The 72089-nt window shown below is 43.1% G+C and overlaps 2 protein-coding genes across 5 annotated transcripts; both read left to right on the top strand.

The window, feature by feature from the left end:
* Window positions 1-7794: 7794 nt before the first annotated feature.
* On the top strand, window positions 7795-22655 carry LOC140536466 (keratin, type I cytoskeletal 18). Its single transcript, XM_072658297.1, has 9 exons — window positions 7795-7842; window positions 10868-11262; window positions 11646-11728; window positions 13117-13273; window positions 15555-15719; window positions 16177-16302; window positions 19656-19873; window positions 20592-20620; window positions 22119-22655. Exons 2-9 carry the CDS (start codon window positions 10873-10875, stop codon window positions 22232-22234), a joined length of 1284 nt encoding a protein of 427 aa, XP_072514398.1. The 5' UTR covers window positions 7795-7842; window positions 10868-10872; the 3' UTR covers window positions 22235-22655.
* Window positions 22656-36405: 13750 nt separating this feature from the next.
* On the top strand, window positions 36406-70049 carry rc3h2 (ring finger and CCCH-type domains 2). 4 transcript variants are annotated; one of them, XM_072658320.1, is made up of 19 exons: window positions 36406-36719; window positions 47057-47360; window positions 49258-49375; window positions 50968-51201; window positions 51714-51889; window positions 53509-53709; window positions 54684-54816; window positions 55954-56072; window positions 56801-56913; window positions 57628-57900; window positions 59223-59419; window positions 59767-60155; window positions 61126-61257; window positions 61688-61822; window positions 62857-63070; window positions 63233-63314; window positions 64390-64567; window positions 65091-65221; window positions 65758-70049. In XM_072658320.1, the coding sequence occupies exons 2-19, from the start codon at window positions 47130-47132 to the stop codon at window positions 65876-65878; spliced, it is 3177 nt and encodes a 1058-aa protein (XP_072514421.1). In that variant the 5' UTR covers window positions 36406-36719; window positions 47057-47129; the 3' UTR covers window positions 65879-70049. The 4 variants fall into 4 exon arrangements, with proteins under 4 accessions (XP_072514421.1, XP_072514419.1, XP_072514423.1 ...); XM_072658318.1 differs by having other exon boundaries at window positions 61685-61822; XM_072658322.1 differs by having other exon boundaries at window positions 36408-36719; window positions 61685-61822; window positions 64390-64543.
* Window positions 70050-72089: the final 2040 nt, after the last annotated feature.

Genomic DNA, 72089 nt, shown 5'->3' with positions numbered 1-72089 from the left:
ACACAGAGGCTCGCATCCTCACACATGTCTAATGTCTCTGCTGCTTCAGTGATTACTCCAGCCAGCACTGTTTTAGCTTCTTTTCTGAGGTCTCTGAGGTTTCTGAGTCACAGACTACACAATCAGAGGCATTTCTGCGGGTCCAGAAGTGCAGAATTCTGTATAAAAGACTTCTGTGTAAGCGTCGGCACTCTCATTGAAAGAGCGTGGGTTTAATTCACGCTCATGCCACAGCCCTGCATAGCTGGGAACCTAAGACAGCGTAACAGGTCTCATGCCTCTTTCAAGTGGTCTCGGTTTTATCGGACAAATGAGTTTCCCACCAGGAGGCACTAACAAAAACACCCTCTGAATCACAAGCTGGAGTCGGACACATTGACATTTCTGATGCAGCCCTTAACACTTCGAGGCTCACCACACACTGAGGTGTATTATTCAGTAACTACAGGGACTTCTGTACACACTGGCGGGGCTATTCTTTGGTAATAGAAGTTGTGGTCTGTAGGATTTTTAAGGGGTTAATCTGTGTTAATATATGAAATTAATTAAAAAAAAAGTCTGCATGTTTTTTTCACTTCCCACACAAACCACATGAACATGACCCAGTTATGTGAACGAGTTTCACCTTGGAGAAACTCAACACCCAACATGCACTCAAATGCACCACCTATCTCCCCTATTGCCCAGGATGATGCTAACCAAAATGAACATCTAACCAAAAATGGGTGACATAAAGAGACATTTCAGAAGTATCATCACTGTCAAGCCAAAACTACATATCTCATGATAAATGGGCCAATAGAAATGCTCCAAAATGACCTGGAGTACAATCATTTCCCACTGACTTTCACTGACAGTTCGTAACGTTTTATAAAGGGTTATAAAGTAAAGGAGCCGATTTTTATCTTTAAGTGGATTTGGAGGCGTGAGGGTGTCGGTTTAGGCCTAGTAGAGCATCACAAGGATTTTGGAGCTGCTATTTTAGGCTACAAATGCAGCGTAATGCTGTTTAAAGTGAGGGAATGGAAGCTCTGACAAGTCTCGAAAGCACCACCTCTCTCCCCTATGAATGATCTCCGTGGTCAGGCGTGTTCAGCTGTCCAGTGATGTTGCGTTAGCAGCTTTACTGAACCCCCTTTAAAAAGCCTATGGCCTGCAGGCGGCCCGAAAGTTATGAAAGTTATAACAAACCATTGCCAAAGAATAGCGCCACCAGTTTTTCCACAATCTACAGAAGTCCATGTAGTTACTGAGTAATACACCCTCACTGTGTAAGGGGGTTAAGCTTGAGAAAAAAAAATGCCCTACCCCCCAAACCCTCCCCCTGCAAAAAATAACGTTACTTCTAAATTTGGTACCAGTTTACAAGCAGCTTACTCATGATTTAAGATGTGTTTCTAAATAATTAGGTAATAAACGCCTTGAAAAACATTAGTAAGCAGTTATAATACATAAAAAAGGGCCTATAAAAAATAGTGTGCCTGCATTCATTCATCCACACTGACCTCTTTTCCAATGTGGGGCCAATTGGATTGCTAAGGCCGCACCACACCGTTCTGCACTGGCACAGACCCGTTAGACCGGTTATGGTTTCCTTTTCCATCTGCTGTGTTGCCAAATCAGTACCAGGAAGTGCACAGCGCCTGCACCACAGCTACAAGCCTGATGTAGCTGTTTAACGCCAGCTATCTTACTGAAGCCGCAATTCATCTGTTAGCATGGTGTAATCTGTGAGCATGAACCACACTCGTCTCAAACCACGCCCAGGAGGCCAGTTTATAGATGTTGTGCTAATGCTGAAATCCACTTAAATAAGTCTGTTTAAATCTGACTCAATGAGATATGACGCAAGTGTGTACCGACTTCGGCATGCAGTTAGCACTACGCTATAGCTGGATAGGATAGCTATAGCTGTGGTCCGGGCATAAAAGAGGATATACAGTCACAAAATCATGATCATAGTCCAGCACAGATGTTTAATCACACATCAGCTTTTATTAGTGACTTTTTCATTTTATTACCCCATCCGTACGTACCCCTACCCCGACACTAATGGCGGCCCAACTAGAGGGTGGACCAACACACGCCCCCTCATGCAACATCACCAAGCAACCAACGCACCTGAAGGGATGTTGGTGGGCACCAGCCCGCGGACGCCAGTGATGGCCAGCACCGCAGCATAGCTATGCTGGGAGAGAGTGCCATCTACCCACCCTGGAGAGAGCAAGGCCAATTGTGCTCTCTCTGGGCCTCGCCTGCCGATGGCTGGCAGCTTGACCGGGATTCGAACCAGCAACCCTCTAATCATAGTGACAGCACCTTAAGACATCAACGTTTAATACAAGCAGTTTGCGTTATGCTAATGCAGCAGTAGCGATGTTGGGTGAGCCCGGTAGCCAGGCCATACTATAGCCAGGCTGTGCTAATAGTACAGTAGCGAAGTAGTAGTGTTGTAGTGTAGCCCAATAGCCGCGCCATTCTAACACCGTGGTAGCATTGTTGGACAAGCCCTGTAGTCAGCGATGTTGGACAAGGCCCGAAGTTGACTTATATAAAGACCCAGGACCCACATATAGAGCCAATCAGCTAATCCCTGCATCATTAAGCCCTCCCACTAAACGGTTCTGTGGCCTGGGGTATCTAACCATGCTGGGCTGAGCCTGGTTTGTAAGCTCAGAGCCCTCTGTGCTCAGAATAGAGGCTACTGTTATGGCTGGTTCCTGAGCTTACTGTAGGTTCCTCATCAGTATTGTTCACCTTCACATTTCCAGCATTGTTGATGTTAATGTTTTAATATTTAATAAATATTACTGTTTTATACTTTATAACAAGGCCCTTTACAGTGTTTATGAGTGTTAATGGCTACATTAAGTCTGAATAATAAATGCAATAAGTGTTATTAATATTGGTTAATAATACAAAGTTAATAATAATAATAAGTTAATAAGTACTAACCTATTAAGCAATATCAGCTGAAGCTGAGAGATTTAACACTGACTGAGAAGAAGAGAAGACAAAGGAAGTAAAGGAAGGAGCAGCATCTGAGCTTTTACAGTATAAATGCATGTGGGCCCATTATTTGGCAAGAGACAGATCTCTGCTGGCCTTTGTGCTAAATTTGTGCTAAAACTGCTTATTAGTGATTTGTAAGATGTGAATAACCCTAGTAAAACCAATAGTAAGCAAATGTTCAACTATTCATAATCCTTAAAGTGGCACCATGTTCATTATTCACGTATTATCAGTATGTGCGGTTTTATGGGTCGGATATGTAAACTGGCGTGTGAATAAAATCCTCCCGTCACACAGTTATGTGCTGTTATGTGCTGCTTACATGTAAATATCACTGACTGAATGAACCCCTGCCCTCCTAGCTGGGCTTGCTGTTGGTGGTGGTGTGGTCAGACGCTCTGCACTCGTCGGTGTGGGGTATCAGCCTGATGCATGGCCTTTTCATGGCAGTGTGAAATGTGTGTGGAAAACGTGATGCAAACAGAACAAGCCTGCACTAAAAAGAGCAGACAGAAGAGGTTTTTGTATAGATGTCATAACATCTCATATGTAATATGTATATCAGCGCTGTCCGAAAAACATCTCCAAAATGGAGACTTTGCAGGAGAAGGCTTTGCCTAATGGTCTTAACTTTGAATGGAAGTCAGTGTAAAATAAACATTTATTCCAAATCATTTAGAGCATTTCTATTGGTTCGTTTATCCAGAATTATTGACAGCAGCTACAGGGTTGAGACCATGCAGAAAACTATAAACAGACAAAAATGGAGATACATGGTTGTCATTGAACAGCAGCGATATTCAGTAGAGGAAAGTCTTACACACAGAAGCAAATAGTGTGTATATATATATATATATATATATATATATATATATATATATATATATATATATATATATATATATATAATTAAAATATCTACATACACAAACTGGACCCTCACTCACTACAATACACAACCATGGCTCGCGGAAAACACACTACGGACAATAACGAAAATATTTCTTTTTAACTCACACATACACTCACATACAGATAAATATGTACATATGTATACATATATATATATATATACACACACACAGACACGCACTATTTCATCTGTGTATATATATTTGTATTTTTATTTTTTTTGCTTATATTTCTATATTTCTATACTTTCATATTTTTATATTTTATTTTTTAACTTAAATGTAACTTATTCTATTTTTATTTTTTTATTTTATTTTTCTTTTGCACTTTTGCACTTTACTTCATTAAGTTAAGGTTTAGTTAAGTTTAAATGTAGATCTTTATTGTATAGCTTTGATGTGGGCAGACTGACATAAAAGCATTTCACTGCAAGTTATACTGTGTATGACTATGTATGTGACAAATAAAATTTGATTTGATTTGATTTGATTTGATTTGATAGTGTATGTGTATATATATATACATAAAGTGCATAGTATATATATATATATATATATATATATATATATATAGTGTAATCTACCCTCTGAGCTTTACAGTAGCGACATCACTAAGTTACATCGCTAAATAAAAGCTTTATATATATATATATATATATATATATATATATATATATATACCCACATATATAGATATATATGAACACACACATACATAAATTATATATTTGTGTGTATATATATATATATATATATATATATATATATATATAAACCCCAGTAACCCAAAAAGAGATGCTTTTCCCCTGATGCACTGATCCACACACGCATGCACACCCTGATGCACACACACAGTAGGACATAAGGTAGATGTGAGGCTTCCTATACACCCTACGCAGCAGGCTCAGTGGAGTGTGGAGGTAATTAGCCTGAACCATAACCCAGTCTGGCACCAGCACACACACACACACACACACACACAGGGAACAGGGGTTTTGTGCACTGCATACACTCCATTCTTCTGTAGAAACTTTAACTCAAACAGCCACGGCCTGTTTTCACATGACCCCTCGCTCTCTGGACTGCGCAAGGGTCAGATTGTATCACTCTGCAAGTCCTGCCTGCACTCTGAACACTCTGCACAGCAAATGCACTGCGTTTGATATACGAGTGCATAGACATGCTGTGTCTCAGTGTCTGGTAACTAAAAAAGCACTGTTGTTTATAGCTGCAGTATCAGAAACTATACAGCTTCTTTAATTATATAGTAATTTGCAAATGCATGGTCACATACTACATACGGGAGTGATGGAATAATGGAAATACTGCATAGAGATGCACATTATAGTAGGTTTAGAACTGCTGACTGTAGCGGCATGGTCTATGACCTGATGCTTCAGTGTAAAATTATCCTATATGTTAAAAAATGTGCATTTAAAGTGTAAAATTTACTTGAACTGAAATAAAAAAAAAATCATATTTGCATAAATATTGTCATTTATCAGCTAATTAATTTGGTTGGATGTTGTTTTTTTAATAAAACAATTAATTTAAATGAGTTTCAAAGGAGTTTAACGTGAAAATCTCCTGGTCTTTGAAGTCCATACTTTAAAGGCCTAAATGAGAAGAAATAAAGTTCAAAGAAAGTGCAAGTTCTTTCAAGTTTTAATAATAATTAAGCTCGCTAACAATGTACAGTCATCTTTAACCCATGATTGTAGCTAATCTCCCATCACTCAACCTGATCAATTACTGCATCTAAACGTGGTGACTGGTGACTTCGCAGAGTAATTCTCATGCTGTAAATCCGTAAAACCACAGTCTATCCGTAAATGTGGGTGAAGTATATCACGTAATGTCTCTGTCACCCCATGCCCACGTCTTCTTCCCATCCTGAGAATCTGCTTGTGGAATAATGAGCTGAAATACTGGGACTGGAGAAGACTGGAGAACTGTAGAAGATGAGGGACGTGCTCCAAACTCGTGTTTCAGCTCCTCGTGTTTGTCCACAGCTCTTGTTATTCAGGCTAATCAAGCTGGCTATTACTGGGTCGTCCACTTCCCCTTTGTCCACGCTGGTTCAGCACTGCTGAATATTTAATCGCTGGAGTTTCAGAGTCTCAGTTTACCATCCGCTCTGAGAGAAGAATGACTCCAGTATGAGAAGATCAGAGAGAGAGAGAGAGAGACAGAGAGAGAGAACTAGAAAGAGAGAGAAGAGTGAGACAGAAAAAAGAGCGATATATGAAAGATGTGTGAAAGAGAGAGAATGAGAGAAACAAAAGGAAAGAAAGAGAGAGAGAATGAGCGAGATATGGACTGAGAGTGCGACAGAATGGGAGAGAGAATGAGATAAGAGAGGATAAAGAGAGTGAGATAGAGAGAATAGAGAGAGTGAGATAGAGAGGATAGAGAAAGTGAGATAGAGAGAATCGAGAGAATAGAGAGAGTGTGATAGAGAGGATAGAGAGAGTGAGATAGAGAGGATAGAGAGAGTGAGATAGAGAGGATAGAGAAAGTGAGATAGAGAGGATAGAGAGAGTGAGATAGAGAGAATAGAGAGAGTGAGATAAAGAGAATAGAGAGAGTGAGATAAAGAGAATAGAGAGAGTGAGATAGAGAGAATAGAGAGAGTGTGATAAAAAGAGACAGAAGGAGAGAGTGAAGGAGGGAGAGAAGGAGATAGAGACCGAGAGAATGAGAGAGGAAAAGAGAAAGTGAGAAAGAAGAAGAGAGAGAGAGAGACAGAAAGAGAGAGAATGAGATAGAGAGAGAGGAGAGAGAGAGAGGCAGAAAGAGATATTGTGACAGTATAAGAGAGAGGGGAAAAAAGAGAGAGAATGAGAGAGAAAGTGAGGTAGAAAGAGAGAGGAGAGAGAGACAGAAAGAGAGAGAGAATAAGAGAGAATGAGAGAGCAGGATAGAAAAGAGAGTGAGAGAGAGATATATAGTGAGATATAAGGGGAGAGAGAATGAGAGTGATAGAGTGCAATAGAAGGAGAGAGATAGAAGGACAGAGAGAGATATAGAGTATGGCAGAAGGAGAGAGAGATAGCGTGAGATAAAAGGAGAGAGAGATAAAAGAAGAGAGAGAAAGTGAGATAGAAGGAGAGAGAAAAAATAAACAAAGAAACAAAAGGAGAGAGAGATATAGAGTATGGCAGAAGGAGAGAGAGATAGCGTGAGATAGAAGGTGAGAGAGATAAAAGAAGAGAAATAGAGTAAGATAGAAGGAGAGAAAGAGATAGAGTGAGATGTAAGGAGAGAGAGACAGAGTGATATAGAAGGAAAGAGAGAGATATAGCGTGAGATAGAAGGAGAGAAAGAGATAGAGTGAGATAGAAGGAGAGAGAGAGATAGAGTGAGATAGAAGGAGAGAGAGAGATAGAAGGAGAGAGAGACATAGAGTGAGATAGAAGAAGAAGAGAGAGATAGTGTGAGATAGAATGAGAAAGAGAGAGTGAGATAGAAGGAGAGATAAAGTGAGATAGCAGGAAAGAGAGAGAGAGAGTGAGATAGAAGAAGAAGAGAGAGATAGTGTGAGATAGAATGAGAGATAAAGTGAGATAGCAGGAAAGAGAGAGAGAGAGAGAAAGAGAGAGAGAGAGAGAGAGAGAGAGAGAGAGAGAGAGAGAAGGAGAGAGAAAAAAATAAACAAAGAAACAAACATGGAAAGAAATAAAGATGAGATAAAAACAAAGACACAAAGAAAAAAGCAAAGAAATATAGGGTGACAGTGAGCCGAGTGAGTGAGCGAGCGGGCGAGAGAGTGATATTGCGCTCCTCCCTCAGGTATCCAGGTACTCCCGCCCTCCTCCTCTCCTGCTGAGTATATAAAGGTGTGTTTGGCTCTCCAGCAGGGCGCTGTTCTCTCCTCCTTTCACTCCTCCACTCATCCTTCCATCGGCACGCACTACAGGTAAGAGCTCAGCACATTACAGCACACTGGAACACAGTAACCGTGGCTCTCAGTGAATCTGACTGCTACAGTGTCTGACTCATGAGTTCATGGTTTCTTCAGGGAGCTTAAACCCCTCAGAAAGGACACAGTGGACACATAATAGTCCACTCACGTTAATTTACTGTGAAGTGAGGCAACTTTGAAGTCAGCAGGATTTCTCCAGTGGTCTTCAGTCGTTAAGCTAATTGTGTTTTCTTGTCTGATGTAACTCTAACTGGTTCTAACGACAAGAACAGCTTTGTTTCCCTGACAACTAATCCGTTGCGTTAGCGGAGGGTGACTGAGCTGATTGTTTGATATGCCAACATGAACAATACCTGCTGTCTCCTTCAGCACCACACACTTATCTCTCTAATGAACCTTCTCTCTGAAGACAAACGCCTCCCTGTGACTCTACCACTTCCATGAGCACTTTCACAGCTTTTGACTTTATGCTATACGATATGGACAAAAGTATTGGGACACCTGCCCATTCAATGTTCCTTCTAAAATCAAGGGTATTAAAAAGAGTTGATCCTGCTTTTGTTGGAGCACTGTTTCCACTGTCCAGAGAAGAAGGCTTTCTTCTATTATTGGAGAAGCATTGCTCTCCCTTAGTGAGATGAGGATGTTGGCGCATCCCCAACTCTCCAAATCATCCCATCCAAAAGTCTTAGATGGGGCACCAACCATCATTCCAGAAAACACAGTTCCACTGCTCCACAGCTAAATGCTCATGTTGGCCTATAAGCTCATCTGCTCCAGAGAGTCCTATTCTATTGGCAGTACTTCTCAACAGGGACTAGACAAGCTGTGTGTGTGTGTGTGTGTGTGTGCATTTGCACAGCTGTGTCAGCAATGTGCACCTTAAAGAAGCTAACTGCATTTATTAGAAGGGGTGTCCACAAACATTTGGACATGCTGTGTATCTTTCATGAAAAGCATGGAAAGAAGGAAACTCAACACGTTTTTGCGAAAGCTGATCTGAGACCAGTTTTATGGTTTCATAGATGGAGGAACTGCATTAGGAGCTGAATCAGTGTTAGCTTCTAGCTAGAGCGCTAAAACAACCCCACCAGGCAGATGGATGGTGGTTTCCAGTATGGCAGAAGATGGATGGGTCAGGGAGGTGTGAAATGACTGGTGCATTCATCTTTCTTAAGCAGGACACAGTCCAGAGTTTGCTGGCAGACAGTAACTAAAGGGAGAGCTGGGAACAGAGTCCGAATACAGCTCAGGAGTGGGGTCTACCATGGGCTTTTAACGTAGTTAAAGAATGGGCCTTATTCACCAACCGTTTTTATGAAGAAAATTCCTTCTGAAACCCACTTACGCTGACATTGAACAACTTGTGGTTTAAAATCATGTCTTTAATCTTAGGACCTTTTAAGAACTGATTTACGAAATGCTTAGGAAGCAGCCTGATCTAGTGTAAAATGTCCACGGTTACGTTCAGAGGAAATGTGACCTCTAGCGGTGAAGAAAAGACTACAGGCGACTCTTCTTAGATAATCTGAGAGTCGTCTCACAACTCGTCAAATCCAGCTTCACTGTAACCAACAAAAAACTCAATTTATTTTCCATACGCTCCAAAAAGTTCATAGACAGCATTAACTTTGCTCAACAGTGCCACCAGTGGACAGGTGAAAAAACGTCCAAACAGGTCGTATGTTTGAACTGAAGAAAGCTATATGAACGTTTCCATGTAAGATCATGTTTTTCTGACAGTAATTGGAATAAATATTACATGATTTCCCCAGAAGATCATTTTTGTACCTTAATAAAATAAAATTTTACCTAAAAGTAACATCGTGAAGTGTGTGTCAGTTTCCTATATGGTGAATAGAATCTGATTGAAGCTGCAGTTTTGGTCGTCCACCTAAACACATTAGTAGAAGTCAGTTTTGAATCTCAAATAACTCTCTCTTGTCTTCATCCTGTCTTTATCCATTTATCAAACACATTATTATTCCATATGGCCTTACAAATAAGTGAGAAACAAAGGGTCTTTTATGGTGGATTCCATAGAAGATCCACTTTTGCTTGCATTTTTTTTTTCAAACTTTGTAGTTTAACCCCTTAACACTGCAAGGCTTATTACACACTAAGATATGTATTAACAAAGTTACTACAGGGGCTTCAGTGCAAACTGGTGGGGCTATTCTTTGGTAATAGAAGTTTATAATAACGCGTTTGGACTAGAATGAATACTGGTAGCAATGACTAGCACTGTCAATTCATAAGAAGGGGCCAATAGACTACATTACTGTGAGAAATGCAGTGACCAGCGATTTGTATAATTCACATAGTACAGATATTTCTGTTTGTATATAGGAAGGTTCATCTTGGAAACTGAAAGTTGAACCATATTCAAGTTCAAAAGTAACATGATCAGCAAGTTAGTGTTAGATTATTACAATTTTCCCATTACTTTTCAATTATGAAGCATGAAAAACGTCGCTATCAGTGCAAGGCCTTCAGTTAAGCTCATAAACATCAACATTATGTCAAAAAACCCACATTTCTGCTTGTCTCGTTTTGAGATTTCCAAGAGTATGTTAACATTAAGCTAATGTTGGTTCACATGAACATTTTTTGGCCTATGGAGATAGACATAGACATAGACATTTGAAGCCTGCAATGGACATTAACATACACTCACTAATGACTTCATTAAGAACACTACACTAATACTGGGTAGGGCCAGTTTCAATTCTTCATTAAAACCATCCTTTGAGATTGAGGTTTTGTTGAACTCAGATCCCAAAGAACACTGAACTCATAGCTGTATTCATGAAACCAGTCTTTGTGAGATGGTGCCTCATCATGCTAGAAGTATACCAGAAGCTGTTAAAGATGGGCCAACTCTGGTCATGAAGGGATGCACATGGTCAGCAATAATAATTTTTTCCAGACTGATGGTTGTTGATGAAGTTTTTATCAATGGGAGAACTTTTTGTCTTCCTAATATAATCTATTGTCTCCTATATTTCCACGACCACAGGCATCATGACCTCCAGCATGTCTGTACGGAGTTTCTCCATTGGCCGGCAGCCCTCCTTCTCCAACCTCTCTCTGAGGGACAGTGGACGTGGTCGAGCCAAAGCTGCCGTCTCATTCGCTGCAGCCAAGCCCCTCTCTCGCTCCGTCTCCATGAGCATGACCGACCTGAATGGCCTGGGCAACGTGTCACTCAACGGCCTGGGTAACAGCACCAATGAGAAAGAAGCCATGCAGAGCCTCAACAACCGCTTGGCCAACTACCTGGAGAAAGTGCGCTCACTTGAGAAGTCCAACGCTGACCTGGAGCTCCGCATCAAACAGCTGATGCTGGAGAGGGTCCCCAAAGGTCATGACATTGATGCCATGCTAGCGCAGGCCCACGCTCTGGAGCAGGAGGTACTGATGAAGCAGGCCTGTGCTCAGGTCCATTTCTAGTTCAATAGGTTTAGCATAATGTCATGCAAGTAGAGACTACAACCTTGGTATAGACACCAACAACCTGGTATTGGTATTAATGTCCTGTTTAGACAGTATAATCAAGCTCCATTAAACTACTGCATGCACATGGACTGCATGGACTCCCAAAGTAATCTGCCCATGTCTTTGTTGGACAAGCCTCAGTGCACTATTAATAATTATCCACTACTCAAGACTGTGCGGTTATTCTGTAACATACAAAGAATGTGAGGGCTCGTTAGATTAGAGGTGGTGCTTACAGCTAAGGTTGCAAAGTAATTTGTGTGCAATAATAATCCATTTTGTTTCCTGATGCCATCCAGGTCAGGAAGAAGACGCTGGAGAATGCTCGCATCATGCTGGAGATCGATAATGCCAAGTTGGCTGCAGATGACTTCAGAATCAAGTGAGTCTGTGGACGTCTCCCTGGGCATGGCAAACTAACCCAGTGTTCTCCAAAACAGGCCTACTAAGACTTCCCTTAAAGGATTCCTTTAAAGCATCTAAGCATATGATGAGGATGATTCTTAAATGGTTGAACGATGCTCCTAACACTACAAGGCCTTGTAGAAACCAGGTCGTTGGCAGTTGCCTTTATCTTTTTTTGCTTATCCAAAAAGGTAACAAGTCAAATAATTGGTGTAAGAACATTCTAGAGCCTTCTAGGTTCCCAACCATGGTCCTAAAACACCCCCTGGCCTGCACATTTTACTGGTTTCCTGCTCTAAACCATTACCTTCAACTCAGGAAGGGACGGCTAATTAGCTGAGAGCTGGATCAGGTGTGCCTGGAGCACTAAAACCTCTAGGTCCTCCAGGAACAGGAACAGGGGTGTTATTAGACCCCATTTTATGGGCACATACCCCATTAAAATATTGCTGCGACTCACTAATAGCACAGCAGTAAAAAGTACATTTCAGTATAAAATAAAATACAATATTATATATTTATAATAATTATTATTACTAACATTATTAACATATATCTAGTAATAATATTGTGCAAGCAGAGTATCAGCTGTGCCTCTCTAAATTCTATGTCCCCCAATACAACTTAGTAGTTTAGAAACACCCCTGATAGGAAGCACTAGAGCCATATGATGAACATGATAGAAGAACATTATAGAAGAACGTGAAATTGATCCAGTTTCAGAGCAGTGTGAATGCAGTGGGAAACACTGTAGGAATGTATTATGCACATGGTGGTGGGAGGCAACATTGAGGTCTCTTAACACTCATATATGAGTCTGGCCCACCAACCCAACATTGCCATTTGTTCGGTGTTGGTGTTTGCTGAGGCCTTTTGTTGTTCTAGGCTTAAGCATGGAGATCTGCTCCAGAAAATCTCCTTAGATCAGTCTGGCATAGTAGCTTACTTTAGTCCCCACTGATCTACTACACCTGATCCAGGTCTTCCAGGACCAGCTGATCACCAGATTCAAGAACATAAAGCCTACCAGAGTTTACAAAGCCAGCATTGTCCACATGCATGATTCAGAGTTTCTAGACTGGGCTCCCTCATTAATACTGTTCTTGAAGGTTCTTCCCCGTCCACATTGGTTATTCTGAACCAATATAATTGGCAACATATTGGAGAATGGTGTCCATGTTCTTTAGATTTGGCTTGAACATGAACCTTCTAGGCAGGTATATCTTTTGGGACAGGGTTTAATGTAGCCATACTATGCTCCTCAGATCATGTGCTGTAGATCGAGTTAAAGACAATTCCAGTAAGAATGTGTGTGTGTGTGTGTGTGTGTGTGTGTGTGTGTGTGTGTGTGTGTGTGTGTTTTAGATGGGAAACAGAAAGCGCTATGTGTCAGTCAGTGGAGAGGGACTGTGTGGCTCTGAAAAAGGCCAAGACAGACCATGACCAGATCATCGCCACACTGCGTGGAGACCTGGACAGCCTGAAGGAGGAGCTCTACTTCCTCAAGAAGAACCATGAGGAGGTGGGACGCATTGCCCACTGACTGGCATGACATATGTAGGCCTACATCTGCATAAACCCATCAGCCATAACAGTCAATGGTAATATGGAGTCCACAAGATCTCTGAAGGTGCCCTGTAGTATTTGGACACCTTCAGATAGTCGGATTCTGACCACAGGACCACTGTTGGCTCTACAGTTGGTTGGTGGTCTATTCAGAACCTTCCAGTTAAGGTTTATTAAATCCTGCAATGCTGTACCTGTACCTGCACTACATATGCTAACTGGTATCCCTGCTCTGTTTACTCACCACCACCCTAGTTATATCTGGTCAGTGGGTGTCCTATAGTGGTCATTTTTCAATTAGTGATGGTATTGAGACTGGCTGACAAATATACATAACTTTAAGGTGCACCTATATAACAGTAGTGCCAGTCATATTGGTCTCTGAATGTAGTCGCAAGCTAGGTGTACTCACTGAACTGCTAATCCAGGGTATATTTGCCTCAGTTAAAAGACTGTTAATAATGATCTGAACTTTGCAACCACCTCGTAGATAAGATCATTGGTAAGTTGGCAGCCAGGGCGCTGTATGGGGGTGAAAAGTTAGGACGATTCTAAGGGCGATTCTGTGACTGACAAGGGGAACTGTTAGTTGAGTTCCCTGGCAGTGTCCCTGCCTTAACAATTAGTCACATTAGCATTTCTTTAAAGAAATGACTGGATTGAATGAGCTGTTTCTTTGGCAAGTTTTAGACCCTCGAGTTAGGGGCTGGTCAGTAACGTGCCTGAACAATCTCTAAAAATGGCCGCCTTTGTCTGTGATGGACAGGAACCTTGTAATCCAATCCTTGTAGTTCTTTGTTGTCAGTAACTTAAGATGCAGCTCTGTCCTCCCTCTACCCCTGAAGCAGCCTCTTCCAGGTTAAACTGAACTTTTGTTATTTCACAAACCATCAGGCTTGATGTGAAATGGTGCATTTCAGAGAAATTCACAGACTCGCATTTCTTTACAGTGGGGGTGAATGGAAGCAGGGGTCACAATGTCTATGCAAACGCAAATATAGCCATTTAATGTACTATACGTGAGCACCAGTGAACCTACATATGGCTCATTTTCTTCTGCCTTACAAACCTCTCCATGGTGTACATGGTGTGCCATGAGAAAACCATCCCTAAAAGTGTCTCAGGCATTAATATAGGCCTATGTTTTTCGGTAAATGGGCATTAATGTCTTTAGGTATCTGGTTTCTTTCCCCACCACTGTGAACAATTGTGACTCTTTAAATTTCTCCAGACCCTTAAAGGATGCATACATTAGCAAGAATATACTGGACTCTTAGGTTAAATGCAGAGACAATGCGAGTTCCATGCGAGTCCTGTGCGTGAGCATATTCCCATGCAGTTGCTAGAGACAACAGTTGGTAATGCAAGACATCCATCAAATATTTAGAGTGGAAGTAAATAATGAAGGGACTTCCATCCACCCTAAACCTCTGTGTGGTATCAGGTTGTTGCCATTGGCCCGTGTATACCCACATACGCATGTGAAGACCACACCCTGCTGAGCAAACACAAGAATTACACAAGCTTAAGCATATTCAAATACTGAAGGATGAAGGAAACACGCAAAGCATAAGCCAACCTAATGCTCACCATGTTTTTAATGATATTCTTTTATATAATATATGATATACACTTCAATTTTAATCTCTATAGCAGGGGGGAGGGGGGGGGGGGCTCGAATATGTCTCTTACAGGTCCACATACCAAATGTCCACTAGGTTGAAGGTCCGTAGAAGACAAACGAGCCATAGATATTCTATACATTCTACAAAGTACAAAATAAAGTATAGTCGTCAGACAATACAGGACTACACTATATGGACAAAAGTATTGGGACACTTCAACAACTCATTCTTGTTTTCTTCCCCAACTTATCTCATCTAAAAGTATTGGATGGAGCACCACCATCATTCCAGGGAGCACAGTTCCACTGCTACACAGCTCAATGCTGGGGGGCTTTGTACCCCTCCAGCCTATGCCTGGCATTAGTCATTGGCATGGCGGCAATAGGTTCATGTTTATCTGCTCCAGAGAGTCCCATTCTATTGGCAATACTTCTCTACAGGGACTACACCAGCTGTGTATGTGTGTGAATTTGTACAGCTGGGTGCAACTTAAAGTAGCTAAATGCATTCATTAGAAGATGTGTCCACACATGCAAACAAAAGTAATATTAATTAAATAAATAATTATAATAATTTCTCTAATAATAATCAATTCTCTTCGACCCCCTGCAGGAGATAGATAACCTGCGGGCCCGGATAGCCCAGGAGGATGTGAATGTGGAAGTGGACGCTGCCCGTGGCCCCGAGCTGGGGTCAGTGCTGGCCGAGCTCCGGTCTCAGTATGAGGGAATCGTCCACAAGAACAAAGAAGAAGCTGAAAACTGGTACCGTAAGAAGGTCAGTGACCTCAGTGACCCTGACAAAATGTATAAACAGCTCTGTTGCTACCTAATATCACCACTTGCACACTTCCTACACTCCTGACAAGAGTAGCTACTGTATGATAACCTCATTATGTACCTCGACCAAGTCTATTACCTTGTGTTGATCATTTTCTTATAGAAGGCCCACTCATTTTGAGGGGCCCCTGACTGAAGTCTTTGTTCCCATAGAGCTGCACCACTTACGCACTAGTGGTGTAGATTATCTCCTAGTACAGTATTTCACAAATTAACGTCCTCAACATCCACTGGACAGCCCACCTTATGCTCTAAACCATATCCCAGCACACCTGAGCACTGGTTTCTGATTGGTTCGGGTACGTTAGGAGATGAGACTGAGCAAAACTGTGGACCTGACAAGTCATTCCATACAGAGCTACTCATGTAACTGTGGCATTGTGTTGCTGTTGTAGTTGGAGGGGGTGCAGATGGAGGTCCGGGAGAACAATGAAGCTCTGCGGGGGGCTCAGAGCGAGCTCACTGAGAGGCAGCGTTTCCTGCAGACTCTGGAGGTGGAACTGGAGAGCCTCCACAAACAGGTGAGAACCATCAGGGTGTTTTTTTTTTAATGTACCTGAACTTCTACAGCAGTGGTCAGTGCCTATAGAGTTACTGCTTAACACACTTAGCACAGTTAGCGTACTTACGGCTTAGCAGGGGAATTTAAAACTCTGCCCTTTTCACGGTGTGCCCAAACAAGTCTCCAAGTGTCCCCTGCTGCGTCCTACTTTCACCGTCCTAAAGTGGTAAGAGAGAACGCTCATTTAGGTTTTGCCCAGCTGAATGAGCTAGGTCAAACTGAAGAATGTGAAAGTGCAGCAGCTATGGCACTCTGAACTAGGTGATAGTGCTCAGAGAGTACTGAATAATCCCTCAGTATCAGCCTCTATCGGCCTCTGTATCAGCCTCTGTATCAGCCACAACCTTTCCCATGAGGGCTTGAGTTTCGTTCCAGGCACAAATCTGGCTCTCAGGATCTGGAGCTGCCTGTCTTCAACCCTGCTGGGTCTGGCTCCTCACTACCGTTCTTGTGGTTACAGTAAACAGATCAGTCTGGTGTAAATAGGAGAAGACAGCAGGGCTTGTACAGGTCTGTTTCATAGCAGCGTCAGTGCTGGGCACCAGTCACTGAGGAGGTCACAGCGTTATCATTGTCATTTGGACGTTCTTCTAAAAGTAAAGCTGACAAAGGCAGTGCTGCTATGGAAGAACCTCCAAATTTAAGTGTGTAGTGTGAAGAACCTTCATATAACCCAAAAGCCCTGTAAGAATGAAAGACTTGCTTCACACTGTTAAACGTAGAAGGAGGTTCTTCAGCTTGAGACCTCTTAAGGAACCTTCAAGAACAGATTTTAGAGGGTTCTCAAGCACCCTAAGAGGTTTCTCCACAGTTTCCAATTGAAAAAAAGGAAGTTCTTCATGGATCTGAGGGAAACTACATGTACAAGCAACGAACCACATCCACACAACCACTTCATCCAATATTCCTCCAGATGGCATGTTCCTTCACCCTGCATATGTGAGAAATCGATCCTGTCTGTATCCCAGCAGCGATTCCTCGTGTAAAGACAACAGCTGATTATCTCTATCTGATGGTAGCCATAGAGTGGATCTAGTGCATCACTAGTGCATCTACACCAGCCCCCCTTATCTGCAGCTCAGTGGTCAAATAAAGATGATTGCGTGTGCTAAACGAGGGCCTTTATTGACTGTTGTAACTCCATGAATCCTTCAGTAGTCAGTCAAATAAACACTCCCACCCTCGCTGATACAGAACACTGCATGTCCCTGTTCCCCCTCCAGCTATCCTGGGAGTTTATTTGTACAGTTGATGCTTTGTCTTCCTGTTAATTGAAGGCTTGTGGTGCACACACCCTCGGTTTGTTCTCATGCTGTTAAAAGTGGAAAAGCAAGTGCAGATACATTTCAGCTTGTCAGCACCTCCCATCTTCCTCGTCCTATCAAGGTTAATCATCTTGATGTTTTGCATATAAGGTTACGTGTTCTGTGAGTAGACGGATGCCTTCTTCTTTAGATGATCTTTTGAAGTGGAAACTTCAAAAGGTCTTGAAAAGACTGTACGAGTTACCACTTCCTCACAGGAAGAAAGATCAGTAGTATAACAAAGAAGTCACTAATAAATCCCAACAACAATTCGTAGCAATTTGGCAAGTCTGTAGCAGCTTAATCATGACTAGTCTTGAAGTAGCACCATCACTGCCAGTCCAGTAGTAGCACCATCATGACCGGTCCTGTAATGGTACTGTCAGGATCAGTCCTGTAATAGCATCATCATGGCTGGTCCTGTTGTAGCATCGACATGACCAGTCCTGTAGTAGTACTGTCATGACTGGTCCTGTGGTAGCACCATCATGAGTAGTCCTGTAGTAGCACCATCATGAGTAGTCCTGTAGTAGCACCATCATGACTGGTCTTGATGTAGCACCATCATGACTGGTCCTGTAGAAGCACCATCATGAGTAGTCCTGTGGCAGCACCATCATGAGTAGTCCTGTAGCACCATCATGAGTAGTCCTGTAGTAGCACCATCATGAGTAGTTCTGTAGCACCATCATGAGTAGTCCTGTAGCACCATCATGAGTAGTCCTGTAGTAGCACCATCATGAGTAGTCCTGTTGTAGCACCATCATTAGTCCTGTAATAGCACCATCATGACTGGTCCTGTACTAGCACCATCATGAGTAGTCCTGTAGTAGCACCATCATGAGTAGGTATGTAATAGCACCATCATGACGGGTTCTGTGGTAGCATCATCATGAGTAGTCCTGTTTTAGCACCATCATGACTGGTCCTGTACTAGCACCATCATGAGTAGTCCTGTAATAGCACCATCATGACGGGTTCTGTGGTAGCATCATCATGAGTAGTCCTGTTTTAGCACCATCATGACTGGTCCTGTTTTAGCACCATCACAACTGGGTTTTGTTGTAGCACCATCATGACTGGTCCTGTGGTAGAACCATCATGAGTAGTCCTGTAGTATCACTGTCATAGCCTAGTAGCAGCCACCATGACTGACCCCATAGTTGCACCATCCTAACTGGTGGTGTAGTAGCACCATCATGACCAGTCCTGTCATAGCACTTTCGTAACTGGTGGTGTAGTAGCACCATCATGATCTGTCCTGTCATAGCACTATCATAACTGGTGGTGTAGTAGCACCATCATGATCTGTCCTGTCATAGCACTATCATAACTGGTGGTGTAGTAGCACCATCATGACCAGTCCTGTTATAGCACTTTTATAACTGGTAGTGTAGTAGCACCATCATGACCAGTCCTGTCATAGCACTATCTTAACTGGTGGTGTAGTAGCACCATCATGACCAGTATTGTCATAGCACTATCTTAACTGGTGGTGTAGTAGCACCATCATGATCTGTCCTGTCATAGCACTATCATAACTGGTGGTGTAGTAGCACCATCATGACCAGTCCTGTTATAGCACTATCGTAACTGGTAGTGTAGTAGCACCATCATGACCAGTCCTGTCATAGCACTATCTTAACTGGTGGTGTAGTAGCACCAGCATGACCAGTCCTGTTATAGCACTATCGTAACTGGTAGTGTAGTAGCACCATCATGACCAGTCCTGTCATAGCACTATCTTAACTGGTGGTGTAGTAGCACCATCATGACCAGTCCTGTTATAGCACTATCGTAACTGGTAGTGTAGCAGCACCATCATGACCAGTCCTGTCATAGCACTATCTTAACTGGTGGTGTAGTAGCACCAGCATGACCAGTCCTGTTATAGCACTATCGTAACTGGTGGTGTAGTAGCACCATCAGGACCAGTCCTGTCATAGCACTATCGTAACTGGTGGTGTAGTAGCACTATGATGAGCTCTTCTTGCCCTCTGTCCTAAAGGTGGCCGCTCTAGAGGGTAACCTCGGCGAGACAGGTCAGAAGTACGCCCTGGAGATGGAGCGTCTGCAGGCCACGCTCAACCAGCTGGAGGAAGACCTGTCCCAGCTGCGGCTGGACATGCAGCGCAACAAGACCGATTACGAGCAGCTGCTGCGCATCAAACAGAACCTGGAGCTGGAGATCGCCACCTACAGGCGGCTGCTGGAGGGAGAGGACACGTAAGTCAAGAGTACCACTTTATTAGAAACACATTGGACCTCAATCTGCTGGTTTCATCAGTGGTCAGTTTTTGGGGTCCAGTGCTCAAGAAATGACTATAGTCTGTATTTGTACATTTACACTGTATGTCCAAATGTTTGTGGACACTCCTTTTAATGAATGCATTTAGCTACTTTAAGTTGCACCCATTGTAGACACAAACGGTCAAACACACACACACACACAGCCTGTCCAGTCGCTGTAGAGAAGTACTGCCAATAGAATAGGACTCTCTGGAGCAGATAAACATGAACCTATTGACACCATGCTGCCTAATGCCAGGTGTGGGCTAGAGGGGTATAAAGCCCCACAGCTTTGAGCCTTTGGGATGAGTTGGGGATGAGATGGGGTGGTGATCCAACATCCTGACTCATACTTTTGTTGCTGAATGCAATCAAATCCACAGTGCTCCTCCAAAATCTAGTAATAAGCATTCATCTGTGGACAGTAGTAGTAGTAGTTACTCCAGCAAAAGCAGGATAAGCTCTTTTTAATACCCTTGAAAAAAGAATGAATGAGCAGATGTCCCAATACTTTTGTCCAGATAGTGTATGCAGGTGTAAGGTAGATGGAGCTCATTCAGTGGTGTGTTTATGAATGGATAAGGCATAGGTATCTAATTCTAGTTTATTCTGTATATGTGTATATATTAATTAACTGTTCATTTCACTCTTACAGTGTTAAGGAGGTCCCCCCACCCCCAAAGAGTGAGTACTTTTTCTTTATATATACACACACACACACACACACACACACACACACACACACACACTTTTTCCAGTCTAATAAATACTACATTGCCATACAAGGTATGAAGTTCAAACTGTGCTGTGCTGTTAGCTAAAGTAACAAGCTGTTGGCATGGTAGGACTCATGAGCTCATGACATAATGTACTCATGGCATTACTTTTCACTTTGATAAGCTTTGTGAGCTTAATGAATGGCCTATCTCTCGCGCTTCAGACCCACCCTGCTTTCTCTATACTTGTCCTGAAGCACGCTGCATTCCATTGGTATGCAGTGACCAGTGACTCACACTGAAATCAAACCAAACTGAAGGCCAAAACTGGTTACAAGGTCAATCCTGGGCAAGAATCTGGCTCAGGGTGAGGAGAGCGGTTGGGATAATTGATCTGGCCTGTTAGATGCAGCACGGATTGTTTTATTTGGTGGAGAGATTGAGAGATTTCTCCAGGCTGTCAGGCTGCCTGACCTTTTAGGCTCCAAGCAGGGGCTGTGGCTGCGGACTAATGGCAGATTAAAAGCCGCTAACAGAGAACCCTCCCAAAACACAGCAGCACGTCCCTGGCAACGCAAATCTTACACATCTGCGTGTGTGTGTGTGTGTGTGTGTGCTGACATGAGAAAAAAGTCACAAATAAAGAACTGTCACTCTCTCTAAATCTTTTCTCTGTATGTCTCTCTCTCACACTCTCTGTTCTTTACACTCCTTATGTCACTCTATCTCTCTCCTTCAATCTCCCAATACCTCTCTGTCTCTCTCTCCTTCATTCTCCCTATATCTCTCTGTCTCTCTCTCCTTCATTCTCCCTATATCTCTCTATCTCTCTCTCCTTCATTCTCCCTATATCTCTCTATCTCTCTCATTCATTCTTCCTATATCTCTCTATTGGTCTCTCTCCTTCATTCTCCCTATATCTCTCTATCTCTCTCATTCATTCTTCCTATATCTCTCTATTGCTCTCTCTCCTTCATTCTCCCTATATATATATCTCTGTCTCTCTCTCCTTCATTCTCCCTATATCTCTCTCATTCATTATTCCTATATCTCTCTATTGCTCTCTCTCCTTCATTCTCCCTATATATATATATATATATATATATATATATATATATATATATATATCCCTCTCCTTCATTCTCTCTGTATCTCATCTCGCTCCTTCATTCTCCCTATATTTCTCTATCGTTCTCTCTCCTTCATTCTCCCTATATCTCTCTATCTCTCTCATTCATTCTTCCTATATCTCTCTATCTCTCTCATTCATTCTCTCTCTCTCTCTCTCTCTCTTCCCTCTCACTCATCTCCCCCATCCTCTTCCTTTTAACTCTCTCCCTTTCTCTCTCTCTCTCTCTCTCTCTCTCTCTCTCTCTCTCTCTCTTCCCTCTCACTCATCTCCCCCACCCTCTTCCTTTTAACTCTCTCCCTTTCTCTCTGTCCCTCTCTCTCTGTCCGTCTCGCAGAGGAGCCTGACGTCCGCACCAGGAAGATTGTGAAAGTGGTCACTCAGACCATGATCAATGGGAAGGTTGTGGACGAATCCAGCGAGGTCGAGCAGATTGAGGAGACCAAGAAGTAAAATTGGAGCATTTCAGCCCAAAAAGAAAGGCCCCATTGTCCATTAGGGACCACATTAGCCCCTGGCCCCTGGAGGCCCCCTGAGTTACTCTCAGATTTCTGTTTCACCTCTGAAGCCTTTCAAACAGATCAGCTTTCTGCTTCTTTCTCAAGCTGCACAAAAAGGCCACATTGCTACACAGAGGCAGAGAGCCTTGCAATCAGCGCTGTACAGGAGATAACTCTTCCCTTTGTTGCTCTTTAGCGGTTTTATCAAAAGCTACATCCTGCTTTTCTGTTCATGTTTACAGTATTGTTTTCCATGTAGAACTGGGGGGCGATGACTGTAGTCATTCTGTAAAACGTCTGGTTTTTGAAATAATGATTGGTAGCGTAGAGGATGTTAATGGAAAAGCAATAAAGTCATTTAGTCCAAATGAAAATTTGTGAGTCTAGTTATTTATATTTATATTTAAATGATTTACATATCATGTGCACTGCTGTTACACCGAGTTTCACCAATCCCATTAAAAACACAGTAACATTTACCACAGTAAAACAATTTAAAAGAATCTTCATCCAGATACATGTAGAACACAGGCACCTAACTCACTGTACACCCCATGATACAAACTACACCATATGGGCCAGAAGTATTGGGACACCTACACATTACATCTGCAGGAGCTTTTATGGCATTTCATTCTAAACCCATTCATTCTGACAGACACTCGGTGGCTCACTGAGCTGCTCTCTGTGAGCTGTTCCTCCTAAACTCTTCCACTGTTCAATAATAACACCACTCACAGCTGATGGAGGAAGATGTAGGAGGGAGGAAATTTCACCAGCTGACTTGTTGTTGTTGGTGCAGCAGTGTCTCCTATTACATACAGAACCACGCTGGAGTTCAGTGAGCTCTTTAGAACCTCCCGTTCTTTCACTAATGTGTGGAAGAAAGGCCGACTGCAGGACTAGGGGATTGATTTTATACACCGGTGGCAACAGGACTGGATGACACACCTTTTATCCATATAAACCCCAGTAACCAAAAAGAAATGGTTTTGCACTGATGCACACACACACACATACACACACACACACACACACACACACACACACAATAGGATATTTGGTGATGGGACTGAATGAAACACCTGAAGTCAATAATAAAGAGGTGTGTCCCAATACTTTTGTTCGTATAGTGTATATGCCTTTTCACAGGTCATTAGGTCAAAGGTCATTAAAAAGTATTTTAGATTTTAAGTGAAAAAGATGCATCAGGTAAATTATAAATCATATATCCATTTAAGAAATATGGCATATGCCACGTCTAACTGAAGTTATTTCATAGGGCATAGGGTGTCCCACCTTCTGCCACACAAGTAAATTACATTTCTAATAATTACAATGACATATTAATTACATTATAATTATTATACATTATATATTTCTTTAGTTACTATGTGTTTAGTAATTTTACCTCCATCTCCTAGAATTGTGTAAATAAAGATCAAAGGTCCAAAAATTATAAAATATTTTACATATATAGAAATCTTTCTAAAAACATTAAGACACATTTACTATGTTATATGTTTTATATTTTCCAATATGTGAAATTCAGCAAGTGATAGATCTTAAAACTACAGCAAATCCCATATTTACTTTTGTTCTTTTAAGGCAATCTCTTTATCTATTTTCTCTTCAACAAATACAAAAATACAAAAGATGTGGCATCACCAGGGGAGCCCACATTTTTGCATACAACTGTAGGTGCATAATGACCGACATTTGTAATTGCATTCCAGCCTTTCCTTAAAACAACAAGCCCCAGCCAGTGGTCTCTATTTAGAGTTTACATTCACATTCATGGGATTTCGCAGACACTCTTATCCAGAGAGACTTACAAAAGTGCCTCATTCACTCTGAATATCTAACGCTAGTGTCGATAGACTGCTAATTCAAGATACTTCGAGCCATGACCCTGTCAGAAATGAGCACCCAAAAGCCCTAATGCAACAATTTGCAAGCAATACACAACTCCTAGAACCTGAATGTAGAGATTAGTAAACCTGACAGACACAATAAAAGCTGTAATAGATATCACTGCTTTATTAAGTGCTCTCAGAAGAGGTGGGTCTTCAGCTGCCCTGTGAAGATAGCAAGCGATTCTGCTGTTCAGACACTCAGGGGTGTGTGTGTGTGTGGGGGGGGGGGGATTCCACCTTTGAATCCAGGAGAGAGAAATATCGGGATGCTCGTCTTCAGTGTGTCCGGAGAGATGTAGGGTCAGGCCGAGCCGCGCTTGAAGGACAAAAGGGGGGTTATGCTGTTCGCATGACTGTAAAGAACTGCATGACAGACCAGGCTACTCAGACTGTTGCAGGGTGTAAACCCTGGGCATGTAAGAGATTACTCAGTGTTTCATAAGAGTGTCAGAAGATCCTGTTGGGGCTACTTGCTCAATGTCATCCCAATCATCAAAAAAAAAACTGGGACTGAACAACAAGTAACAGGGTAAACATCTGGTTACAGGACCTTCTGCTTTGCTGAAAAGTTTCCTAATTAAGGAAGGCATCTCCAAAGAGTGAGTCACCTGTAACCTCTGTAACCCCTTTCAGCCTGTTCTTTTCAAGACCTGTAACCTGTAATTAGCAGCGCTTGCTAATGTTAAGGTAGTGAAAGTAATTTGGTCGAAACCAGACTTTTAACAGGCCTCAAAAGCCCTCCTGAGTCACTACGGCCCCACAAATCTTCCGTTCCTACAAGCATGTGTGACACACTTGAACAATATGCCATATTAAGCTCCTTAAACTTTGGATTCTGTATTACCTAAATACACAGTCACACCAGAATATTAGGACCACCCCTGGTTTGGAATGAACTTAGCCCACTATATCAGCTCCACTTTCCATATAGTAGCACTGTGTAGTTCTATAACTCCAGACTGTGTCCATCTGTTTCTCTGCAGACTCTGTTATTAGCCTTCTTTCACCCTGTTCTTCAATGCCCAGGACCCCACAGGACTGACCACCACAGAGCAGGTAGCATTTGGGTGGTGGGTCATTCTCATTCTTCCCTCAGGATAAATTGATGCTCTGTCAGAGTCTGGCTGCTGATGGCAAAGCGGCCAATGCCGAACTCGGGACCCCCGGGCCATAATGGTAGTGCATTAGACTGTTTAGCAAAATTCTTATCTCACGATATTGGTGAATGAGGCGCATTATTGTAATAGAGGCATATGAGTGTGATGAACTTTTAAAAGGTTTTATAAAGGCCTTGATGTAAAGGTTCTTTGTCAGTATAAAGGTTCTCGGCACTCACACATCTCTATTACAAACATGGTTCTTTCTGGAGACAAAAGTGGTTGTTCTATGACACTCGTTCGTACCCCCACCTAGCACTAGCAATGCTTCAGACGGGAGGGTAAGGATTTAATACATGCGAAGCCTGAACTGCTGCTAGTGCGGCACTGCTCCAACTAGCCACTCACTTAAAAAAAGGAGAGAGTGCCTCAGGCAATTCTGCCCTTTTGGACTCCGACCACTGATGGCAAAGCGGCATGGCTCGGGATTTTTGAACTTGCAACCCCTGGGCCATAGTGGTAGCACATAAGACCACTGGGCTACTCAGAGCCCTTCATGGCACTTATCTAATACCTACTTATTAGATCTACTTATAGAAATATCTTTCTTATATAGAAATACTTATCTAGTACCTAAATGCTCTTATTCAAATGCTGGTACCTGATTATTGCTTTTACTAATCAGCTTATTATCAGCTTCTTCCTGGTCAGGGTCTCGCAGGTCCAGCGCCTACCCAGAATCATTGCGCACAAGACAGGAATTCTTCCTGGACAGAGCACCAGTCCATCACAGGGTATCTCACACACCCTTTTACTGAGACAATTTTTCAAAGCCAATTCACCTACCCCATTTTTTTAGAAGGTGAGAAGAACCTGGAGCACCCTGAGGAAACATACCAAGCTCCTCATTGACAGAGACAAGGATTGAGGATTAAACCCACAACCACAGCAAACACACACACACATACTGCCTGCTGTGCCTGTGATAGTAAATATTCTAGAGTTACAAGGCTGCGGTTTTGTCAATGACTGCAGAAAGCCGGATGGACGCCATGGCTCCATTTCTATCAACTGTCAACCATGATGTCAAATTTGCAACCAGAGTCTGTGAAGTGGAGCCCAGAGGTGAAGATCAGTAGACAGAGGTCTGGGACACCTGTATTCACACTCTTTAACCACCAAATCACTCTTTCATAATCATCACTGGAGGGCTTGGGGCCTGTTTTGAGGTAAACAGGTGTGGGTGTGTTTGTTTTCGGAACACTTTGTCGCTTTTTTATTAATTACCACTTAATAAAACCCAGCAAAAGATCTTTTGTTTGGTGACGATTTTCCCTCTTAAAACACAGGATGTCCAAACCAGAACAGAATGTCATTTGGTAGGATTATCCGTTTAACCACAACTAAGGGTTGTGTCATCATATTTCGCTCTCTTTTAGTTTGAATACTTAATTTGGCCTCTAAGTGGCTCAGTGTTTGAATGTGCTGCGGGGGCCCAGGGGTCAGGGGGTCATGAGTTTGAATCTCATCAGAAGCTCATGAATCTAAAGCTCATTGAATCTCTCATGAAGCCTTGTCATCAGCGTCCGGCATCCCAGAGAGCATAGTTGGCAATGTTGGATGTTGGCCAGCACAGACGTCTGTTAGCTCGGTGTAGGTGGGGACCCAGCACTTCCCTTCCTGACGCTGGCCTACAAAGCCAAGAACGGACCAGCCCCCCCCATACTTGATGACAATGGTCAAAAGCCGATCTGCACCAAGAGCCCTTCCAGCTTCAAGTACGGCTCGGCTCGACCCGCCATCCTTTAAGATCCATGGAAGACGAGCGTCCAGACTTTTTTCTGTCCTGGCACCAAAGTGGTGGAACGAGCTTCCCCTGGGTGTCCGAACGGCAGAGTCCAACACTCACTGTCTTCAAACCCAGACTGAAGACCCTCCTCTTCTGAGAATACTTGGGTGACTAGCAGAGTACAATGGTCTCCTTATTGACTTGTGTTTAGTAATGTTTAAAGCTTAGAGTATTTTTGAATTATTAGTCTATTCTAACTAGCTGAGGTTTTTCTTGGGTAAATAGCAAAGCACTTTGTAAGTCGCTCTGGATAAGAGCGTCTGCTAAATGCCTTAAATATAAATGTAAATGTAAATGTAATGCATGTCAGCTGCCTGGCAATGCTTCTTCTGCAGTAGTGTCTTTACCTTCCTAGTGCTGGGAGCATTGCTAGTGCTAGGAGCTACAAATAGGTGGGTTAAATGAATTTATTTGAGAGAAAAAGTGGTAGACATTACTGGTAAATAATTAAAGTAATAAAAAAACAAACAAACAAACATGTCTCCATTTTTGCAGATTCTCACTTTCTGAACGTTTCAGTGGTATTTAATATTCTGTCAAAATTTAATGATGATCGGACCAATAGAAATGCTCCAAAACGACTTGTAATAAAAACTTTTATTTACAATGACGTCCATTTAAAGTGAAGAAGGTCCTTTCCTTCCACTGGAGTGACGGCTTCATCTTCACTACTTCTTCAGACTTTGAGCCACCTGTTTTTCCAGACGCTGCAATGACGGTGTGTGTAGACGGTAATAATGGCTAACGTGGGCCGAGTGGTTCCAAACAAGCAGGGTGTCCTTCTCTTCCCTTTTTTTCAGCCAGACGCCCCTAACCTTTACAGCAAGGCAGGTATGTTTGAGGGTGGGGATGGTAATTAGTGACTGGGCTGTGAGGGAAACACCTGTATAGTCTGTTTCTGATGTTTGTGTTTGTGTGGGAAAGGCATCTAAGTGGAAAGAACAGCGCAGTACAAAGAATTAAGTATTATTATCATTTCTTTACATTTTTAGCTACTGTTGTTTTCTATACATTACATTAACATGCAATCAACATGGAAATGAGCAATTTAACAATGAAATATTAAATTATTATATTATATGCAATGTATATATGTAGTAATAATCAATTATAATGTTTCCTGCCAGTGAACCCACACGTTCGTAGCTCCCCCTATCACTAGCAATGCTCCTGACACTAGGAGGGTAAGGACGTAACACATGTCTCCAATACATGCAAAGCCAGCCACGATGACGTACTGGGCAGCCAACACACTCAGAGGAACGTGCCGCGTGATGCGTAATGCCGGCCAACATCGCTTTAAGACCAATAAAGAGTGAAGAGATCTCCAGATCTCCACATCTACCCACCTGGAGAGAGCACCACCAACTTCAGCGACTTCGGCCACTGATGGCAAAGCAGCGTAGCTCAGGATTCGAACTTGTGTCCCCTGGGCCATAGTGGCAGTGCATTAGACCACTGAACCACGTGGAGCCCAAAGCACTGGTAATTACTGCCAGAATTTCATGCTGGTATTCATGTATTCATGCTGTATAGTGAAATCACCTCATCGTACGATATTCCCTGTAAACACAGCAGATTACTGGCTGGCATTATAGTTAGGATGTGTTGCACAGCAGGATGGGATGAGCAGATCTGTTGTGATGATTTGGGATGATGGTGCCGCTCCAGCCAATACATGTATGATGAGTTGGGGAGTTGAGGAAGGGTGGTGGGGTGGGGTGGGGTGGTGATCATCATCCAACATCCTGACCTCGCTAACGCTCTTGTTGCTAAATGCATCTATCAGATCCTCACAGCAATGCTCCAGAGCCTTAGAAAAGCCTTCCTTAGACAGTAGGGACAGTTACTTCAACAAAGGCAGGGTTAAATGAGCAGGTGGCCCAATACTTTGGGGTATAAACATACTCCAATCACCCATAACAATAAAACCACATGCATATCAATTTGGTCCCCGTCATGCGGCCAAAACCTGACCTGTCGAGGCATGGCCTCAACAAGATCATCTATATTATAATCTTACAATATATATATAATTTGTTCTGCTGTAGCTCTTCAGTGGGATTGGATCTGACAGGCTAACTACCATGTGCATCAATAAGCCTTGGGCGTCCATGGCCCTGTCACTGGTTCATCGGTAGGCCTTCCTTGGACCATTGGCTTTCCTTGGCCTACGAGAAACACCCCACAAGGCCTGCCTGATGTTTGGAAGAGGCTCTGCCCCAGGAGTAGTGAATGGACATCTGCAGGCTGATTATTCAGTTATTAATCTTATTATTCAGTGGCTGCTATTCCATATATGAACTATTCCATAGTGTCTGTGAAAACGATGTGTAAGTTACAGTGTATTTATTTATAAGAGACACATACGGACCTCTGAGAGTTTAAATAAAGCCCATAGGTGTCATGGTAGTTCATGTGTCTGTTTGTACAGTCTCTTGCTACAGCTACTGAAGTAAATACAGCCAGGTTACAGCAGGACAGCAGAACAGCATCCAAGCAAAGTGAGATGATCGCAAGCTAAATCTTAAATCTCCTTAAATCTCCATTACTGATGAACTCCACCAGTATGAACTGGAGCTAACTGACAGACGGTAGTGATGAAAACATACAGATTCCAGACCAAACAAACTACAATCCGAGCACACACAGCCAACACCTTTCATACCAAACACTCCGACAGTCTAGACTACACTGAAACACACGGATAAATATTGTTCTTCAGCAGCCCTTAAGCCTTTAAACACCACAGTGGCTGTAATGTCTCTGTGTTTTCTCTACTGCTAGCTGGCGTCTTGCAAAAGTTCAGTCCGCCCACCAACAAGATCAGCACAGACTTGTAACAGATGCGTAACGGTGACTTAAACACACCATGGCCTGGCCTGGTACGTGGACTTTACTACAGAGCAGAAGTGTGGAAATGCACTGACTCACTGTTGAGCTGAAGGCAGTGATTCATCGGTATCGATCCTCGTGTTTATAAGGGATTATAGTAATGGAGCTGACTAAAATGATTTGGTTATTTTTAAGGTGGAAATGTAAAAAAAAAGGGAAGGCTAGTGTATCACAGTTGTTAATATCTAATAAAAGAGAATTGTACAAGTTAATTTGGGTTGTAATTTGAGATTTCCCAATGAATTTAAGTCCTTACTACAGAACTTTACATTCGCTACTGGCAAATGTGTTTTTCTTAACCTTGAGAGAATGATGAGTGAGTCAATACCACAAGCGTGCCAAGAGCATGTCATGACGTTATTGGAAAACCAATGGCTTTGGCTCCCCTAGTGTTTGCCTAAGCTCTACTGGCCCCCCGTCTTTTCCAGGGGATGGCTTTACAAGGCTCAGGGGTCAGGTACGGCCTTCTATCCAGTCTGTAATTAAAATGGTTAAAGCATTTATATCGTTTTGGCATTTTAAATAATCTACGTACGCATAGCAAGTTCAGAAGCTGCAAAACTGGAGGTGAGGTGTGCAGCAGCCAGCCCCAATGGGTATAATAGCCGAGAAAGTCGCGGCTTTAGAGAGAATCGTCGAATGTGTGACACGCACTCCAAAAATAATGTGCTTCATATGGTAATTTGAGCAACCCCATAGAAGAAGAACCACTTTTGGTTCTGTAAAGAACCGTATAGAGAGATGTGTGAGTGTGAAGAACCCTTTAGAACCTTTACATCCAGTGAAGGCCTCTGTAAAACCTGTTAAAGGGGTCTAGGAGCACGTTGCAGACTGTAGTCCATCTGCTTCTCTGTATATTCTGTTAGCCTCAGGACCCCACAGGACTGACCACCACAGAGCAGGTAGTATTGGGGTGGTGGGTCATTTCCTCAGCACTGCAGTGACTCTGGTGACATGGAGTGGACCAGACACAGCAGAGCTGCTGGACGGAGAGCAGTCCACCAACCATACCAGAAGTATCCAGCTATCAGCGATCTCCTGTGGGCAGCGTCCTGTGAGCACTGAGGAAGGACTGGAGGATGACCACCACAAGCTGTGCAGCAGCAGATGAGCTACAGAGTGGGTGAGGTGGTACTGAGAGGGGTTTAGATAGGATAAAGGCGCCACCGCCTGGTCAGAGATGAAACTGCAGCCAGGTTGTATTGCTTATTGAATAGCTTGTGTTGATTTGACATCAATAAATCCTGTTATTCTGCATTATAACACCCCCTTTTGATTTTAGCATCAAGCTAGTGGAGGTTTATTATATTTTAATATAATATTTAATATAATATTATATTTAATAAGTTAGATCAAATCTTCATCACAGATCTACAAATATATCTGATCTACCTTGAAGGACGAGGGGATTTAGTGTATTAATGACTGATGGATAGTAACTAATAGCAGATATCAGGGTTCGCCATGGTTTCTATGGTAACCCTGACCATAATGTAAACACTAACACTCAGGTCATTGATCTAGTGACTACTGTAGGTAAAGGGTTTAAGGTTTAGGGGTTCGGTTCGGTCGGTTTCGGGTCGTAAGGACAAATAGTAATGTTCTAGTTGGTTCTGGTTCTGGTGGTGAAGGCGGAGGAGGAGGAGGAGGAGGAAGGGGGGCTTGTTTGGAGAGGAGAGCGTTTAGACTGGGGGCAGGACGTAGTGATGGACAGTGCAGTAAGGACCAAGAGTGGACAGAACAGCATCCCGCAGGAGATCACCAAGCAGATGGCAGGACTCGCTACTGCACTGGAAGGGTGTGGAGAATATGATCCACAGGAGCAACAGAACCAGCAGAATGGATCTCAGCCAGCTGCTGCTGCTGCTGCTGCTGCTGCTGCTGCTGCCACCGTTTACATGGACCTTCTGTTCCTTCTCCTGCAGCTCGTGTTCCTTTGCTGCCTCAGCCTGCGCAATCTCCTCGGCGATAGAGGGCGCTGTGCTCCCAAAATCTGGACCAGCAGCTACACGCTTTTCCAGGGTGCTCAGCCTCTCCCGGCTCAGCTCAACGTGGGAGGCGTAGTTCTCAGTTAGTGACTGTAGCTCAGTCGTCACCGAGCTCCTCTTCACGAGCCTCTCTTGCTGCTCCATCAGAGCCTCCCGTCGCTCCTGGAGGCAGTTGGAGAGCCTGCTGCAGTTCTTCTGCAGGTCCCTGGCTTCATTCGCATAACGCTGCCTCTCGTCTTTGCTGTCCTCCAGACTGCAAGAGAGGGCGTAGACTTCGTCCTCCAGCCGCTCGTTCTCCATCTGAAGCTGGGCCAACTCCACCCTGAGCTCCAGCTCCCTCGCTTTCCCCTTCTGCAGAGCTTTGCGCGAGCTCTGGGTTTCCTCCAGCTCGCGCTCTCGTGAGGCTGCACAGTCCGCGGTGAGGACCTGCAGCCTCTTCACCCTCTCCTTCAGGTCCCTGTTCTCCTCCAGCAGGGACTCGGTTTCCTGCTCTGCGGAGCGGCAGGCTTCCCACAGCCCGTCGTTTTCCGTCAGGATGACCTCCCTCCGGCTCCGCAGCAGTGCTGCCTCGTAGGCGGCTTGCACCTCCACCTGCACCTCCGCCTCCGCCTCCACCCGCCTGTCTCCAGCGCTGTGCACGTACGCCATGCTTTCTGGTCCTGCACCTTCGAACTCCTGCGCTTTTATGCACTTCGAGAGTGGATGGCGTCACTGCTGACGTCACGTGTCGTCACACGCGAGAGCGGCGGGGAATAGGGAGGACGTCTATGACGTCACAATGAAGTCAAGCGGCCAGAGTAGCAAACAAAAAACAATTCTGTCAAAATAAAAGTCCTAAACATGAATATGAAAATATATTAAAAATTATAAATAAATATAAATATATATTTAACAAATTATATATATATTTAATTTACTTACTTTATTTTACTATTACTATATATACTTTACTTATATTACTTTAGTAATATATATACATTACTTTTGTGAATTGCAAATATGAACTGATTTCAGAAAACAGCAATATATACGTAATGTAAATTAATAATTGTAATTAATAACAGATATAAAGAAGTAATTATTTTATACTTAGTTTTGCGCTGGCACGTTATTAGTATAATCTTAATCAGGACAAATAAGTATTTAATATAAGGGGCATTCTGATTCCAGGTTCCAGAGATTTTGACTCATTTCTATATTACGACTAGTGACTAGTGAAAATATGTTTTTTTGCACTGTTAATTCATTAGTATAATCTGACTCGTGACTCGTAAATCTTTAATAAAAAAGGCATTGTCAAGAAAAATACATGTCTTTCAGCACGGGCAGCATGTTTCATACAGAAACTGGCAAATTATTAATATCATCTTAATCAGGACTAATAAATAATTAATATAAGGGGAATTCTGAAGAAACATATACGTCTTTCAACCATTGGCAGCATGTATTGTACTAGGTGACATTTTGACTCATTTCTGTACTAAAACTTTTTTTGTTGCTGGAAAATAAAGTTTTGCACTGGGTCTTTATTAATGTAACCTTAATCAGGACATTTAAATATTTCATATTTTGGCATTATCAAGTAAAATATACATATTTCAGCCATTGGCAGCATGTTTTATACTAGGTAAATACACAAAAATAACAGAATCCCGAGGTTTCAACTGTAATTTCTATATTAAAACTAGTGTTGCTGGGATATTCAGTTTTGCGCTGGCATGGTTATTCATATTATCTGACTCAGCACACATTAATATTTAATAAAAGGCACATTGTCAAGGAAAATACATGTCTTTCTGCACAGGCTGCATGTTTATGAGGCATAGAGTTTACATGTATCTTCCTCTAAGGCCTCAGAAGTGAAAGTTTTAATGTTGATAATGGGCTCTAATAGGACTGTCAGCAAATCCACTGGATCATTGTTTGTGGAAGTGGAAGCTGTTCAGATCCCTCACAGATCGCTCACCTGTTGCAGTATTGGTCCAATCAGGGGCTCAGCAGTTAGAGCTCCAGGCTATTGATGACAGGGTTGTGGGTTCGATACCTGGGCTCGGCAAGCTGCCACTGTTGGGCCCTGTTCTCTTGAGCAAGGCCCTTCACCCTCTCTGCTCCCCGGAGTGCTGGAGTTGGCTGTCCCTAGTTCACTAGTGTGTGTGTGTGTGTGTGTGTGTGTGTGTGTGTGTGTGTTCACTACCACAGATGAGTCAAATGCAGCGGACAGAATTACAGTGACAAAGAAATCACACTGGAATTTCCAATAAATTAAAATAAGGCTGGCTGCAGTTCAGTATATCACCACACAGTGGCACCTCCACCCTGTCTAAACGCCTCCATATCACCTCACTCACTCTTGCTCTCTTACTGTAACTCTCAGAAGGTGCGGTACAGCTCTGTGTCAGCACTCTGTAAGATCTCAGCGGTGGAATGATGATCCTCTGCGAGTTAAAGACTTTATGGGACAGTCGGGACAGTCTCGGGCTTCAATCGGAGTTCATGGAACCTTCTGCTTTGTTTTCGGTCAACGAGAACAGAACACCAAGCAGGGCGGCCAGAACCTGGATCCAGAACCTGGTTCTGGAAAGTTGTGCTCGAGAAATGTCATCCAGAATCAGTTCAGCACAAGCTTGCTAAAGCCTCAGGCCCCACTGTTCCTCTCCCTCAGGAGAATGTCTGGAAGAGGGATAAGGAGAGCATCTAGGAGTATTTGGATGTGGTTTGGATCATGAGAAATGGAACGACAGTATAGGGCGCTCATCAGCTGCCCATTACCCTCGGTTCACTGTCCTTCATCCAATGTCCATTACCCATTTCATAGTGCTTACTGTCCACTGTCTACTAACCATTGCCCCATATGCATCATTTGCGGCCTACTGTCCGCTGCCCAACACCCATTATTTACCACTTATTATTCACTACATGCTGGTCATTACATATTTCCTACTGCCCAACTGCCCACTGGCCATTATCCTCCTGCCCACTTACTTTCTCAATGCCCATGATCAATTTCCCACATTACCTATTATATACTGCCCATTACTGGTTGCCCACTGCCCATCTTGTCTACTGCTGACTGCCCACTACCTATTGTTCAATGTCCACAGCTTATTTGTTCATTACCCATTGCCTACCGCCCATTACCATCTGTCTACAACCCATTACCTGTTATTACCACCTACTAGTATAAGATATTTATTACTGCCCAGTTCCAGTTCCCACTGCCAAATGCCCACAGTTTACTGTTTGATCCACTTCTCATTACCTACTGCCCATTATCCAATGTTCACGGCCTACTTTTACATTACCCACTGACCACTACCCCTTATCTATCACCGGTCATTACATAGTTTCGTATTTCTTTAACCCACTGCCCATTACCTACTGCCCCCTGTCCTATACTTACCTTTTCATTACCCATTGCCTAGTGTCCATTACCATTTGACCAGTACCTATCATCCATTACCTACCTGATGATCATTACACATTTCCCACTGCCCAATGCCCATGCCCGTTTATTTCCCACTCTCCACTGAACTACCCCCATTACCCATTGTCCACTGTCCACTATCCACTGCCTGCTGTCCATTACCGTTTGTCCACTACCCATCATCATCACGCATTATTTACTACCTGCTGGTCATTTCCTTCTGCCTAGAGGCCACTGACCAACGTCCATGGTTTACTGCCCGTTTATTTCCCACCCTCCACTGAACTATGCCCATTACCCATTGTCCACTGTCCACTATCCACTGCCTGCTGTCCATTACCGTTTGTCCACTACCCATCATCATCATGCATTATTTACTACCTGCTGGTCATTTCCTTCTGCCTAGAGGCCACTGACCAACGTCCATGGTTTACTGCCCGTTTATTTCCCACTCTCCACTGAACTACCCCCATTACCCATTGTCCACTGTCCACTATCCACTGCCTGCTGTCCATTACTTGACTTGACATTACCGTTTGTCCACTACCCATCATCATCACGCATTATTTACTACCTGCTGGTCATTTCCTTCTGCCATGGTTTACTGCCCACTTCTTCTCATTACCCACTGTCCATTACACACCCCCATTACCCGTCGCCTCTAAGCCATGCTGAAACTGACCGCGGCTGACCTGTCTCTTTAAAAGCGCGCTTTGCCCCCACGCCTCAAAAAGCGGCTCGTTCCGGCTTCGCCTCTTCACGCCTGCATATCCTTGCTCCGACCAACAAAATAGTACCACGCCCCCCCGCCCCCCGCCCCCCCCAAAATAAATAAATAAATAAATAAATAAATAAATAAAAAACCCTCCCCAAAACGCCCCGCATTGTGATTAAGATGCCTGTGTCATACCCTCAGCACGTTCACTTCATCAACCCGAGTCTTCTCCAAGTCTTCTCTGCGCCGTGCAGGACGTCTGTGCAGGCGGAGTGATACGAGCTGAGGCGCCTCACCGCTTCATGAGCCAACGGGAGCGGCGCGCGGAGCACAGAGCGATTCAGAGGACATCAGAGAGATCAGCAGACTTCAGAGAGCCGAGCGGAAAGTGCGTCCCGCGCGCTCCCGAGACCGTCTGCGTGTTTTCTCCGGCACTGGGGAGTGGACGTAGACTGTGGACATGGTGTTAATGACGATGGTGATGATGAAGATGATGAAGAAGATGATGATGATGATGATGATGATGACGGTTCACGCCTGTCACTGTGCTTAGGGTAAGTGAAAGTTGTCCCTGACAGAGTGAAGGCTTGCAGGAGTGCTGTGCAAGAAGCCCTCGAGATGAGTCCACACTGGCTTGTGCAATATTCGCAGTGTAGCAGTAGTGAGTGCACGTGCATGCAGGCCTGTGTGTGTCTGTATATGTGTGTGTGTGTGTGTGTGTGTGTGTGTGTGTACACAGGGTTTAACATTAGAGATGCATTCGTTTCTGAGCATTTCATTAGTTTGTGAGGCACCCTTTAGCACCCTTTAGCACCCTTCACATGTGCACTCTTAAAAATAAAGGTGCTACAAAGGGTTCCTTCAAACAGTGCCAGAGAAGAACCATTTCTGGCTCCATAAAGTGTAATGTATGTGTGAGGAAGCTTCTAAAGGTTGAAGTAAGTGCATGCAAAGGTTCTTTCCCAAAAAAAAAGGTTCTCCACAGCCTGTTTAGGAGTGGGCAGCATGCTCACACCTTTGCTCTGGTGGCACTGTATGGATCTGTAAATGAGCAAAAGTTTGACCCAGGGCTTTGTGGGCACAGCATGTTCCCTTTAGGGAAGTATTTGCACTGTAATCTTCCCCACAGTCAGAAAGAAATGCCAAGCCAGTATATATATATATATATATATATATATATATATATATATAAACAGTGCTGGGTTTGTCACAGGTTTTCTTTCCATTATGAGTCACATAATCAGGGAGGGTGAAAAGGAAATGTCCCTTCATAGCAAAACGTCCACCAGCAAGTTGAGTTTCCTTTCACTTTCACATTCATAACTTCTTCCAGATTTCAGACGTCCTGCAGATGTCTTATAGTGCACCTAGTATTTCAGTAGGTAAGTAACTAACATTCCCAAATGCACAAGAGTGACTCCGCAATGACATGGGTGTGAGATGGCAGAAAATGATATGGGTGACTGACGTCACTCTGATGTTACTGTTAACTTGATTTGTATCGCTGTTGTATTTATAATATTTGTTAAAACCCAATTGAGACTAAATCCTTTTAAAATGTATTATTCAGTAACTACAGTGAACCATTACATATCTGTGATATATTATTTGTTAACTACTATGAATTACTCAGCATCTAGGAGCAGTTATGTAGTAACTACTATGAATTATTCAATAACTATTATGACTTATTTAGTAACTACTATTAATTATTTAGTAACTAGTTAATTATCCAGTATCTGCTAATAATTATTTGGTATCTACTATGAATGATTTAATACCTACTAATAATTATTTAGTAACTACTATGAATTATTTAATAACTATTATGAATAATTTAATAGCTACTATAAATTATTGAATAACTACTATGAATTATTTAGTAATTGGTATTAATTATTCAATACATACTATGACTTATTCAGTAATTACTATGAATTATTTAGTAACTACTATTAATCATTCTGTATCTACTATAAATTATTCAATACCTACTAAGAATTATTCAGTTTCTACTAGAAATTATTCAATTCCTACTATGAATTATTCAGTATCTACTAGAAATTATTCAATACCTACTATGAATTATTCAGTATCTACTAGAAATTATTCAATACCTACTATGAATTATTCAGTATCCACTAGAAATTATTCAATACCTACTAAGAATTATTCCGTTTCTACTATAAATTATTCAATTCCTACTATGAATTATTCAGTTTCTACTGTAAATTATTCAATTCCTACTATGAATTATTCAGTTTCTACTGTAAATTATTCAATTCCTACTATGAATTATTCAGTTTCTACTGTAAATTATTCAATTCCTACTAAGACTTATTCAGTATCTATTCTGAAATATTCAGTAAGGACTATCAATCATTCTGTATCTACTATAAATTATTCAATTCCTACTATGAATTATTCAGTTTCTACTGTAAATTATTAAATTCCTACTATGAATTGTTCAGTATCTATACTGAAATATACAGTAAGGACAATGAATTTGTCTGGATCTACTGTGAAAAGTTAAATATCCACTATGAATAGTCCAGTAAATACTATGAATTATTCAGCAGCTACTGCGCATTATTAGTAACTACAGTGAATGATCCAGTGTAAAGTCCTGACATGATGTGAGTCTGTATCAGAATCACATAACTAATCCATTCCAATCCTCATGAATGACCAATTCTCCCTATTTTAGTGCGGCGTGTTCACAGCACTGTAACACTAGCCACCTGTAAACACTGATGTCACACTGATGCTCTATTAGAAACCTGCTTCAGCCCGCCTCAGGTTAGGGGCCTGTGTATGCGTTGCCACTGCTGGTGCTCAGAAGAGTTCAGAAGAGTCCTGACCCTATCTGAACACATCTGGGCCTGGTCCCATAGTGAGCCTACTGGGAGTAGTTGAATCAGATAGTGGATTTAAGCTGGGGGTGAAACTTCTGCTTCTTCACCTACATGGTTGATGACCACTGCTTTCTGTTGTGTTCTTTTAGGGTAGTGGTGGATAAGACAGTAGCAACTGTACATTTTACAGAGATACAAACATACTCAACACACTCAGAAGTGGTTGTCATATGTCATGGCATGACTGGAGCCCAAAGGATAGCTTGATTTGGTACATTAGCCTTGTAGCTCCAGGGCAAGGCTAAAGAACCAAACCTGTCTTGGCTGATTAACTCTTGTGAGATAAGGGCAATATTGCGTAAATTAGCTCTGGGTGAAGACAACACTTTCATTTTATACTGTATCTAGCCTAGTAGCAGCTCTCTGTGTTATAGAGGACAAAAAAGGTCTTCATGACTTTTATTAGGTTTATTAAGAAGTTCTGACACTTTACGCCTCGAACCCCTACCATTAAATTGCTTACTTAAAAGTTTACATTTATATGATTTCGGACTTTGGACTTTGGGACAGACGGCACTGTCCCAGCTGTGCATATTCCTTGGAAGATTACTCAAGACAAGCTGACACACACATACACACACATACACACACTTGGGGCCTAAGAATTTCAACGAGAGTTTGCCCTTTTGAAGGGCGGGATTCTCAGCAGTTTAAATGGGAGATAATTACTAGCAACCTGAGAAAGCTTCGTCAGTGCTAATAATGTAAGTATAAACACCCTACAGAAGCTTGCCTGGAGTTGCCAAGTGGGCACTAATATAGCCCATCAGAGTTCTCCAGTGGAGTCTGACAAACTGCTTGGCAAACTGCAAATATGTTTAATATTTGGACAAAAGTATTGGGACACTCACTAATCTTCTTCGTTTCTTCTTGATCCTGCTTTTGTTGGAGTAACTGTCTCTACTGTGAGGATCTGATTGCATTCAGTGACAAGAGTGCTTGTGAGGTCAGGATGTTGGACGATCACCACCACACCACCACCTAAAGGATTGGATGGAGCAACGTCTATCATTCCAGAGAACCAATGCTCAATGCTGGGGGGCTTTATACCCCTCTAGCCCACGCCTGGCATTAGGCATGGAGCCGATAGGTCCATACTTTTCTATTTGCTTCCATTTCCTATATTTAAGTCCTATTCTAATGGCAGCATGTGTCTACAGGGACAGGAGTGTGTTTGTGTGCATTTGCACATCTGTGTCAGCAATTGGTGCAACTTAAAGTTGCTGAATGCATTTATTAAAAGGGGTGTCCGCAAACGTGTATAGATATGAATAGAAATATACGGCAGACCTCGATCACATTCATTCGTTTGAGTCTGACTGGTGCTGTGTATACTCGTGTGTACATGTTGGTCAATGTGTGTGTGAGAGTTGAGGTGTGTCAGGGCTACAGGGACAGGATGTTCCAACGCGGTGGTCATGGTCCTGTTGCAATGCACCCAAAGAGCCAATCTGTAAATGCTGAGACACCCACACCCCTTCCCCCTTACCGCTGCACCCGGTACCCTTAACATTCCTGGAGCTCAGGTTCTTCATCTGGCAGTTTTGGGGGGAGTGGTGAGTCTCCCGTAAAACACAAGCAACTGTCTGTCAGGAGTGTGTGTCTGTCTCGGTTTATGTCATGCTTCCTCTGCGTCATCTTGGGCTATAATGAGAGGTGCTTATTATTAACCCTTTAAGATCATCACTATTAGGCAGCTATTTCTGCCGTCTAGGCTGGTTTTCTCCACTCACGTGACTCAGACTTGAGACTTAAGACTAGGTCCGGTCCGAGTCCCTTACTGCTTACTATCGGCCGAGACTGATCCGATATTTGCATTTCTTTAAAAAGTACAGCAGGTAAGACGTGCTAATACCCAACAGTGAACAGCAGTAAAATCACTATTTTACCACCAGTTTCTGTAATCAGACTAAAATCTAATCTTAAGACTAAAATCTAATCCAATCTACTTTGTTTAGAGCAGCTTTTTAAACCACTGCTTTGAAACTTTAGTGTTTAATATCTTACAGTCCAGTCTGACTGACCCACCTGACCATTCAGCTCCCAGCTCCTTTACAGCTCTGCAGTCTGATCACTTAGTGAGTGTGCATTAGCATTAGCATTAGCATTCACCGCCTCCTCCTCGGTTCTGATTGCACCGTTCAGAGCTGGTTTAGAACCAAAGAAAGGAGCCTGGTTCACTCAAAAATGACATTCAGAACGTGCACTATATGTCCAAATGTTTGTGGACACCTTTTCTGATGAATGCATTCAGCTACTTTATATTGTACCCATTGCTGACACTAGTGTGCATAGCTTGTATAACATAGCTTGTATATTGAGCTGTGGAATTCTCTGGAATGATGGTTGGTGCTTTATCCAACACTCTTGGGGTGAGTTGAGGAATTGGGGATGAGGTGAGGTGGCAATCGCCCAACAGCCTGACCTCACTAACGCTCTTGTCACTGAGCAGCAGCAGTGCTCCTGCAAAATTTAGTAGAAAGCTTTCCTGGACAGTAGAGACAGTTACTCTAACAAAGGTGTGATTAGCAAGACTAATGTTAATACATTTGATTTGGGAAGAAACAGTGTATAAACAGGTGTCCCAATACTTTTGTCCTTCTAGAGTAGTTTGCTTGGCTTTCGATTATAAGGGTTTAATACAATATTGTGACAGTAATGATGGTAAATTGTGGGTAAGAAATAGACTATAGGCTGTCTCTTTCCCTTTAATTGTGCTTTCACTAGTTGTGTGGTACTGGTTTGGGAATTGGGCTTCAAGTCAGTGTTGGATTCTTTTGCAGTTATGGAGTGAAGCCTACCGTACTGCATATTGCATTGTGAATGATTCAGACATTACGTCTGGAACAGCTGCACAGCAAAATCCCCACAGTTAGACTCCACCAGTGTTCATCTGAGTCCAGCTGGACTTACATTAACACTTAACATTGCAGGTGTAAATTGAAGACTGTAGGTGTTAAGTCTGCTCAGGCCACCCAGTAGTGAATCTTGAGCAGGTCTACTCAGCCCACGTTTAATGCCATCTAAATCCTGAGTGATTTTTATTGCCATGCTCAAGCACACCAGCTCCCGCACCAGAGTCCCGATTGCGTACTACACACGGATGTTATTTGGTATAGACTGTATATAGACTGTATTTGGCAGATAAGTACACCAAATATTAATATACTAACCCCTTATACTAACAGGAAGTGATAAGGCATTGCTATGCCAACACACATAACTGTAAGGACTGGAGTTCTACACAGAAAAAACCTTGCAGCTCCATTTAGGACATACACTATATGGTCAAAAGTATTGGGACACCTGCTCATTTGTTGTTGTTGTTGTCTTTTATCAAGGGCATCAAAAAAAGGTTGATCCTGCTTTTGTTGGAGTAACTGTCTCTACTGTCCAGAGAAGAAGGCTTTCTTCTTGATTTTGGAGGAGCATTGCTGTGAGGATTTGATTGCATTTAGCAACAAGAGCTGAAGTTAGTGAGGTCAGGATGTTGGATGATGGATCACCACCCCTTCTCATTCCGAACTCCCCAACTCATCACAAACGTATTGGATGGAGCACCACCCATTATTCTAGGGAACACAGTTCTTCCACTGCTCCACTCCAGCTCAGTGCTGGGGGGGCTTTATACTCCTCTAGCCCACGCCTGGCATTAGGCAGCATGGTGCCAATAGGTTCATGATTATCTGCTCCAGGGAGTGCTTATCTACTGGCAGTACTTCTCTATAGAGACTAGACAAGCTGTGTGAGTGTGTATGCATTGGCACATCCGTATCAGCAATGGGTGCGGCTTAAAGTAGCTGTATGCATTCATTAAAAGGGGTGTCCACAAACATTTGGACATATTTAAATGGAGGTCTGTTGTACTGAATTTCAGTCTACAGTTCAGTTCCCCACACTTTATGGTTGTAGTTGCATGCACCGCAGTCACAAGACAATGTACTATCACTTCCTGTTTATTTGCCGACACTGAAGTTCTGAGTGGTGTGTTGTTTTTGCTCTTTTTCCATGACATCCTCTGGTATCTGCAACTGCCTTCTGCAGCCGTGTGGTTTTAGATAGTATAGGCTGTATAAGTCATGCTGAGTAGTCACGTACCAGTGCCACTGTCAGTACCACAAGTACCTACATTCATTAGTTGTTCTGATTGTCTAATTGTTGAGGGTTGCGTCACAATATCACAATAACACATAAAATAATGTTGCAGTTACCCTCACTGAGCACTTTATTAGGAACACACGTAGGGGCACACTTAGGAGCACCTGTGCGTCTCTCAGTGGCCACAGTTTAATTTACGCCAGACTCAGTTCAGTCTTGTTCGGTCATTTTTAGTGATTGCACATTGCATAGCAAACCAGCCACTTTGAACAGCATAGCAACGCCCTAGCAATTGCATATCAACCACCTAGGACATCATAGCAACTGCTTAGCAACTTTATAGCAGCTGCAAAGCAACCATTTAGGACACAATAGCAACTAACTTGCATTTGCACAGCTGCTGTTTAGCAACACCATAGCAGCTGCATAACATTGGGAGACCATATCACCTATTTTGCACCTGCGATATCCTGGCAACCATATAGAACAGCAAAGCAGTTGCATGGCAAGCATCTGGGGTACCATTGCAACTGCATAGCAACCACCTGCGATATCCTGGCAACCATATAGAACAGCAAAGCAGTTGCATGGTAAGCATCTGGGGTACCATTGCAACTGCATAGCAACCACCTGCGATATCCTGGCAACCATATAGAACAGCAAAGCAGTTGCATGGCAAGCATCTAGGGTACCATTGCAACTGCATAGCAACCACCTGCGATATCTTGGCAACCATATAGAACAGCAAAGCAGTTGCATGGCAAGCATCTGGGGTACCATTGCAACTGCATAGCAACCACCTGCGATATCTTGGCAACCATATAGAACAGCAAAGCAGTTGCATGGCAAGCATCTGGGGTACCATTGCAACTGCATAGCAACCACCTGCGATATCCTGGCAACCATATAGAACAGCAAAGCAGTTGCATGGCAAGCATCTGGGGTACCATTGCAACTGCATAGCAACCACCCGCGATATTCTGGCAACCATATAGAACAGCAAAGCAGTTGCATGGCAAGCATAGCGACTGCAATACCATAGCAACCAATGCAAGTGCAAAGTAACCGTCTGGACATTCTATAAAGTTATATAAATAACGGGAAGTGTTGAAAGCCTCTCGCTCCACCTTTCTCATTTCCTCTCTTGTACTTTTACTCTCTCTCTCTCTCTCTCTCTCACTCACTCACTCTCTCTTGCTCACTCTCTCACTCACTCTCACTCACTCACACACTCTCTCTCACTCACTCTCTCTTGCTCACTCTCTCACTCACTCTCACTCACTCACACTCTCTCTCTCACACTCTCTCTCTCTCTCACTCTCTCTCTCTCACTCTCTCTCTCACTCACTCACTCTCTCTCACTCACTCTCTCTCACTCTCTCTCACTCACTCACTCTCTCTCACTCACTCACTCTCTCTCACTCACTCTCTCTCACTCTCTCTCACTCACTCACTCTCTCTCACTCACTCACTCACTCATTCACACTCACTCTCTCTCACTCACTCATTCACACTCACTCACTCACTCTCTCTCACTCACTCACTCACTCATTCACACTCACTCTCTCTCACTCACTCACTCTCTCTCACTCACTCACTCACTCATTCACACTCACTCTCTCTCACTCACTCATTCACACTCACTCACTCTCTCACTCACTCACACTCTCTCACTCACTCTCTCACTCACTCACTCTCTCTCACTCACTCACTCTCTCTCTCTCACTCACTCACTCACTCTCTCTCTCTCACTCACTCACTCACTCACTCACTCACTTACTCTCTCACTCACTCTCTCTCTCTCTCTCTCTCACTCTCTCCCTTTATCTACATTGGCTCTCGTTCATGTTCTCAAGTCAGCCCATAGGGGGCGGTATGTTAACCCTGCGCACACTCTCTCACACACACACACACACACACACGCGCGCGCGCCCGCCCGCAACCCCCCCCCCCCCAAAACCCCAACGAAGAAGCAGCCTGTCTGGGAAGGAGCACGTTTTTGTCACATGTTCGGCAGCTCTGCGCGAGTGTGTGGGTGAAGCGGCTGCGTGTCGGCCGTGGTGTTAAATTTAGCAGCAGCAGCAGCGGAGACAAACATGAGTGTGTTCGGTGTCGCGGGTCTGTCGTGCGGCGGTGTGACGGTGAGTTTCCCTCCAGGATGCGGTTAAATTCACCAAGAGATCAGATTAGGACCGGGGTACATCAGGCGCTCGGGCCTCCTGGCCAGTTTGAGGCTGGAGTTGACTTCTTGTTGTAATTATTCCGTTCCACCTTAAATCGGGCTGTAGCGCACATAGGCGCCTGTGCGGAGTGCGGCGTGCTGCTACTGCAGAATTTAAGGTGGAACGGAATAATTAGAAAACGGTGATCGTATTCAGCAGCAGGCCTGAGCGCCTGACCTACTCTGATCCTGATCAGATCTTTAGTAGTTTTTAAGTTGTTTTTGAGGCCGAACTGGATTATTATGATTATTATTATTATTATTGGGTTTCTTTTGATTTTTAATCAAATATTATAATGGAGGTGGGAGCACTAGCTGTGTCCAGTTGCTTCTTGGGCCACGCTGGGAGCACGTGGTCATCATTCATACTTCTGCTTCCTTTCCTTTTATTCTTCACGCGTTTATTATTCTCTATTCTGTCCTAATTATCTCTCATTTTCTCTATTTATTCCTTTCCTGATTTCTTTGAAGTGCTTGCAGTAGCTAACTAATGTCCATTTCTATTTGATCTTTTATGTTCTCGTGCACATGGTCAGCTTTGGTCTGCACCCTCACCCTGAATGTTAGTGAGTTTGAGTAACTACTTCCATAATTGGTTTGGATTAGTGATCTTCCAGTCTTTGCAGTCCTTGCTCCCTAGATAGTGCATGAGTAGTGCACTACAGGACCAGCCTGTGCGTCTCAGCTAAGCTAGCTAACTAAGCCACGTGGCGCAAGGCCTGGGCTGTTGCTGCAGGGATAGGTGCTTGCCTTCAGATCTGATAAACCAACTGCTTTAAAAAGTTTTACTGCATTAAAGAGGCTCAGGTTATAAGACTTGACCTAGGACCCTTTTACTGCCTCTGTGGCTCATTATGAACGCAGTGATCTTAAAATCCTTATATAAGAAACATGCATAGTAACCATGCACTGCCACTTGGACTAGTGCATGTGTGCATATTTCTCATATTATTTATATATATATATATATATATATATATATATATATATATATAAATAATATATTATATAAAAAATGTGAAAAATAAATCATATATACATACACAAGTATAACATACACACATTATATATATATATATATATATATATATATGTGTGTGTGTGTACACACATTTTTATATAAAATAAAAATACACACACTCTTATTTGTGTGTATAACATGCTCTGTAATATACTTGGTATATAAAGTACTTATACTTACACCAGATACATACTTTAAGATATTTTTAAATGCTGTAGATTACTTTGCTCTCCATCACTCCATGCATTACTTTTTTATTTATTATTTTAAAAAATACTATTTTTGTCTCTGTAAAAACGTAAGGGTCTTTTTCTGCTTCTGTGTTTTTGCTATTTTGCTGTTTACGATACATTTATGCAGCTGTAATACATGGGTTTTCCTTTGGGAAGAATAAACATGTTTTCTAAGTTTTATTATTATTGTTTATTATTATTACTTTGATAAATGTCAGCAGATGTGTATGCAAGATATTACCATGTCAGTGCATTGCTAAATCTTAATGCTGAGAGTGTTGGGTGTTGTAGCAGAGTCGAACGCTCAAAAAAAAGTGTAGTTTGTTTTGAACTCCTCCTCCTTGTTTGTTTGTTTGTTTGTTTATTTATTTGTTTATTTATTTTTATATATTCTTCTCCACAGGCATGTGTGAGGCATCAGGGTGTGGCGGCATGCAATCTCCCTGAGCTAATCATCGCCCCCTGTAGGTGACAGGATGCCTGTGCAGGCGGCTCAGTGGACAGAGTTCCTGTCCTGTCCGATCTGCTACAATGAGTTTGACGCCAGCAACCACAAGCCCATCAGCCTGGGCTGCTCACACACCGTCTGCAAGACCTGTCTGCACAAACTGCACCGTAAGGCCTGCCCCTTCGACCAGACCTCCATCAGCACGGACATCGACCTGCTGCCGGTCAACCGCGCCCTGCTCCTGCTTGTGGGAGCTCAGGTGAGCAGAGGGTTGGGGGAGGTTTGCTACGTCTGGAATTATGCCCCGTTCACTTCACCTTATCCTGCTTGTCCAATCACACAGTGCAGTAGATGGTAAACGTGTGTGCTCTAACAAACCCCTGAGCCACTTTAATAAGGGCCAAATTCTGATGGCTAGACGACTGGGTCAAAGCGTCTGGTGTTCCCAGTCTGCAAATGGTCTGTACCGACAAAGTGGTCAAAGAAGTTTTGGTACCTAAGGCTCATTGCTATAGAGGGCCCCACCTCATAACTTGTTAAGACCATGGTGTCAGATTCCACAGGGCACCTTCAGAGGTCTTGTGGAGTCCATGCCCCAAACGGTCAGCAAATCGCCCATAGTGCTGGACACGGATAGAATTTGGTCTCCACCTTTTAACCAATCCGTGCTGTGAACAAACACCGTGACTGTGGCAGCCATTGCTGCGGCGCCCGGGGAGCATAGAGGGTGAAGGCCGCTTTCTGAAAGTGGCAGCTTGCCGAACCCGGCTATTGAACACACAACCCTGTCGTCAATAGTCCAGTGCTCTAACCGCTGAGCCAGCACTGCCCCAAACTTTCAATGCAAGTAATTTCTATCAGACTATTGACTGACGTTTGAAACAGTGTAAAGAACCACAGGCAGGTTTTCAGGGTCAAAGTGGGGAAAGGTCATAATCGATAAGTGAGATACAAGCAGGTGGGTGATTTTTATTTTTTTGGGGGGGGGGGGGGGGGGGTGATGTGTGATGAGTACATAAATAATTTGAAATGTATGAATGGAAAAATACATATTAAGAGTGGAAATAGATTTGTGGCTGTATACAAATAATAGGAACTGGGGTCAGGGACCACAAGGGGTATTCATATTTGTTTTTATTATTTAATTTTTTTGTATACTCTTAAATAATAAGTGCCTCTTAAGGGGTATACCAGTAATAATTATTATACCAATATAATAATTGGATTATACCAATGGGCTGATGCTGATATCCTAAATCTAAATATCTAAACTTGTTTCTTTACTTATTTCCCTTGTTTAAAGGAATAATTTGCCAATAAAACTTATACAGGTGTCATTGCCCATCCAGGGTAATGATTGGTGTTCACATCTTAGGCCACGTATTTAAGATTCGAACAGCACTCCAGCAGCGTTCTGGATATTCATTTATTAAAACTGTTTCTAATAAAAGAAACAGTCGACTTCAGGAAGCCGTCTTCGGGAAGTTATTGTTTGCTATGGGCTGCAACACTGACGCTTCACCACCAAGTCATATTTTCCCCCTAGAGAGCAACATTTGATCTTCCTTTTTTGGTTAACACACCAGCTATGGCATGACTCACAACCTCAGGGGGTCTACGGTGCTCCTCACCTTTCCAGTGTAGGGGGCTATTTCTAGCCCTTTGCTTGAGGGGGTTTGTGGAAGGGGATGTTTGGGAGGAAGAAAAGGGGCATTTTGGGAGAGTGGGGTGGGGGGGGGGGTCTGTAGATGGAAAGTTTGTCACTTGTTTGTTACTGCTGTGTGGGGGTTTCTATCTTTGTATAGATGATTACCTTGTGGGTAGTAGTGTGTTAATGTGTGGGAGGAGTGGGAGCTGTAATGCTTAGTTTAATGTGATTGGAGGGGGAATGGGAGCTGAAATGGATTACTAAATTAATTTAGCCTCAATATTTATGTATCGATACAAGCCCAGAATGATTGTATTGGTGCGTCCTCGCTTCCTATTGAATTAATGTGGGTCCATATGGAGCTGTAGTAAACCTAGAGTAGAGGGTTTATACCATGTTGCTGGAGTGGGTGTATGTGATGTGTTTGCTGGGTGGAAAGTGAATTGTCTGATGTATGTTTACAGTTGTTAAGTGTTTCCTTACAGGGATGTTTGTCTGTTTTATACAGGTTCCTGAAGGCCAGAGTGTGTGTGTGGGCAGCGCTGAGGACACGGAGCATTATGAAGTGTGTAAAACCTGTGTGGAGGAGCTGGCTCTCTACCTCAAACCTATTAGCGGAGGAAAAGGTAGTGTTTTTGTGTGTGTGTGTGTGTGTGTGTGTGTGCTTGCAGTTCTGTCAGCTAGTGAGAATATGCCACATTACACTGGCCTTTTGTTGTAGAGTTTCAGTGGCCGTGTACATGCAGAATGGTGTTTCCTGTTTTCCGCTGCCTGCGGTTGGGGCTTGTGCGTCACAGATGGTGAACGGTAAAGATTAAGCGCCCTGCAGCCGGACGGGGAGCGTGTGGTCACGTCCAAAATTCACTCTTAAGCACTTCGGCACTTAATTAGGTTGTATGTAGACATGCATGTTTTAAAGACGCCTACAGTTTGCTTATAGAGTCTCATACACTAGTAGTGAAGTGCTTTGATCGCTGTCCTGAACAGACATGAAAGAATAACAGAGACTGTAAAACATTTGAAGATCAAAGACAAAAGGAATAAAATTTCATACAGGGGTGATGAGGGAAAACGGATGAGATTGATGAGATAATCAATCCATTCTGGCTCTTTATGTACATGCATATACCCGCACATGCACTGCATGGACAAAAGTATTGAGACACCTGCTCGTTCCGTGCTTCTTCTGAAATTAAGGGTATTAAACAGTTTATCCAGCTTTTGTTGGAGTAACTGTGTCTATTGTCCAGGGAAGAAGGCTTATACTAGGTTTCTGAGCACTGCTGTGTGGATTTGATTGCATTCAGAGATTTGGCAAGCTCATGAGTTGGGCATGATCGCTGTTCCACAAATACAGTTCCTGCTCGTGCTTTTGGCATCTGTGTCAGCAATGGGTGCAACTTAAAGTAGCTGGAGGAGTTCATTAGAAGGCCGTGTCCACAAACATTGGAAACCGTAGATTATTTCATCTCTAATATAATCAATAATGAGTCAGTCAGCTGTAAACAGGCCAGATAATGCAGTTGTGATTAACTAGTGCCTCTTAGGAGATCCCAAATTGGCTCTGGTGCTTGTTGCCTGTTGCAGAGTGACTTATTAGGAGCGTGCTGCAAAATGCTTTGCAAATTAAGAACGCATCCCTAGTGATTTTGGTCCAGCATCAGTGCAGAGCTCTGGACAACCTGAATAGATTTGCAGTATCTCTAACAGAGTGTGGATGGATAAGTTTTAGTGGGTATTTACAGGGCAGTTGAAATGGCCTTCTCTGTGCACAGATTACCTGTAGCCCCATTGTATCTGTCTTAGCTGAGGGAAGGCTCAGATTCTGGAGGAAAGCTTAAAAGCTGAAGTCAGGGATAGCTGCTGCATCTGAGACCACTGACTGATGATGGACATACTGTTACTATTACAATTTACAAGCAAGTGTAATAGAAATGCCTAATTGTGGCAACAGTAAATTGGATTAATTGGATATGGTAACTAGTATAGTACTGTTAATAGTAACAGGTGTATGTAATGATGGTACCGGTAAAAGTACAGTAGCTGTAATGGGGAGAACTGTAATGGTGGTAATGGTAACAGTGACTGTAATGGTTGCTAGAGGTAGTCACCGTGATGGTAACAGTAAGTGTAATGGTGGTAGTAGTCCACTGTATTAATGTTAATCATGCCCATTCAGAAGCTTAGAGTGCATTTCCCCCTGTTCTCTTTCTGGAAGGTGTGGTGGCTCTGAGTCCAAGCACCCTCAGCAGACCAATGCAGAGGAAGTTGGTGACGCTAGTGAACTGTCAGCTGGTGGAGGAGGAGGGGCGTTTGCGGGTGGTGCGGGCAGCTAGGTCTCTGGGGGAGCGAACGGTCACGGAGCTCATCCTGCAGCACCAAAATCCCCAGCAGCTCTCTGCTAACCTGTGGGCTGCTGTGAGGGCACGTGGATGTCAGTTCCTTGGTCCTGGTAAGTCCCAGTAACTTCTCATATTTATGTTTTTGGGGGTTTTTTTGTTCTGCCTCCAACTGATCTTGATTGTGATGCTGTAGAAGAACCATTTGGGGGAATAAAAGAGGTGTGAAGAACCTTTTTATAGGTTTTAAGACACTTAAATGTTGTTTACTCCCTCATTTCTTTAAAAAACAACTTTCTTTATAGAACCAAAAATGGCTCTTCTGTGAAATCACTCAAAGAACCCTTTCCTGTTTATCTCTCTGAACTTTACACCACTTTTATAGGCTTTATCACTTGAATTAAGACCATGTTTTATACAGTGGTTTTTAAACAGGCTGTATGATGCTGCTTGGTGTCAGTGATGATTACTCTTAGGGCAGATTCTGAGTGGGAGAACCTCTCATGTGATCTCAAAAAGAGTTTGTTGAGTCTGAGAACACCAGGCATAAGTGTCTGCCCCATTGACCTGATTTAAATATGTGCTCCTCTCATCATTTCACTTCTGTGTGTTACATGTGTTTCAGCAATGCAGGAAGATGCACTGAAGCTTGTGCTGCTAGCGCTCGAGGATGGCTCTGCCCTCTCGCGGAAGGTTCTGGTCCTGTTCGTGGTTCAGAAGTTGGAAGCTCGCTTCCCTCAAGCATCCAAAACCAGCATCGGCCATGTGGTTCAGCTCCTGTACCGCGCCTCCTGCTTTAAGGTTTGTTCCAGTGTTGGCAGTATTAATGAAGAAGCTCTATTAAGTTCTATTATTTGATGTCGAGATGTAGATTAACAAACATTCAGTCATGATTAAACGGTGTTCCTGGCTTAAGAGGTTACGGATGATCACGGAGTTGCTAGTCAGTGATTTTTCATCTTAAAATATAGCCTTGCGCTTTAGCTTTCTTAAGAACTAGAAGTTTAAAATGGCAAAAGTATTGGGACACCAGCTTGTTTAGTGTAATTGAGGGTATTAAAGAGTTTTGCCTGGCTTTTGTTGGGAGGAACACTGTCTACTGTCCAGGGAGGAAGGCTTTCTACTAGGTTTTGGCCAGAATGTTGGATGATCACCACCCCACGTCATCCCGAAAGAATTTGATGGAGCGAGAGAACACGGCTCTCACAATGCTGGGGGGGCTTTACACTCCTCTACTCCACGCCTAGCATTAGGCAATTAGATTGGCATTAGATGCCAATAGATTCATGTATACCTGCTCCAAAGAGTCCTATATTTTGTCCATATAGTGTATGTACTAGAGCTTGTGTAGAGTTGCTTTGTCAAGTTTAACTTGACACTTGATCTCCGTGTTATGTAAGGATGCTTGTTGAGGGCCGCCGAGTGAGTGTTAATTGCACTGTGTGTTGGTCTGTAACCGTGGCATGTTTGGCAGGGCGGGAAGGCCCTGGCCCTTATCCCAGGATGCACCAGTACTCTATATTTGTTCGGCTGACAGATGTACAGAAGGTTTAACCCATTAATGACTGATGGCTAATAATTAATAACGTATGCATTTGCTTTGATTCATCCGAGCTTGTAGAACTTGTTGCTTGTCAGAACTCCACCCATGTTTGTTTATTCTGAGCTGTTGCTAATGTTGGAATGCTAATATAGGTCTGTGTGGGAGAAGCTGTGAGCCAGTCCCGCAAATACACCGCTCCTTATTGAGCACGCTCACCAAGCGCACGCAGTCGACATCTGTGTAGCTCATGCTTCACCGTGCCTGCCCTGTTCTACTTTGTGTGTGTGTGTTTGGTGTCTATGATGATTACTCTTAGGGCAGATTCTGAGCGGGAGAACACCTGATTCTCTCACCTGATCTGAGTAACGAGTTTTAGTCTGAGAACACCAAACACGCTGCACGAGGGGCATGTGTACATAAAATTCTGGAGCTGATAAACTTGCCAATAGTTTCCTAGAGGGGTATGAAGCCCCCCAGCATTGAGCTGTGGACCTGTGGTCTCTGCAGTGATTGCTGGTGCAATCCCTTTTTTCGGATGAGGTGGGGAGAATATCATCCAACATTCTGACCTGACTTGTCGCTGAATGCAATCAAATCCTCAAAGCAATGCTCTTAAGTCTAGTAGAAAGCCTTCTTCCTTGGACAGTGGACGCTCCCCAAAGACGTTTACACTCCTACAAACGCAGCAAAACCTGTAATTTCAGAAGAAAGAGATATCAGCAGGTGTCCCAATACTTTTGTCAATGTGGTGAAAGTGTACTAGAGCTAAAAGGCCGCTTTAAACGGATGAAATGGTTGGAAAATGAGATTTGGTTAAACAAGCTGTGGCTTTAAGTGAGCGCGAATTCACCTGTTGCCGCCTCCTCCTCTTCCTCAGGTGACGAAGCGTGATGAAGACTCCTCTCTGATGCAGCTGAAGGAGGAGTTCCGGACGTACGAAGCTCTGCGGCGTGAGCACGATGCTCAGATTGTCCACATCGCTATGGAGGCGGGGCTTCGTATCTCTCCGGAGCAGTGGTCGTCTCTACTGTATGGGGACCTCGTCCACAAGTCCCACATGCAGTCAATCATAGACAAGGTGCCGCCCACCTCCTGTCGTACGAGCTCCTTTATCTTTAAGCGCTCCTACGCTGCTTGAAGTCAGTCAGTCGTTTACAAATCACTGTAGCAGATGTAGTAGTGGTGGCTGATGACTCACTTGACCAGTAATTGGTCGTTAAGGCTGCTTTTGAAGCCCTCTTTGTTCTCAAGTCAGCTATGTGGTTTTGTTTGCCACAATGGCCATTTCTCACAATCTGCTCTGGGCCTTGAAACACTTCCATGCTTTGTTTTCTCCCACATCCTCCTCGTTTACTCTGCATTTCAGTGGGGTGGGGTATGAGTGTTTGGTGTCTGTGATGATTACTCATAGGGCAGATTATGAGCGGGAGAACACCTGATTCTCTCACCTGATCTGAGTACTGAGTTTTAGGCTGAGAACACCAAACACCATATTCTTAGGTAGTTTTTTTGGATCCCCCCCCTTCTCCCAGTTAGGCATTACCAATTAAGCCACCCGTTCTTAGCTCCCCCTAGCCAGCTTTGCCAGGCAATAGTGGACACTCTCTGGTCTCCAGCTCCGCCGCGCCAGTTAACCAACACCTGTGCCGGCCAACATCTCTTAAGAATGATGAGAGGAGAGGGCTCCATCTACCTAGCCAGAGAAAGAGAGAGAGCGTTGCCATCAGCTCCCGGAGTCCGAGAGGGCACAATTGGCCGTGTGGTGTGGGATTTGAGCCCCTGGGCCATAGTGTTGATGCATTAGTCCTAGGTCCGCAGTTTAGGTGCTTCACGACCCTGAGCACTGTTCAGTTCCTCAACATGGCATATGCAAGTCACGTGGAGACCAAAGACTATAATTGTATAAGACTGTTATACAATTTTAATTCCGTGGTCTAGAAGTCAAGGAAGGTCTGTGTGGCTGTCCTGAATGTATTTGCATAAATATATATAGGAAGGATATTTTCTTTTCATTTTATTTATTTATTTATTTATTTCCCCTCTCCTTTTTAGCTCCAGTCCCCAGAATCCTTTGCAAAAAGTGTCCAAGAGCTGACCATAGTCCTGCAAAGAACCGGTGATCCAGCTAACCTCAACAGCTTACGGGCTCCGTTGGAGCTGCTGGCCGGGATTGACCATAACCCAGGTAAATATACAAAAACTAGGGCTGCACTATATGGACAAAAGTATTGGGACACTACTGTCCAGGGAAGAAGGCTTTCTACTAGATTTGATTGATTCAGTGACCGGTATGTTGGGAAGGTCAGGATGTTGGATAATTGCCACCCCAGCTCATCCCAAAAGTATTGTATGGAGCACCAACCATCATTCCAGAGAACCCAGTTCTTCCACTGCTCCACAGCTCAATGCTGGAGGGCTTTATACCCCTCTACTAGCCCACGCCTGGCATTAGGCACTGTGCCAATAGGTTCATGTTCGTCTGCTCCTATTTTCCATAGAGTCCTGAACTGTTGGCACATCTGTCAGCAATGGGTGCTGCTTGAAGTAGCTGAAGGTGTTCATTAGAAGGGGTGTCCACAAACGTTTGTGTGTGTGTAGTTACAGTATGTGCTAATTTACAGTAGTACAGTAGAATAATGCAATATGTAATGACTCATATGAACACTGTCTTCTGTAGTTTCCTGCATCCTAACCAATCATGGTCTTGTAGTGCCAGGTCTTGTAGGGCCTTCAAATAAGTTGTTATCCAGCATGTTATTATTGTTTAAAAGCTGGGTAAATGAGACTGTACTGTTAAGTAAATGTCTGGCGTGGAGTGATGGGGTGTATATGGTGTCAGTGATGATTACTCTTAGGGCAGATTCTGAGTGGGAGAACATCTGATTCTCTCACCTGATCTTATCACAGAGTTTATAGTCTGAGAACACCAAGCACCTGCTCTATAGCACCCAGTCATTTAAAGAGTGCATTTGTGTCTCCAAGTCTCAGCCCAACAGCAAGTGCAGAGACCTAACCAACAGGGTTCCAAATGGGTGTCAGTGGGTGTGTTTAATGATCTAAGATCCTAAAGTGTATTTTGCAGTATTGCTTCAGCTGTGTATTTAACATTGCAAGGCATATATTGCCATCACCAAATGAGCAATGCTGGCATGTGGCTTCCGTCTGCTGGATACTGATAAAATTGACCCAATACAAATGCCCATCAATGCTGATATCTGAAAGTTGTAGTTACAAGTCCCTTAACTGATTTATTCATGCACAGCATATCGAGGGTGTAAGGACATGCGGTGACGTCTTTTGTGTCCATGTTTTTGCTTCGTAGACGCAGCTGCACCGTCCTGGGAGGAGATGGAGAGTGTGATGTTGGCGGTCAAGGTTGTGGTCCATGGTCTGGTTGAATTCATCCAAAACTTCAGCAAAAAGAGCCACGAAGCCTTCCAGGTAGTGAATCACCATCGCTGATGAGCTTTCAGTGCATGATCCACAGTGTCTGCCTCAATCAAATGTTGGTTCCACTGAACTGCTGAAATTACAGCATTGCTACCACCAGCAGCAGCAGCTACTTGAAGCCCAGACCCTGAGACGAGTTCCAGTTAACCGAATGAGCTAGCTTGTCTTGTAGTAGGTTTATTTAATTTAATAGGTTTAATTTAACCTAGACCTAGGCTAGGACTGTCCATGTGCTCCCCACTGCTCATTCTTACTGCTTTTCAGTAAAATGATGGCCTCCCTTAACATCCTGTAATTGGTCAGGAAGTCCAAACCACGGTCTTCAGCAATGCAAACAAGCCGGAGCTACAGCTCCATATGATATGTAGGCACCATATTGTGGGTCTTTGTTCTGGACCATTGTCCGAGAAACTTTTCATATCTGAAAGGGCTGATTGAGTTATTTAGGGTAGTGTATTGGGCTTGCAGGGCCTGGGCTTGCATATCAAAATCTGGATAAATGAATCAGTACTGTTCAGTATATGTCCAGAAAGGAGTGATTTGGTTGTATATGGTGTCAGTGATGATTACTCTTAGGGCAGATTCTGAGTGGGAAATCATCTTGATTCTCTCACCTGATCTTACAAAAGAGTTTATAGTCTGAGAACACCAAGCACCTGGTTCTGTAGCACCTGGTTCTGTAGCACCTGGTCATTAGAGTACATTTGTGTCTCTCCTAGTCTCAGCCCAACAGCAAGTATAAGACCAGCATGTGCAGAGACCTCCGTCAGCAAGGGAGCTGCCCACGCGGAGCCAACTGCACCTTCGCCCACACCCAGGACGAGCTGGAGAAGTGAGTAAAAACGCATGAACGCGTGTGCGCACACACCACTGCATTCGTTCAGGCATACACACACACCAGACGAGCACTGGATACATTCCTGTGCTTTTAGAGGGAGGATGAACATGAAGTGAATAACACTGTACACAACCAGGATGGAGACGTGACCTGGGTGACGCATGTTCAGGTACTGAGGGAACATCAGCAGTCATGTTACAGCACCTAGTACTCCTCACACACATGAAGTGTACTGGGTCTTGTATGATGCACAGAAGGAGAGGGAACTGTCTTTCTGTTCCTCATTCTTATTCATACTCACCCACTCACACACCCACAACACACACACATGCACACAAACACAATACAGCACACTCTCCCAGCTCCTTTACAGAGATCCCCAAGCTGCTCTCACTGCCTTTCCCTCCAGTAATCTCCATCCTTCTGTCCGTCTGTCTCCTTTCTCATCCTCTACCCTTTTGTCTCTCTCTTTCTTTTTGTCTTCCTTTGTTCTTGTCTTTTTTTTCCTGGTTCTTTCGGTCTCTTCCTCTGCCCACCTTTTTGTTTGTCTCTCTTCCTGTCCTTTTATTTCTTTTCTATCTTTCTATTCTTTGTCTTCTGCCTCTGTTTTTGTAGGTGTCTGTCTTTCATTTGTCTTCCTCTGCCGTTGTCTTTGCACATTCGTCTGTCGTTTTGTCTTTTTAATTTTGTCTCCTATCTGCCGTTTAGGTACCGAATGAGAAATAAGAAGGTCAGTGGAGGAGTAAGACCATCTCCTTTGGCCCAGGTGACTGTGGTGTCCAAATCCGACTTCATCAAGCCTCCTCTACCCACTGTGGATGTGGGTCTGGGGTGTCCCCAGAGCCACGAGCAAGAGGGGATCTGCTCAGAGGAATCCTCCCCGACTCGCCTTGTCCCCAGAGGAGGAGAGCATGAACAAGAAGAGGGAATGCTTGCTCTTCCCAATGGGGCCAGTGGGCTCCCCTCTGCCAGCCAAGACCAGTGAGACCCTCCTTCTGATATATAACCATGTAGCTATTTTAAAAATAAAACTAAATACTAAAGTCTTCAGCTGGGTAGGTGCTTAATGGAATAATAGGTGTAAAGGTTACTTTTTAAACTGCTCTTTAGAGGATTAGTGGCAGGGTGTGTGTGTTTGGTGTCTGTGATGATTACTCTTAGGGCAGATTCTGAGTGGGAGAACGTCTGATTCTCTCACCTGATCTTATCACAGAGTTTATAGTCTGAGAACACCAAGCATGCTACTCCAGCTCTTCATTTCTGCAAACCACTATCGGTTACATTTATTAAAACCTGGATATAAGTGAAGGTTGATTTCGGATGGGTCCGGGATCAGAGTTCGCTGAAAAGCAACAGGACACTTTCACTTGCCCCAAGGTTTCAGTAGAAGTCCTAATGAGAGCATGCTGGTCTACTGTTGAGTGTACAACTTGTAGAGGTGGTGGTCCGCCTGCATCCTGACCTTGCTACGATTCAAAATCTAGTAGAAAAGTTACTCCAACTAAAGCGAGACGAACATCTGGTGTTTTTTTTTATATATATTATTATTATTTATTTATTTTTATTTTTTTAATTACATTTATTTATTTATAGCACCTTTTGTTTTGGAAGAAGCAATGAATGAACAGGTGTCTCAAAATCTTTGGCCATAGAGATATATATATATATATATATATATATATATATATATATATATATATATACACACACACATACATGCATGTTTTGTGCTGTATCTTTTTGCCCAATATGCAAAAGCCTAAGATGCATTAGTTGCCGTTCATTTAAAAAGAACTTGTTTTGCAATAGAGAAGGGGGGAAAAGTGGAAGCTTGTAGTTTGAGCTGCTTCCTGTTCCTCAGGCAGCGTAATCCTTGACTACACTGAAGTGTTGGCTTTAGATTAAAGCTGTGCTTTTGGGTGAAGGCGCTGTGTTTTGTAGAGGGAAGTAAATGTTGAAAATATCAGAAATGACCGTTCCTGAGGTTCCTTTTGTCCCTTTTTTAGAAAAGCATTAATCTGATAGTCTGCCTCGACTGTGATCTTCAGATATACAACCTGGATGAAAATATCTTATGAAACAGCCTTTTTATTTGTTTGTTTATTAAGAGAGCACAGTGGTAGATATTGGCCAAGCCAGTGTCTGTACACATTGAGCTCAGTCATCCAACATCCTGACCTGAATGCAATCAAATCCTCATTGCACGGTATCTTTCTGTAGCGGCCGGCGGCCATCAAACCCTAAACCTGTGTTTTGTGGAGTTGTTTTAATTTGGTCTGACGTTTCTTTTTCTTTGTTCTCAGGAAAACTGCTTCTCCTCCAAAGACTCCAGGTAGTCCGAGTCAGACCCCGCTTGCTTTGGGGCCACACCCTTCTGCAGCTTCAGAGAGTGAGGCAATGCTACACAAACGAGTCCATTTTCCTCCCAGGGGTCACCCTGAAGTCGGCTGTTACCCTGATCAGCGCAGCCCATATGACTTGCCACCCTGCCCTCCTTCCAGTGAGTGCCCCCAACTTTGCATAGCGCACACACATGCACACATGCATCGTCCAGTGTATCCTAGAGCTGCAGCTGGAGGTGATTTACTAGAATTATTAGACCGATAAACTGACTGACTTCTGGCGTTCTATGTTCCTTTGCTCCACCATCCTTTCTTAGAGGGCCACAGTGGTTTCTCTACTATAGCAGACCTGATTTGCATATGGTTACACTGGGTCCGGTTCCACTGCCCTAATGTCCTGCACTAGAGGATGTGGTGGTTGTCCTAAAGTTGTCCTACGTTGTGGTTCGTGTTTTTTTTCCCCTAAAAAACAAGGTGCCAATTATGATTTTCATCCCTGTTTCAGGTAATTACTACCCTTCCATGGTGAATCCCCACAAACCCTGCATGGCCCGCTTTTCTCGCTCCAGCCCTGCATTCGACTCGTCTGCTCCACCCTATCTGGAACCTCCCCCTTCCATCCCATCCAGGGAACGTTTAGGACCCGGCCACTTCCCTCCCGCTTACGCACCTATCCACCACCCCCACGCTCACGGCCATGGGGTCTACGCGCCAGTTTATGACAGTCGGCGGGTCTGGAGGCCGCAGCTGTACCACAGGCAAGACGGCCGGAGTAACTCTCTCCCTCCGGAAGTCCTGCACTCCTCCATCTACCAGCCTCCGCTCCGGGAGCGCTACAACTCTCTGGACAGTCCGTACTGCAGCGCTGCAGACAGGAGAGCTGCACTGCACAGGGTAAGGCCTGTTGTAATAGGTCGGTCATGATTGATAAAGGGATAAGAGCCTTTTTAAAATCCAGGACAGTGTTTACATCATTCGCACGCAGAGGTGGTGCAGGATTGCAGTATTAGAGATGTCCCTTGCGTCCCATTTAAATCGCCTCATGGGCCTGATTTACTCCAGCTCAATTGCTCATGTTTGGCAGGCTTCTCCACAAGGGGGCACTATTGGTACTCTGTTTTCAGTGATGCTGTTTTGGCCTTTAACTCAAGTTTGTAGCCGCTGCATCCGGCATTAAGCCCCAGTCACAATTCTAAATCTGACATTTGCTGCGACAGACTAGGTTTGTGTACTCGGCATCCAGGCGAATAAATTTTGCCGGTAAACTTTGACACCACAATAGCGCTTGTTTGGGTTATAAATCCACTCTCTTCGCCAGATTTCAGTAGTTTTGATGGAGGATCTCTGGTTTGTGAACTACACGGTTTCCAGCTCCACTGGCAGCCATGCTCATTGCCATGCATTTTATCAGCGGTTAGGGTTGGTAAACTGCGTCGTAGTACCTCAGTCTGTTGTTCCTTAAATTTTCAGTCTTAAATTGCAAAAATATCACTTTTTAAGAACAAAATAAGAATTTTAATTATGAAAAATCCCTACAGCAGCCACCTTGAAATATTTCACAGTATTCCACTACTGTGAAAATCTATAAATTTCTATTACAGCATTACACTTATTGATTTTATTTTATTTATTTTTTTAATGTAATGGTGCATAAATAAACGATTGTATTGGTCATCTTCCGCAATGCTATTTTCACAATAGTATTACTGGAAAGTTGTCCAGCTTCACTGACACCTCTAATCATTTAATGGAGAAAGTTTCCTTACTTTCACAACAGCCTGAGCTTTCACAGAAGGGAGGGTTTGTGGTTTGCAGTTGTCTGAGGTGGTTTCTGTGGGTGTAAGCTTTGCTCTTTGTGGTGCAGGATTCGTATGTGCGTGCTCCGCTCGGCTGTGAGGATTTCTACAGACTCAAACAGGAGCAGTGGCCTCATCAGCACAGCAACCACAACAGAGCTCAGCCTTCACCTGTTTTTGCAGTGGATCTCTGTTCAGAGGTAGGGCTGCTGCATGTGTGCATGAGTGGGTGTGTGTGTGCGTGTGTTTTGGGCAATATGTCATTTGGGTGCACTGTGGAACTTGAGAAAAGTATTCATTTCAGAGTTTGACACCGAAGCACGCTTCCTCCTCCCTTAGTGTTGGGTTAAGCTATTTAAAGTGGAGCTGTTGCTCAGCAACTGATAAATCCAGGCAAGTAGCAGTTCTGCAGTGAAAGTGTGTGTGTGTGTGTGTGTGTGTGTGTGTGGACATGAGCTCACAGAGGAAGATTTGGCACCAGAGGCTCATGCTGGCTGACTCATTTTTCACTGCTTTTCTTTTCATGGCAGCCTGTTGCGTTTCAGTGGGTGCGGGAGAGCGAGGGGAAGAGAATCATCTCTTATTCACATTATTTCTCTCTCTCCTCTCTGATTCTTTTGTCTCCAGCAGGTGGACAGTGGGGTGTGTGTGAGCTGCAAGTGCGGGGGTGGTGAGGTGCCCCGTTATTCACCCTGGTCGTGCGGTTCCGTCGGTCCCTTTGACTCTGAGCCTCTTGGCTCCGCCCACTCCTGTTCCCAACATGCAGTAAGTCACTGAAGATTTCGTTGGTTAAAGTCCTGTAATTCAGGCCCCACAGTCTTTTAACCTTCTGTACCTTCATAACCTTGGTCCAAACTAGTAAATACTGATGATTTGTTAAAGCTCTTTCCCAATAATGTAAGAATCCCAGAACGTCAGTACTTTTGCTCTTAACTCAGAAATACAATAATAAGGTATTTTGTAGGTTCGAATAGTCGCGTTGGCAAGACCCTGTGTGCATAGAGAGATGGGTATTAGACTGTGTATGTATATGTAATGAATAATAAAAAAATGTATATATAATATAATTATAATTACACAGCATATATATATATATATATATATATATATATATATATATATATATTAAGCGCTGTGTAACTTTTATATTTATGTACGTGTGTACATATGCACATATTTTAAAAATAATATATTTATTATATAGTGTGTGTGTGTGTATGTTAAAATTTTTTACGTATATACACATACATACACACAAACTATAAAAAATATTTATATATAATTAACTTAAAATATATGAACCGTTTTGTGTTTTTAAACTGGTTTGTCCCAGTTATAATTTTGTTATAGATTATATATTTTAGATATTGCACAATTGTAAAGCTTTTGACTGTTTTGAGGCAGCCTTCAACAGCCCAGTCATAGTAATTATTTGGAATGTCATTTAAAGAATTGATCATTTAGTTTTTCCAGTGTTAAATTTCCTTGGGATCTATCATGCTTCTTATTTGCTCAGATTTACTGTTCTCTATGTGAATTGACAAAATACGACCTGTATATACCTGTATATACTTTAACAGTATTCATTTCTATAGTGTAAATGCAATTTCTCATCAGACCACATACACTTAATGTTCCAGAGGATCTTTGATGGGCCTGATTATCATAAACAATATACAAGATGGTCTAAAGTAAAGGATGTACAGTGAGTTGCTGTGGCTTTTCGGCTGGCTGATCCGTCTTCTATGGCTGTTCTGCGTCTTCACTGGCCTTTCTGCTGTTGTCTCTGCGCTCTGCAGGATGTGGAGGGTGCGGGTAAGCACTGGCTGCATATTTGGGAGCCGTGCCGTCGAGTCAAGGACGAGGACCCTATAATCCCGTTCAGCGAGGGACCCATCATCTCCAAGTGGGGCGCCATTTCACGCGCTTCTCGCACAGACTACCACACCACCGAACCCGTACAGGCCACAGCAGCTCAAGGCAGGGCCAGCACCACTCCCATCAACTTCAGAGGTACGGATCAAGCTGGACTTGTCTGCCTGTAGAGCGAGGGTCCACCACTGCAGGCTTTTTTAAATAAGGGGGAAAATAATGCAATCTGGCACATTTGTGAAGGCTAAATTGTGAAATGTGTACATGTGTAATTTAGTGGGTGTTTTTTCTTAATATTCGCAGACTATGGCGCTCGCATTGAACAGGGCGACTGCAGATGGGGTCCATGTGGTTTCGACTCTAGCCGCTCCAGTTTCCTAGAGAGGTAACGGAATTTGTTTAGACGTGCAACTCCAGTTCAGTTTGTTTTATCTAAAAGTGGTTTAACTACAGGCTGAATTGTATGTCCCAAATTATTATTTATTAATAATAATGATATTATTGTAGCATTTTTAGTCCAAATCCACATGGCTTTTGGAAAAGGGATGCAAATGCATGAACTGAAACAAATATTTCATAATAGATGGGAAAATGCACATTTACAAGGTCCCAGTTCATAGGTGTTATTTATTTAGTTTATTCCTTTAAATAACCTCATCTTTTGGGAGTGAAGTAGTCCAGGTTAAAAGATCTGTTCCCACAGTACAGCAAATTTCAGATTGCAAATAAAATGCTTATTAAATAATTTGTGTTACTTATTAAACCCCATTTTCTGCCTAATGTGGCAGAAAATGCCCCTAGCAATGCCCCCGGCACTAGGAGGTAAATAACTAGCACATTTGAAGCTGCCTCCTCTTTTTGAGGTAGCCCACGTTCTTGAAGGAACGCTTGGCTCCGATATGGCACCTAACAGAGGTCCATGCTGGCCTGCATCACACTAGCAGTGATGTGGGGAATAAGTGCAAGGCCAGTTGTGCACTTCCAGACTCCGGCTGCTGATGGCAAGCAGCATGACCCACAAATAAAATTCTTATGATGGTCAAATATTTCATGCTTATTTTTCCATCTCCTTACATACTACAACCCCCTAGGGCACCATGCCCCACAGTTTGAACACGTTTCCAGTAGTACACCAGGAGATGTCTGCCCTGTTTTTGAGAATGCATGCGTGTTCGCGCTACGGTTCTAAAAATAGACTCTTATGACTCCCTGTAACTTTCTTCTGTAAAATGATCCCAGTTGCTTATTTTGGTCTTTTGGTAATTTCCTCTTTTTGGTGTCCAGTGATGATTACTCTTTAGGGCAGATTCTGAGTGGGAGAACATTTGGATCTCTCACATGATCTTAATGAGTTTCTTTTAAGAGTCTGAGGACACCGGACCCAAAATTACAGAACTTCTGCAACTCCTGTTCATTGTTTTAATTTTTTTAGCACCGACAATTTGTTTCGTGTGCATTAGTGATCGCAGGCGCAGCTCCTTCAGCAGTGGGGCTAAGCGGGGAGTGGACTTGCTCATGCGAGACGGCACTGAGAGTGAACCTGACCGAGACATTGAACTGGAGCTGTCCGCTCTTGACCTGGAGGAGCCCGAACCACAGGAGCACCAAGCAGAGGTAAAGAAGAGCTTCCACCTGCAGGTATATCTACCTGCCCTGCTATTTGAAGATATTGTAGAAGTTCTGCAAGTTGGCCTGAATAAGTTATTGTTGTAAGCTAGTGGATTTGGGTTTGTGTGAGTTTGGTGTCTGTGATGATTACTCTTAGGGCAGATTCTGAGTGGGAGAACATCTGATTCTCTCACCTGATCTTATCACAGAGTTTATAGTCTGAGAACACCAAGCACTGTTATATTAATTATGCACATTGCCATTCAGACAGATTACAGAACACTACCATACATGTTGGGCCAAGCGTGGTGGTGGTGGTGGTAATTTATTATTATTGGTGTTATTATATAAAGGTTGTCGTTAGCTCTGTAGTTGCAGAACACCACCAGATATTTTATACTGGAGACCTTTTTTTATTATTATTATTATTATTATTCTTTTAACCCCTTTAAGACTTTAGAAACTTCAGACTGTTCTGTTCTGAGAAATTGTTTATTCATAACCTTGCTGTTGTGGAATTATATTTTCCTTTTTTCTTCTCTCTCTTTCCAAGGTGTCTCTGGAGTCCCGGACTACAAATCACCTTACCAACATGTTTGGTGATCCAACAGCAAGCTCCCAGCCTGACCAGCAGTTACCTGACCACCTGTTGGACACCCATTTGTTGAAGAAAATGGCTTTTAGGTTGGATGAGCTGCACTATCCCTCTTTAAATTAAGTGCTTGATTGCTCTCATGAGCAGGTTATAGTGGAAGTTAATAGCTTTAGAGCAAAGCTTTCCCTGCGGAACGTGTTCTAGGACAGTCCTGTAAGACCCCCCTGCAATGTGGTGGTGTGTTTTGGTTGCCTGCTCTTACCCACTACCTTTTAATTCAGGAGGGACTTGTTAGTTGGTAAATTAGCTGGATCAAAATTGGGTGCAGGGTAAATGCTTTGCAGGGTTGGGAACCACTTTTCTAGGAATACACACGTTACCGACATACCGATGAGTAGGGGTACTCAGGACTGTTGAGATCCCTGTTCTTGGCAGATAATTGATTTTTTTTTTTTTTTTTAAAAATACAAAAAATAAATACATTTTATATTTATATATTATAAATTTTGTATTAATTTTTATTTATATATGATATATAAATAGATTTTTTTTTTTTGTTGTTGTTGTTGGTTGTTTGTGTCCACATTCCCCTCCGGTCCGTAACCATGCCATGTGCTCGTTACAGGAAGTCCCTTTCCCCTGGAGGCCTAAATGTGGGCAATCTGGTGATGAAGTCTGGCTCTGTGCGGCCTACAGGCACTACGGGACGCAGCCCAGGCCAGGAGATGCTTCTTAACGGGAGTTGAGGGGCCACGGATGATGTTCTCATCTTCAGATGCCCTCTAGATCAAAGGATCATGTCTAAAGGCCGTTATAATCCTTGTTTTTTTGTTTTTTTTTTGTTTATGATTGGAATGCCTTTTCAGATTTTTTTTTATTATTGTTATTCTTTATATATATATATATATATATATATATATACACACACACACACACGCACTTAGTCACACAAATGCAATGTCCTCCAGCAAAAACAATTAGCTGTCAGCCTGTAGATGTTCAGGGAAAGAGCCTAATCAATGTGATTGATGGGTAGATGAACTTTTTATTTTATTGATTTCCGAAGGGAAATTCAGAAGTAAATGTACATTACACGCTACACCAGTGTGTTTCAGGACATGTTGGCGAATGTTAAGTTGGAATTTCTTAGGTATCCCATCAGCAATGTTTAAACCCCCCCCAGATTCTCTTCACAAGAGCTACCCCCCCAATTATTTCCTTTCATTTATCACTTATGCAAAGGTGTTTACGTTTACAACCCCGTCTCAGGTCACCAAGCTGTCGGTGTCTCCCAATCCAAATCATCACCGGTGCCGCTCCTTAGCCATTGACCGGCTGATTTAAGCTTGTGCGACAGCTCCCCAGTACACAAAGTAGTAGGTTCTTGCTGATCGTGGCAAACTTCTGCTGCATAAAAAGCAAAATCTACTGCATAAAGTTCCTGCCAATAGTTCTTGTACTTTGTTTACAGTACGTGTGTTTGTATGAGGAATAAGCCAGGTGCTCAGTAAATACTGTACATTGCATCGGTCAGTGCACTATTCGTTACCACTGAATGGACATGCATGAGATGTATTCAGTGTGCTGTTTATTCATCCAATGGTAATCAGGTTTTGCGATGAACCCAATTATTGTGTGATGGTGTGCCTGGGAAGTGGTACAGTGTATTTTGTGTTTTGCCACTTGTATGTCTTTTTGCTTTAGGGCTCTACGACGTCACATACTGTAATAAGGCAGCATTAATAATGTATGTGCAGTGACCGTTGTGGCCGGATGAACTTGTAACACAGTTACTGATGAGCAGCCAGAGTTACTACTTGAGGCACAGGAGGCTGGGCTTTTTTGCTCTGAATGCTCTGAATACAGGCATTGCCTTGCTTGTATTTAATCAAGACACGCAACATCCAGCACTTTCCCTTTTCTACTAGTTCTGTTTTCTGACGGCGCAGAGCTTCTCACGCCAGCTTTCCTTGTTTCGTTTCATGGCCGTGTCAGTGGTGATGTTTCAGATTGAGTGCCAGCTGCTGAACTCCGCCTCCTCCTCACTATGAGAAAACTCTTCGCTCAGATGCCCCGCCCCCCTCCTTCGTTCCAATGAAACATCGCTAACTTCCGTGAAGTTGTTTGTCGAGTATTTCGTATCAGGAATCTTTCTCTCCTTCCATGTTGGTCGTTTGGTTGCTGGAAAGCAATGTACGCAGCTCTGTCAGCCTTCATGCGTTCTGCAGGTTTAATACCCACTAGTCCAAAGCGGCTTGATCCGTCGCCGTCTGCGCAGGTTGCAAGGAACCCGGCTTGACCGTAAGCGGTCCAGTGAAGGAAGTTTCGTTTTCCATTCAGTTTTGGCTGTCTTTCCCTGGAAGGATGGTACAAGTGGGGAAAGTCAGTGTTGAGTCACTTGAGGGAAATATCTCCTATTTATAATAGGATTTTTTTTTTATACATATATACAATGTGGATGCAGTGGTTGGAGGTGGAGACGCTATCGTCTGTGCAATGCCAAGCTGTCCACTCTATCTCACTCTTTTTACCATGTGAAACTGGTCCCTGGTCAGAATAAGTGCCCAAATGCCTTTTGCTTTTTAGCATGTATGTCTAACAAGATGCCTTGACTGACTTTAAACTGGGTTTCCTTCTGCGGCAGATGCCTCCAGATCAGAATCAGGCTCTGGCCCTCTTCCACACCCCACCTGCTATTCCTCGTGAGATTGTGAAGCTTTAAAAGTGAAGCGGAAGAGAGGGGGTTGATCAGTTGATCATAATCAGCGCTCTTATTCTTTTCTTGCCTAATTAAACAGACTTCAAGAGATATATATATATATATGTATGTGTGTGCTTAATTTCACATAAGCCCCTATGTGACCGTAGCCTCCTCATGCCTTAATGAGTTACAGGAATCGCTCTTGGAAAAAAAAAAATCCTCCCCAATTTGAAGATCATATTACCCGCCCCACTCGCTGATGCTAATAAAGTGCTTGATCACACGTATAATCCTCGGGGGCATTACAAGCCTCCTTCAATATGATTTCGCAAAGCAGCCACCAACTCTTTTCGAGCTGCCGCTAATGCAATGTCACTGGGCAGCTAACGCGCTCTGAGGATACGCAGCTCTGATGCATGGCCTAGCAGGCGCTTGTGCCGGTCAGCATCACACTGAAGTAATGTTCGGAGAGGGAGAGAGAGAGAGATCTGCCCATGAAGGCCAGTTGTGCTCTCTCGGGCTCTGGCTGCTAAAGGCAGACAGCATGGCCTGGTTTTCAGACCAATGAATCTTGGGTCCTAGTGGCAGCATCTTCGTCTGCTGGACCACTCGGAGCCCTAATTTCAGAACTGTTCAAGCTTTAGATATTATATGGCTGTGGTGATTGTGGTGAAATTGACAAAGCATTACATCAAATTTGCTGATAATGTACTCTCATCGCATTGCTCTTCTCTTACAGTAAGAGAGTCTGCAGAGTCTTATTTGTAGGCTTTTGTATTGAATGCACAGGTGATTGTGGTCAGTGAGGCCTGTTCCGTAAAAGGTTCTTCATCTACATGATCTCTCACTGTAACTGTGCTGGACTCTGCCCTCAGTTCTCCCCCTCTGATCTGTAGATCATCTATACGGGACTATCAAAGTCTAGGGTGACTGATGCGCTGTGGAAAGAGCGCAGACTTCAGTGTGACTGTGGTTTCGGCCCAGGTTTGTTCACTGGTCCTCCAGCAGATCGGATGTTTGGGTTTTTGTTTTTCTCTCCTTCCTTTTCCTTGCTGGAAAGAGAAGTTGTGGCAAAGCTATATGATAATGATAACTTCTGCACTGGTTTTGTGTGTCAGTCTAACTTCACGATTGTCTGCTGCTTTTAATGTGCAGCCTTATTTAAGGCCTGTATGTTTCTGTTTAAGTTTTTTGGGGTTTTTTTCCTACTGTCTCCTTTCTCTCAGATCATACATCTCAGCTCAGATGTATGATCTGCTTTTATCCCCCTATTATTTCTTATTATAAATCTTTTTTATTTTTTTGAGCTGGAATGCAGATTTCAGCTTTGGGTTCCACATGCACAATACCATTTACATTTGAGGAAGTGTGTGTGTGTGTGTGTGTGTGTGTGTGTGTGTGTGTGTGTGTGTGTGTGTGTGTGTGTGTGTGTGTGTGTGTGTGTGTGTGTGTGTGTGTGTGTGTGTGTGAGAGGGTGTGATTGTATAATTGTGATTCTACTGCCCCCTGCTGTTGGTGTCTTGCGCATGCCTCGGCATTATGCTTTGTATCTGCCTGCCTGTTTGTTAGGTAACTTTCTCTGTTCTTTCCACTGGAAATGTCGACTCTTGTATTTTGAATTTTAAAAATTTGTTTAGCTGCAATAACCTCGGCAGGCTTGATGGTCATCCTGATAAACGCTTGCTCGTCACTTGTACGACCGTGAACAGGAGCTGATGTGTTTGTTTTTGGACTATTTTTACGTCTGTATTAGACATTTCCTTTGCAAATCTATTGTTCGATTTAATTGTAAATGTAATACGATGGTACACATCCGTCAGTTTATATACAGCCTGAGCCTTCGTTAGATGGCGTAGTTTTATGATCAGCTATATTTAAATATAAGAGAATATTTATCAGAGAGATTCTAAAGGCTAGGATTATCTTTTGATGAAATATGAAACTATTTTGATGTTTGTTTGGGTTTTTTTGCTTTTGAAAAAGTACCACTGAACAGTCTTTCCTCTCGCTTCTGGCCACGCAAGGCTGGCTTGAGTTTGATACATGTATGGACATGTAGCTGCAGCAGAGTGGATTCTTTAATGTCTCTCTCCCCTCTGTTCTTGCTTTTCGTACCTTGGCTGAGGTCTGCTCCACTGTACCGAGCAAGCTGATATGAGCTAAAGATCATGATGTGTAATTGCATGCTGAGGTAATAAAACAGTTTCATCAGTAAATGTTGTTTTGCCTCATTTTTTACAATTGCTTATGTTTAGAGCCATCTGCTGGTGGACTGTGGGACTGCAGGAGCTCTGCAAATGGATCTGCATGTTCAAAGAAAGGATGCAGATCCTACCAACTTTTTTATTAATTTTATTTATATATATATATATATATATATTTATATATATTATGTATTCACTAATTTATTTACAAGATCATTTTCCAACCTCACTTTCACCCAAAAAATTACTTTTTATTATTGTTATTATTATTTAATTGGCTGTTTTGTTACTGTGCCTTTTAAGACTGAGCTACACTATATGGACAAAAGTATTAGGACACAAAGAGTGTTGAGTTTGTCCAGCTTTTGTCTGTCTGTCTGTCCAGGGAAAGCTTTCTACAAAAAAAAAGTTTGATGGAGCACCATCCATCATTGCAGAGAACAATCCTCCACAGCTCGATGCTGAGGAGTTTTGTACTCCTCCAGGCTGCACCTGCTATTAGGCATGGTGCCAGTATGTTCATGTTCCTCTGCTCCAGAGAGTCCTATTCTATTGGTCATGCATGCATGTCTGTGTCAGGAATGGGTGCAGCTTCAAGTAGCTTGAATGCATTCATTTAGTAGGGGTGTCCACAAACATTTGGACATATAGTGCATCCTTTCAAGCTCCCATTATAAATGCAGAACTTCACTTAATGATCAGGACCCGTCTAATAACCGTTCATTGATCAAAGTTCCTTTTGTTGTTCAGTCTGTTCACTGTAATACTGAGCCTAATCGACGCTCCAGTGCTGTTTCCTGTGTTATGAAATGGGTCATGTTGCTGCACCACCCTTTTGTGTCTGGAAGGACGCCTGGAGTGCTGCAGGTATTGTGAAATAAATGAAAATTCAGTTACAAGGAATTTAATCTGCTGCAAGATGTGCAGCCTCTTTTGAACAGGGTGTGATTTGGGAGTATATTTGGGCTTCTCAACCTGCTGCACCGCTCAGATCAGATCCTAATTTTAGTGAAAATGTAATGGGATGTCATTTTTTTTGTCTCTTATACACTTGTGCAGCACAGTGGAATTCTTCTCTTCACATTTCCCAGCTTAGAAAGCCTTGCACAGTCATGCTACAGCACCCCTGAAGCTGAGAGGAGAGGGTTGAAGGCCTTGCCCAAGGCCAAAGAGTGGCAGCTTAGCAGATCTACAACCCTGTTATCAGTAACCCAGCACTCACACAACTGCTGAGCCACCTCCGGGTCTTCACAGGTAGGTAAATGTGGAGTCAGAGGTCTTGCCCAAGGCCTCTTATTGGCCTAGTAAGAAGCTATTACTCAGTTCGGCGCTCAAACCCCAAACGAAAAGGGCAGAGTTGTCGACACTCTACAAACTGGATAACTGTGGTAATGGAGTTCTGTAGAAAATCACAGTGTTGCAATAAGACACTTGAGAAAAGAGAAGTGTATGGATGGAACGCTGTTTCAGCTTTACTAGTATCTTCATGACCAAGAAATCATCCATCCGTCCAGCCTCTTATTGGCTTTTAGCTGGACAGGGTCACGGAGGCCTGGAGGCCCAGAGACCACCCACAACACAATCATTGGGAGCAGGGCTGGACTACCCCCTGGACAGGGTGCCAGTCCATTGCAGAGAACCCCACACATCCATTAAACAATAAACACAGAGATTCTCACAAATATATATTTCATGTCCAAATGTTTGTGGACGCCCCTTGAAATGAATGCATTAATATACTTCAAGTAGGACCTGTTATTGACACAATGCACAAACAGCTTGCACACACAGTCGCTGTACAGAAGTATTGCCAATAGAATAGGACACTCTGGGGCAGATAAACATGAACCTATTGGCACCATGATGCCTAATGCCAGGTGTGGGCTAGAGGAGTATAAAGCCCCTCTGGAATAAGATAAGAGATAAGATAAGATAATCCTTTATTAGTCCCGCAGTGGGGAAATTCACAGTGTAACAGCAGAAAGGGATAGCAGGACACTCAGTTACAAAAATTTAGATAAATAAATAATTTACACTATATACACAATATAG

Source organism: Salminus brasiliensis, chromosome 16, assembly GCF_030463535.1.
Source record: "Salminus brasiliensis chromosome 16, fSalBra1.hap2, whole genome shotgun sequence".
Taxonomy (NCBI): Eukaryota; Metazoa; Chordata; class Actinopteri; order Characiformes; family Bryconidae; genus Salminus; species Salminus brasiliensis.
Note: the sequence above shows the minus strand (reverse complement) of the source record. Positions and strands in the feature narration are given on the sequence as shown.

Excerpts from the sequence above, each read along its gene's own strand:
- LOC140536466 (XM_072658297.1), top strand. The coding sequence starts at position 10,873 with ATGACCTCCAGCATGTCTGTACGGAGTTTCTCCATTGGCCGGCAGCCC. Across the intron at positions 16,303-19,655 it reads TGGAGAGCCTCCACAAACAG|GTGGCCGCTCTAGAGGGTAA; the intron begins GTGAGAACCATC and ends TCTGTCCTAAAG. Across the intron at positions 20,621-22,118 it reads GGTCCCCCCACCCCCAAAGA|AGGAGCCTGACGTCCGCACC; the intron begins GTGAGTACTTTT and ends TCCGTCTCGCAG.
- rc3h2 (XM_072658318.1), top strand. The coding sequence starts at position 47,130 with ATGCCTGTGCAGGCGGCTCAGTGGACAGAGTTCCTGTCCTGTCCGATC. Across the intron at positions 56,073-56,800 it reads AGAGCCACGAAGCCTTCCAG|TCTCAGCCCAACAGCAAGTA; the intron begins GTAGTGAATCAC and ends TGTCTCTCCTAG. Across the intron at positions 65,222-65,757 it reads TTGAAGAAAATGGCTTTTAG|GAAGTCCCTTTCCCCTGGAG; the intron begins GTTGGATGAGCT and ends TGCTCGTTACAG.